Source organism: Electrophorus electricus, chromosome 4, assembly GCF_041902795.1.
Source record: "Electrophorus electricus isolate QZ-2024a chromosome 4, ASM4190279v1, whole genome shotgun sequence".
NCBI lineage: Eukaryota > Metazoa > Chordata > Actinopteri > Gymnotiformes > Gymnotidae > Electrophorus > Electrophorus electricus.
In genome coordinates this window covers 1,492,038-1,564,126 of record NC_137500.1, presented here as the reverse complement: position 1 = coordinate 1,564,126, position 72,089 = coordinate 1,492,038, and the positions used below count along the sequence as shown (strand labels likewise).

The following is a 72,089-nucleotide window of genomic DNA, read 5'->3' as shown; positions in this document are numbered from 1 at the left end:
ATTTAATGCAACATCCAAGTCAAGACAATTCATTTAAACACTTGTGTTCTAGATGTATAATATAGGAATTTGAGTATTTGTAACAGCCAACGTTTTGATCCTTCAGTATGGGAGTATTGTATTTCTGCCTTTTAAAATAAACCCAGCATGCAGATAAAAGCTTGTTGAGAGATATTTCTGAAACATGTATGTTTTTACTACTGAACGACATTTAAGAAACTCTTCATCGGTATAAAGTAAAAGGTCTATAAGGACATAGCAGCGGTTATGATATAGGAAGATACTTAACGTCACAATTAGTCTATAAAAGAGTACGAGTAGTTTACAAAACCACCGTGCATACTGACGCAACGTTACATGTGTGGATAGTTGTGAAGAAAATTTAAAGTCTACTTACGTCCAACTGATAGTTTTGTTCCAGCACCGAAAGTCCACCACAGAGCTACAATCTCGTTTACTGTCCGTACAAAAACCTCCTGATCTAAACACGCCGCTCTCGACACTATTTACCGCGTAATATATAGCTTCGATATTAATGCTTTAGAAAACTCATAAAGGACTTACCCAAAAGCTTTTTAGATTTTTAAAATAATAAAATAAAATACACACATATATTTTATTATTAGATAAATTACGTCGTAATAGCTGTTGCCCCGTAAACCACATTAAATGCAACCGCAACAAGTTTTTAAGTCTGCATTATTATCAAACATCAAACATGTCGATTATGATTTCAGAAAATACCAACTTTTGTATAAGCAGTGAAAGTTACTTACGTCCAACTGAGAGCTTTGTGCCGCCACCAAAAGTGTACCACAGTGATACGAAGTCGTTCAGTGGTCGTACAAAAACCTCCTGCACTAAAGAAGCCGCTCTCCCTCTTTGCGTTTTAGAAAGCCTTTTTCAAAACAATAATGAACTGCTACAATTTTTACTTTTTAAAATATGCAAGAAAAAATATCTAGGCATTAAAAATAAATTAACTAATTTTCTTGCAGCTCATATTTTTCCGTTTGCTCGTTTTTCGAATTGGTATTATCGAAATAACTGTACATTAAAAAGTTTATGGAAAATTAATATAAAATAACCTTTTGATACAATTTTTTGGACGTATCAATATAACTTTACAGAATCAATGATCAATGCTGAGAAAAGTAGGAGGACTAATGAAAGCATTCTATCTGAACATTGTAAATGTACTGTGAATTTCTGCTAAATAACCGAATAATGATCCAATAAAATGTTTGTATATTTAATACCTTGTTTTTGTTTGGCAGTATCTTCAGTACAATCAAATATGAAACAAGACAAAAAATCAACAAAAACAGTCACAGAGAGTGACACTGTAAACAAACAAAAATTAAGATGCATTGAATAACGTGAGACTGCCCTCCACTGGTTCTTGACAAAACACTACAACGATCTGAACGTCCAGACTGCCTGAGTCATTGTATTAAGAACTTGATCAGGAAAAGTAGCATACATTGAAAATACTCAATTTTGCTCTAATATAAGTAAATGAAAATATAATTAAGAATCTTAAAACTGAATTTAAGAAAATATGCAAAAACAGAGGCAATGCCCTGAGATTTCAGTGGGTTAAACATATTATCCAAGTATACAAGCTGATCCAGGATCAGTGTATCTGGTTGTAAATGCAGTCCCGTTACCTCACAGAAAACCAGTGAAGTCCCTGGGAAACAGGAGTGTTTTTACTGTCACGAAAGAGGGCACTTGATAGCTGCATGTCCAGCTTTGATGCATAAAAATATACGAAATGTAAATGTGGTCAATGTGTTTTTATTTATTGTTTAATTGTTGTCATTTAATTAATCATTTAATCATTTCTGTCACTGACCCTACTTAGACTGGGTCGTAACATCTGTTTCAGCAACACGGAACTCCACGTGCTTCAGAACCCTGGACAGCTCCCACAATAGAGCTAATGAGACCCAGGTGAAGCTCATCACAGAGACACTCCTGAACTCACCCAATCCACTGATCTCCAATCAGCCCAGAGCCAGATGAAGAGCCAGCTGTACTGAGGGAGGAACTGCAGTTGTCTCACACATTGCTCATCTTCTTCTCAGAGGCAGAGAGCCAGTGATCTCCAAATGTGCAGAGAACTGAATGAAGAGCCACATTTACAAAACACATCAGACTCTTACCCACACCTGGCCAAATATATAGAATTTTCCTGATATATTCTTCTGTGTTTACTGTTTGTCCTACAATGTATTGAACAGAAATAGCAAAGGTCACATTGCACACCAGAAACCAATAGAAAGAAACAATAAATACTGTTACGACCCCGTCTAGGCTGGGAGGGTTTTGAGTATTACTACAGTAGAAATGAGTAATGGAATGAATAACCAGACAAAGATGACAGCAAACATCTAGTGTATTTAAATGTTTTTGGTGTTTAAAGACAAGAAACTGGTGCAATCGCATCAGGAGTGACCAAGGCCAACACAACAAACAAAACCACACTAGAAACAAAACGACGACCGACTAAGCTAACAAAAAGAAACTGACACTGACTACACCGTTAGAACAAAGATAAAGCCACACCCAAACACAATGGCAGCCCTCCCTGCCACCAGTGTGTAACTATGGACAGGACAAGACATACATACAAGATACAAGAAACTATATTATCCAGCAATCAACCAAAGGGGCAAAACCAACCGTAAATCAAGGGGAAAATCCAAAGTCATACACAAACACAAGCTCAAAAATGTAGCGACAAGTCAAAACCAACAACACCAAACTCTTCTCCCATGAGCCCTCAAGCCAAGCCCTTTGTCTCTTCCTCGTCCTTTTATTTTGATCCTCTGCTCACTGGAAAACCGGGTGTGGATCAGGATGGGTGTGGATCAGGATGGGGGACACCAGAGAGGAAGAGGCAAAACCTGGAACACAGAAGGCAGATATACAGGCGGACATAACAATACCTTATTACAAGAGCCTGCTGATCATGTAATTAAAACAGAGGTAAACTTCCCTCCTTGCACTGTTTGGCTTGTCATTCATGTTGGTCTCATTTTGTAATAAACTGTAGTTGGATCTTCACAGTGACTCTGGGCCAACATTGTTACAGGGATGTAACCTGCTATGGGCAGAGAAGATCTCACCATGGAAGAGCAGGTGAGTAACAGCCTGTGTAGAGTAGAGAGACTTGCTGTCTACTATGGACAGTCTTATAAAATGGAAAACAGCATTTATCATGGCAAAGTTGAATAAGGAGAGTTTGGTACGTGGAACTGACATACTGTGAACCTCAAACACTGTTTACTCCTCTTTGAAATATAGATCCCACATAAGCCAATGTGGGCGGTAAAATGAGCCAGTTCCAAAATCCTAGAATATTACACAACAGTCTTGACTCACTAATATTTATGCTCCTAAAATTTGCATACACCAGCCCACATTCTAGCCCAGGTGACATTACCATCGACCTGCACAGTCAAAGCTTCAGCAGTTCTGCAGGTGTTGTGAAGAACAAAACAATGACAACAGACCAACAATGAAAATGGCAGATTACATACAGAAATGTACCATTCCAGGCTGTGAAGATGATGTCACACCCTTCTCAAGGAACCACACTGTTAATGGGCTTTGTTGTTTTCATATTTAACAGGATTCCAGACACCTTTAAGTCAAATTTGTTTGTTTAATCTGCAGATTTTATTCCAGAGAATTTTCCAAGCATTTACGTATTATATTTACATTTTTGGCATTTAAAAATATAAATGTGTGAGTGATTTACAAAAGTGCCAGTACAATATGCAGCAGCGTCACTCGGTGTCTGACACTGAAGAGAGAGGCAGTTCCAGTTTTATTGGCATCATGATCTCAAGCACAACCTGTGAGCAGCCAGCCCTGCTGTGTGATTCTTTTACACATTTTGTTGCTTTAAGTCAGATCATCTTAAATAGACAGTTTCATAGTGCGCTGACAACTTTAATTTACTTCATGTTGTTGTCGAGATCAAAAGCGAGTAGCTAATATTAATAATGTTAAAATAGTAAAAAATAGCAGTTAAATAGTAATGTCCATCTATCTTATTTACACAGAGGTTCAATTTATTTTCCTGCCATTTAAAGCTGTCATTTAAATCCACAATAGAAGATGATTCCTTGTCAATTCCTGTCAGGTAAATTTTAATTCATATTTCATCAACAAGACAACTCAGAAGATAACTAATTTGGTTGTTAAAAATATCAACTCTGTAGCTAACTACAGCTAATCAGAGCAAAGCTCTTTAAAATATTCATGAGCCCATCAGTAAAGGGAAAACAGACTGTTTCATTCTTGGGCCACAGTGTGAGAGGGGGCACTTAGAGCTGTAATGTTCATCCTGGGAGGGAGGGGAGAGGAAACTTTGCATGTGCTGCACCTGCTTCAGTGCTCTGGGAGTGTTTATAGTCCTGTGAGTTTAACACTTCATGACTGAGAGCTGCCTGCCCCAGCAACTTCACCCACAGCAACCATGACTTTGATCCCCATCTTCATCTGCACACTGCTCCTCTGGACTCAAGGTAACTCACTGCTTTACCTCTGTGGTGAACTATCACTGTGACACAGATCTACTATTCTTATTTAAAAAACTATTCACAGGGTTAGTACTACTATATAATAGCATATGTATAGTTAATTCTTAACTTTTTTGTGTTTTGTATTCATTTTTTTAGGATCCAGAGGTCAGGTAACAGTGACTCAGGATTCAGTGAAATCTGCTCTTCCAGGAAACACAGTCACCATCAGCTGTAGAACAAACCCTGCAGTGTATTACAGCAGCAGCTATGGTCATCGTTTAGCCTGGTACCTGCAGAAACCTGGAGAAGTTCCTAAACTCCTGATCTACAGAGCTACTAACTTACAATCAGGAATTCCAGCTCGTTTCAGTGGTAGTGGATCTGGATCTGACTTCACTCTGACCATCAGAGGAGTCCAGACTGAAGATGCAGGAGATTATTACTGTCAGAGTTACCATAGTGGTAATGTGTTCACACAGTGTTAGAGAGTCGTACAAAAACCTCCCTCAGTCAGACTGCACAGAGACTGCACTGCTGCAGCTGGGACCTACTGCAGGTGTTGAGGGGGAGGATGTGATACAGCACAATAACACACTATGTGGAGGAGAGGAACCACAACACACTGACTCACTACTGAACACACTGACTCAGTACTGAACACACTTAACTCTGAAGAATCATAAAGCCATAATATTCACAGTTTTCCAGGTACAATTATCAGCACATTACTTGTAGCTAAGATGCTTTGTTAATAATAATTGAAGAATTATCCATTTGTAGAATATTTAAATGACCATTGATTCTGAACCTGTTGGGTAACTGAAACTCTAACACGTATAGCTTGATATTGTTTGTTATTGTTTGTTTCACATTTCTAGGTATCAGCACTGATACCTGTTTTCTACCGCATTCTAGTTCATTGGTATATTGGACTCTACTGTACTGTAATAGGATGTGCTCTATGAGTAAATTACAAAGCACTTTTGTAAGTTGCTCTGGATAAGAGCGTCTGCCAACTGTCAGATATGTAAATGTAAATGTCTGTGTGTGTGTCTGTGTATGTGTGTGTGTGCGCGCGCGCGCACATGTGAGTGCTAGAGTACTGAAAACACTGAACAACATAAAACACATAACCTCAAGGACTGAAGAACACTGGTATAGCGGATCCCATTTTACACTGCCTTTCACTACACACTCTGGCCACAGGAGGGAGAGAAATCAGCACATCTGCTCTCCTCATCCCAGAAACACACACTAATTGTCTCTCTCCAGTAGCTCTCTCAAAGCGAACAAAAAAGTCCCACTAGCAGCACCCCCAGCCATCTGAGCACTGTGGTCCAGTCCAAGAGCTCCACTAGCAGCACCCCTGACTGCCTGAGCACTGTGGTACATTCCTAGAGCTGTGCAGTAGAGCTTCCTTCCCTCTGTCCACTGTGCTGGAACAACCTGAGAGCTGACAGAAACAATGACAACTCTAGCAGATGCATGAGACCATGATGCTTACACCAAAGTCAGTTTGATCCTGAACTGTGTGTGAAGCACCTGGTTATAGAACTCTCTCACGTGTGTGTGTGTGTGTGTGTGTGTGTGTGTGTGTGTGTGTGTGTGTGTGTGTGCAAATCACCTTGTTGAAGAACTCTTAAATAGCATGTGTATGTGTGTGTATCACCTGGTTAAACAGCTCTACTAGCATGTTTGTGTGTGTGTGTGTGTGTGTGTGTGTGTGTGTGTGCAAATCACCTTGTTGAAGAACTCTTAAATAGCATGTGTATGTGTGTGAAGCATCTGGTTAAACAGCTCTACTAGCATGTTTGTGTGTGTGTGTGTGTGTGTGTGTGTGTGTGTGCAAATCACCTTGTTGAAGAACTCTTAAATAGCATGTGTATGTGTGTGAAGCATCTTGTTAAACAGCTCTACTAGCGTGTGTGTGTGTGTGTGTATCACCTGGTTAAACAGCTCTACTAGCATGTGTATGTGTGTGTGTGTATCACCTGGTTAAACAGCTCTACTAGCATGTGTGTGCGTGTGTGTGTGTGTGTGTGTATCACCTGGTTAAACAGCTCTACTAGCATGTGTGTGTGTGTGTGTATCACCTGGTTAAACAGCTCTACTAGCATGTGTGTGTGTGTGTGTGTGTGTGTGTGTGTGTGTATCACCTGGTTAAATAGCTCTACTAGTGTGTGTGTGTGTGTGTGTGTGTGTGTGTGTGTGTGTGTGTGTGTGTGTGTGTGTGTCTGTGTGTGTGTGTGTATCACCTGGTTAAACAGCTCTACTAGCATGTGTATGTGTGTGTGTATCACCTGGTTAAACAGCTCTACTAACATGTGTGTGTGTGTATCACCTGGTTAAACAGCTCTACTAACATGTGTGTGTGTGTATCACCTGGTTAAACAGCTCTACTAGCATGTATATTACCTGGTTAAACAGCTCTACTAGCATGTATATTACCTGGTTAAACAGCTCTACTAGCATGTGTATCACCTGGTTAAACAGCTCTACTAGCATGTGTATTAACTGGTTAAACAGCTCTACTAGCATGTGTGTGTGTATCACCTGGTTAAACAGCTCTACTAGCATGTGTGTGTGTATGTGTGTATTACCTGGTTAAACAGCTCTACTAGCATGTGTGTGTGTGTGTATCACCTGGTTAAACAGCTCTACTAGCATGTGTGTGTGTGTGTGTGTGTGTATCACCTGGTTAAAGAGCTCGCACAAACATGTATGTGTGTGTTTCAGCAGTGTGTGTGCTTTCAAACCTGATTAAAGAGCTCTCAATAGCATATACATCTGTAAAGCACATTTATGGCATGTACTTACAGAAAGGTGTTGGTTGTAATATCTACATTACTTGTAAAAGCCTCAAAGCAAAACTAAAAAAGTAACTGTCAGACAACAAACATGTCTGAATTGGATGTGTTTGGGGGAAGTGGCAGATATGGAAAATTATGCAAATTTAGTGTGTAGTGTAGTGTAGTGTAGTGTAGTGTAGTGTAGTGTGTAGTGTAGTGTAGTGTAGTGTAGTGTGTAGTGTAGTGTAGTGTAGTGTAGTGTAATGTAGTGTAGTGTGTAGTGTAGTGTAGTGTAGTGCGGTCCTGGGCAGGAGTAGGTGTGTCCCTCCTGCTGGACAACCAGCCTACCGTGACAAGAGGGGGAATCGATAACTAATAAAGAAACATGTTCTGTTTGGAGGGCGCTGGTCTATGATTTGATAAGGTCAGAAAAGACTTTATTATCATTGTACTTGTACAACAAAACAGGTAGCTCACAGCATCAATAAAAATAATAAAATAATATAATAGAAATAGAATGGAAATAGAAATATAAACATTTGGAGAGATACACATGTATACAGCTGACTTGAAAAAATGAAGTGTAAACAGGAAGTGTAAACAGTGAGGTGAGTGTAGGAAAATGGAGTGTGCCATTATGGGGGCATAAACTTGTTCTCTTTGCTAGGAATGTGGCGTTTGGTTTTTCTTATTTGTTCATTTAATCAGGGTAATGATACACTCACCACCACAAGAGGAATGAATGTTAGGTGGTGTTGGTGTAGCTGCAGGGAGAGTAATCCATCAAACTGGACAGCAGGGAGCGACATAATCCACCTCAGCAGGATTAGAGAGAGAGAGAGAGAGAGAGAGAGAGAGAGAGAGAGAGAGAGAGAGAGAGAGAGAGAGAGAGAGACAGACAGAGAGAGAGAGAGAGAGAGAGAGAGAGAGAGAGAGAGAGAGAGAGAGAGAGAGAGAGAGCAGTGGGTTGTAACTCAGATTTGCATTACCAGGGGTGAGTGATTCTCTTTCTCCCAGAATAGAGCCATACTTTCACCAGATGTTCTGGTCTGTTCAGATAAGCTCACTCAGGCACAAGAAACTGTCTGATAACATTAATAAAGATGTTTGTCTCTTATAAAAGAGCAGACAATGTCCAAAATGAAGCTTTATTTCAGTGGAAGTAACAGAAATGCCTGGACACAGAACAGAATACAAACAGAGCTGCTGCATTCTGTTCTCCTACACTGGTCAGAACTCCCTCCTGCACCTCTGAGACGTCCACAGTCCAGTTTACCACTCACTGAGTTTAGTGCCTCATCCACAAGTCAACCATAGTGATACATTCTAATGAAGCTGTCATTCAAAAACCTCTTTGACTTTATAGTGACCACACACACACACACACACACACACACACACACACACACACACACACAGAAACACACACACACACACACACAGAAACACACACACACACACACACACACACACACACACACAACCCTAAGCTTCATATTTTATCTTTAATCTTTAATTATTTTTCCCATCTCCACCTAAACTAATATTTAATGAATGTTAATAATCTAGTATATTCTGTATTGTCAAAAAGGTGCAGAATACCTCAGTTCGTTTGCAAAATAATTCATACGATAACATGACAATGACATTGTGTTTCATCTGCTCTGCATCCACTTGGTCTCCTGCTGTGATGATGTTGTGTAGTCTGTCTAACGTGAGTGTGTGGACTGTGATGATGGTGTGTAGTCTGTCTAATGTGAGTGTGTGGACTGTGATGATGGTGTGTAGTCTGTCTAATGTGAGTGTGTGGACTGTGATGGTGGTGTGTATTCTGTCTAATGTGTGTGTTTACAGTGTGATGTTGTAAGGACCCAAGTTGCCGTGGCGATGGAGGACTCCATTCTGTGTGATCACAGCTACCTTGTGATGTTACCACCACGTTGGCCCTGGACATTCAAAACATCTCTGTGGACAGCGATGTTTCTCCATCTTCTTACGTTTGTCAGGCTAAGTCCAGATAACATTGCGTTGACCTGATAGAAACGTACATGTAAAGAGGTTGTGTGCAGCAAACAATACTGAGGTGAACACATCACATGAATACATTACATACTTCCATATATTTATGCTGCAGGTCTTTTACTTAAAGACAGATAAACTCAGCAGTTGCATTTTATAGTGCTTACACCTGATTGCTGAGTTCACAATTAATCACCCACATGATCATCCCAGTTAATCATCCCAAGTACATTTGACAGCTTTGTTGATTAGTTGGCTCACAGGTCGGAGGTTTTGAAAGGCAAAGAAGTGATGTCATGTTAGATTTCTATGTATAATGTAGAGAAGTGTGTTGAATAGAAGGGATGTGTGTGTGTGTGTGTGTGTGTGTGTGTGTGTGTGTGTGTGTGTGTGTGTGTGTGTGTGTGTGTGTGTGTGGTGATTTGATTAATGTCTAGAGCAGAAAATGTGTTTATAGTTGTGCAATTCAGGACTGAGGTTTTGCTATCTAAGTGTCAGATTTCAGTGTTGACCCATCTGAAGTCTTTCTTGTGTGATTTGTGCATATTGTATTATACTATTATATAATTGATCATAATACAACAGTCACTGTTTCATCTCTGATTTGTTCCATTTTGTTTACTCACATATCCATCATTCATACTCACTTTCACTTGCCAATTAACCCCAATTCATCATTTACTAATTTCTGTCACAGACCCTACCTGGACTGGGTCATAACAGAAATTAGGGGCTCATCCATTTTTGGTTGTGTGCATTTGTTGGGCATTTTTTTTCCCTTTGGTGGGGAGTGTGAGATTGTTGCTGGCTGTTGGGTTAGGATGGTTCCTTTCAGAATAGTGGATTTCTCACTCTGCCCTACTTTGGAGGTATTTGATAGGTGTTGTAAAGACGGTCTTCATGCTACAGCAGATTTATTTGACATAATGATAAATTGGCCTCAAGGTGGAGATGAAGGCCATTTTGTAGGAAGTCTTGGTATTGGAGAATATCCTCCCATGAAGAAACAAGGTCCCTGGGGTTCCGCCTCAACCTCTTGGGTTAATCCCAGAGGCCTACCAGCAGAACTTCAGGCAACTAGACAAACACCCCTCTAAACTTATGTAGAATTTGTACGGGAAATCTGTGTAATTTGATAAATGGTGTGCTGCCAGTCAGTCAGAGCTTTCATGAGCTAAAGGAACTCATGTTAGAAGAATTCAAAATCTACACTCCCACACAGGTAGTGGTGTGTTTAAATAAGCAGAAGTATCGACTCTCTCAGACAGCTTTTGCTGCCAATGAATTCATGTTAATACACAAAACTGTCTTTGCTTCTCTGCCTGTGCCAAAAAGAGAAACCCATCCTTGCAAGACTGTCCCATTACCCCACAGAAAAAGTGAAGTCCCTGCGAAACGGGCGTGTTTTTACTGTCACAAAAGAGGGCACTTGATAGCCGCTTGTCTAGCTTTGATGCGTACAAAGACATGAAAGGTAAATGCGGTCGGTCAGTTTTGTCGGTCCATTTTTGTTTATTGTTTGTGTTAAATTCATCCTATTCATCATTTAATAATTTCTGTCACTGCCCCTATCTAGACTGGGTTGTAACTTCTGTTTCAGCAACATGGAACTCAATGTGTGTCAGGACCCTGGACAGATCCCAGAACAGAGCTAATGAGACCCAGGTGAAGCTCATCAGAGAGACACTCCTGAACTCACCCAATCCACTGATCTCCAATCAGCCCAGAGCCAGATGAAGAGCCAGCTGTGCTGAGGGAGGAACTGCTGTTGTCTCACACATTGCTCATTTTCTTCTCAGAGGAAGAGAGCCAGTGATCCCCAAAAGTCGAGAGAACTGAATGAACAAGCAGATTTACAAAACACATCAGATTCTTACCCACACCTGGCCAAATATAAAGAATTTTCCTGATATATTCTTCTGTGTTTCCTGTTTGTCCTACAATGTATTGAACAGAAATAGCACAGGTCACATTGCACAACAGAAACCAACAGAAATAAACAATAAATACCTTATTACAACAGCCTGCTGATCATGTAATTAAAACAAAGGTAAGCTTCTCTCCTTGCACTGTCTGGCTTATCATTCATGTTGCGTTCATTTTGTAATAAACTGCGGTTGGATTCTCACAGTGACTCTGGGTCAGTGTTGTTATAGAGATGTAACCTGCTATGGGTAGAGAAGATCTCGCCATGGAAGAGCAGGTGAGTAGCAGCCTGTGTAGAGTAGAGACGCTCACTGTCTACTATGGACAGTCTTATAAAAAGAAAAAATGGCATTTTCCTTCACAAAGTTGAATAAGGAGAGTTTGATACACGGAACTGACATACTGCGAACCTCAAACACTATTTACTCCTCTTTCAAATACAAATACCACATAAGCCAAACAAGGCAGTAAAATGAGCCTGTTCCAAAATCCTAGAATATTACACAACAGTCTTGACTCATTGATATTCATGCTCCTAAAAGTTGCATATGTCACATTCTAGCCCAGGTGACATTACCATCGACCTGCACAGTTAAAGCTTCAGCAGTTCTGCAGGTGTTGTGAAGAACAAAACAATGACAACAGACCAACAATGAAAATGGCAGATTACATACAGAAATGTACCATTCCAGGCTGTGAAGATGATGTCACACCCTTCCCAAGGAACCACACTTTTAACTGGCTTTCTTTGTATTAATATTTACAAGATTCCAGACAACTTTAATTCATATAAGCTAGTTTACCCTGCAGATTTGACTCCAAATAATTTTTCAAACACTTACATTTTACATTTAAATTTTTGGCATTTAGCAGGAGCTCTTATCTAGAGTGATTTACAAAAGTTTTTTGTCATCTTGTAATGTTCTGAACACGTACAGAGATGGAGTCACTCACAGTAAGCCAGTTTCAGCTTTATTAGAGAACACATTTAGTTCACAAACAGAATCCAAAGTACAAAAGCCAAGTTCATAATTCAGAAAAGCAATGCACAATGTAAACCAAAACAAATAGGGATCGGGCAAAGAGAGTAATCCAAAACACAGGCGGAGATTCAACAAACCAGAAGCAACACACAAAACAACAAACGTAACAAGACTTCACAAACACAAACACAAACAGCTTCACTCAGTGTTTGACACTTGTCATTTAAATCATTATGTAATAGATACTTACATCACTGGACCGCCACCTGTTTGGACCTGGGTATTTTTTCTATTGGGTATAATGGACGTCAAATTTGAACATATCTAGTAAGATCAAATTTGGAGAATTGTATAAATGCATTTAGGTGTTGCTTTAAAATAAACATTATACTAGAAGAGTTGAATATTTAACTGGTCCTCATACTGTTTCAGCCTAACTTGTGCTTTCTCTGCATGATTATTGTTTCGTGTTTCTCATCTTGCTCGTTTGTTCACCCTATTTTATTTTCTTCATCATGTCTGTCATTTATTGCCGATCTGCCCATCTCCATGTTTCATCCCTGGGATGTTCTATCTGCCTTCCAAAAAGGCCATACAGTTCACTGACCTGCTGCCAGGGTAATGAGTACAGTTAAGAATCAGTTACAGGAGTTTTACAATAAGCTGGTTGAGGCACATATCAATCATCCTTACGCTACTGACATCAGTAGAGCGGCTGTAGTGGTAAAATCATTATAACTATTAGAGAGAGCACACAGACTGATACTCTGTAGTACTGAAGTACTGTAGTGCATCTGGAAAATCTGGCTCTTGTCTGCTTTAAAGCAGAGTGTCACCAAATCAGACCTGTGTTCTCTATGTAAAGTAAATAAAGATTTACATCATTGTGTTATATATTCAGTATATTCTCAGTTTGTGCTGCGATTAGTAATCTAGAGACACTTGCTGAAGTTATGGAGATATGTGGGTTTGGACCACCCCAGCCCTGATATGGTATAGGTAAAAGAAACCATGGAAAAATAAACCAGTCAGACCAGATAGAAACTTCTGTTTTAAGCACAATAATTTTGTTCTCATCAAAATTTCCTACTAAACATGAAATGGCTTAATATGCAAACCTGTATTCCTGCTTGGTTTATTGTAGAACAAAAGCATGAAAGGCTTTATTGCCAGCGTGCACTATATAAAGGCTTGTGTGACTCAGCAGTTACCGCCAGTAGAGGTCACTTTTGAAATCTGATCATTTAATCCGACTAAATTCACGTCTATCAGTGGATAAGAATTTATTTCATGTTCTACTGTGTGAAACAACTGTTGATTAATAAAAGTATGGAACTATACTAGCTAAATGCTACACTCTATACACAACTGCAAAAATACACTGCCTGGCTGCACTAGTATCAGGGAGACGTGCGGCATGGGGCACTATTTTCAGGGAGATGTGTGTAGTGTGGGGCACTAGTATCAGGGCAGCTTTTCTGATGCTGAGCAGCATGTGAGCTTCTGTGGGTGGAGCAGTGAGAGTGGGTGGGGACTGCTAGCGGGTCCTATTTCTCTGGCTGGGTCCTTTTTCTCCTGTAGCTGGATGGAGGTCAAGCCCCGGGTCCCGCACACCTCTAAACTGCTTCCAGTCTCCTGTGGCTGCCTTGTGGGCCTTCCTATGTTCTGTGCCTGGTCTTGTCCCAGTTCCTGTTGTGTCTTTTCCACTATCCTCATGTGGTCTTCTCAGAATGGCTTATAGAAGGACTTTGTTGTCTCCTTGGGATTTTTCCTTATGTTATGGATCTAGAAGATTCTCTGGCATTCAACAGTCAGAGACTTAATGCTTGATGAGACCCATGGTTTATGGGTTGGATAGTCCTCTACTATTTGAGAAGAAGTTCTTCTTGCAGGAGTGTTACGACCATATGACCTGCACCTTTGTGAGACAACAAGAAACAACTCAGAAAGTACCAAGGACATAACACCCCCTCCCATATCGAAAAGGAAAAGAGTCAAAGATCAGTGCGTTTGAGATAAAGCATCAGCCAAGGCATTCTCGGATCCTCTCTTGTGCTGTACATCCAAATCCAAATCATATTCCTGTAAGAACAGTGCCCTTCTCATAAGCCATTGATTTGTGTTGTACATATGGTTCAACATATGGATCATAGTCGTTTTATGATCTGTAAAGACTATGGTTGTAAACTAGAACCAACATACACCTTGAAATGTTTCAACAAACAACAGAGGTTTCTTTTTAAATCGTGGAGTAATTTAACTGTCATCTAGAGGTATTTCTCGAGAAGTAACAGACCGGATGGTCTATTTCTGAAACATCCTCTTGTACCAACACAGCACCTGCACCGATGTTACTAGCATCCACCTCTAATTTAAAAGGGCACTCAAAATTTGGAGCAGCAAACACAGGAGAGCAACAAAGCAATGCCTTTACAGACTCAAATGCATGTTGACATTTTGGAGACTAAACAAATTCAGAGAATTTCTGTAACAAATTTGTAAGGGGAGACACCAATGAAGCAAAATTGTGACAAAAACCTTGATAGTACCCAATCATACCTATAAATCGACGTCATTCTTGTCTAGTAGTGGGGACTGGAAACTTCACTATGACGACAATTTTGGCATCAACAGGGCGTCCACATCCTAGTCCTACCTCCTTACCCAGATACACATCCATGGCTTTTCCAAACTGACACTTGGCTAAAGTAAGTGTAAGAGAAGCAGTCTGCAAGTGAACAAAAAGAGTCTCAAATGTTCAGACCGGGTTGCCGAATGTACAATGACATCAACCAAATAAGCATCACACTTAGATATCCAGCTCAACACACGATTCATTAATTGCTGAAACGTAGCAGGTGCATTTTTCATGCCGAAAACCATAACATTGTGTTGGAGACAATAATCCGGTGTAACAAAAGCAGAAATATCAGAAGCATGTGATGTCAAAGGGACCTGCCACTAACCCTTCAACATGTCTAATTTACTCACATACTGAGCTGAGCCTATATTGTCTATATCATCTTCTACTAGTGGCAAACGAAAAGCATCCGATCAAGTAACAGCATTTACTTTGCGGTAGTCCATGCAAAAACGTGATGTGCCATCAGGCTTACGTATAAGGATTCACTCCAAAGACTGGAGCTCGGAACAGCAAATTGTCTACCAAGTATCGCACTTCGGCCTGCATACATGCGCAGTTAACTGGATTAACTCGATATGCATGTTGCATAATTGGGGGATGATCTCCCACATCCATATCATGAACGATCTCGGAGGTCTGAGTTGGTATATCAGAAAACAAACCATGATATCGGGTAATTAAAGACTTAACATCAGAACACTCTTTTGGCTCTAGATTTGATAAATAACCATCCAAGTCCTGTAGTATAGAGGAGTTGGGCAAACGCGCAGCCATCACTGGTGCAGAAGGAACTAACCCATCATCCTTATCCTTTATAGGTACCAACATAGCAACAGCAGAAGGGACAACATTAGGTTTTGAACGTGACAGTAGAATATACTGCTTTAATTTACTGATGTGGCAAACATGAGTTTTATGTTTTCGGTCCAAAGTTTGTATCACATAATCCGTCTCACTGATTTTATCCATGATAACATATGGTCCTGAAAATCTTGTTTAGAATGACATGAGGCAACAAAACCAACACCTCATCACCTGGCTAAAACGAACAGACTGTAGCAATTTTATCGTATCTCCTCTTCATTTTTGATTGCACTGCAGCTAACTCCTTTTAACAAGTTAACAAGCAGATTCTAACGATTCTTTAAAATGACTCACATAATTTAGCAATCCTAAATGCGGCTCATCGCTTTATAGCCATCAATCCTTCAAAAGTTTCAGAGGTTCTCTAACCGTATGTCCAAACACTAATTGAGCAGGACTGAAACCAAGAGACTCCTGAACAGTCTGTCCAAGCGCAAATAAAACTAAAGGAATTCCAAAGCTCCTTGGGTCTCAGAGTCGTAAGTACTCGATACCCTATAGACAACTGTTCATAGACAACTGTTGTAAAACTTGGGCAAATATTTTGAATAGAAAATTGGATCCTTGGTCGGTCTGAATGTACTGTGGTAAACCAAAAATAGAACAAAAGTTAAATTATGGACTTAACTTTTATGTTGCGTAATGGAATAGCCTCTGGAAACCTTGTAATGGCACACATTCCTGTCAGAAGCCGATTTCCCGTTTTTGTTTTGAGCAGTGGGCCTACGCAGTCTAAAAGAAGTGTATCAAAAGGAACACCCACCACAGGTATAGGCCGAAACAGGGCAGGCGGCATCTTTTGCTTTGGTTTGCCGGTTAGCTGACAGGTGTGACAAGACCGACAATAGTCCCTCACGTCAGACTAACACTGGCCAAAAGAAATGCTGTAAGATGCTGTAAGGACTAAGAAGGGCACAACATAAAAAGAAACACGGAGACACACTCTGTACAGGGTTTTCAGTCAGTGATGTTTGTTTTTTTTATTTTATATGGAAACAAAAACACATTCCCTCTCTCTCTCTCTCTCTCTCTCTCTCACTATATATATATATATATATATATATATATATATATATATATATATATATATATATATATATATATATATATATGTAAAACCGAATCTAAACAGGAGTGTTTCTTCAGGGTGGGCTTTACAACAAAACAACAAACAAAAAAATCTACTAAAGTGAATTCAATCACTAACCCCCCTAAAACAAAAGAAAATAAAATACAAATCACTCTTACCTCAACTCCTTAATCACAAAAACAGAAATACAACAACAAAGCAAAAAGAACACAACTTCATCCCTACAACTCCAAACAATAAGAAAAGAACAACACTTAATGTTTCTGACAATCAAATATCTGTATATGACTGTATATGACAGATAGAAGGTTAATTATCCCTTTAACCAATCAGGTTGTCCGTTGTTTTGACCGTATTATTTCTACAGCTCACTGGTTATTAGTGCGCCCTCATGCGGGTAACCTGAAAAACAAATTTTAACACCACAGCACAAGGAAACAACTCAGAAAATCACAAGGACATAACAAGGAGTTACAGAAAAAAAAAGATATTAGCCTTGGAAGTTTTTGAATATTTCAGCATAAGATTGTGAGGTCATCCACATGTTAAACACTAAAGGTCTGACCATGTGGTGTGGAGGTGGGGGTCAAACACAACCTGTGTTAGTTCATGTCTATGATGAGATAAGATAAGAAAAGACTTTATTATCATTGTACTTGTACAACAAAACTTAGCTCACAGAGGCACCAGCAGCAATCACAATAATAAATAATATAAGAGCTATAGAATGGAAATAGAAATATTAGCAGTGCTACATATGTATACATCAGACTTAGATAGTGCAAACAATGAAGTGTAAACAGGAAGTGTGAACAGTGAAGTGAGTGTAGGAAAATGGACTGTGTTGTTATGGGGCATAAACATGTTCTCTTTACTAAGAATGAGGCCTTTTGTTTTTCTTATTTAGTTCATTTAATCAGGGTAATGATACACTCACCACCACAAGAGGAATGAATGTTAGGTGGTGTTGGTGTAGCTGCAGGGAGAGTGAGCCACCAACCTGGACAGCAGGGGGCGACATAATCCACCTCAGCAGGACTTTCACCAGATGTTCTGGTCTGTTCAGATAAGCTCACTCAGGCACAAGAAACTGTCTGGTAACATTAATAAAGATGTTTATCTCTTATAAAAGAGCAGACAATGTCCAAAATGAAGCTTTATTTCAGTGGAAGTAACAGAAATGCCAGGACACAGAACAGAATACAGACAGAGCTGCTGCATTCTGCTCTCCTGCACTGGTCAGAACTCCCTCCTGCACCTCTGAGCCGCCCAGTCCATCTGACCACTCACACTGAGTTTAGTGCCTCATCCACAAGTCAACCATAGTGATACATTCTAATGAAGCTGTCATCCAAAAACCTCTTTCACATTATAGTGACCACACACACACACACATGCACACACACACACACACACACACACACACACACACACACACACACACACACACACACATGCACAACCCTAAGATTCATATTTCAGAAATGGATCAGTTTTTAAATCTTTAATTACTTTTCCCATCTTTACCCAAAATAAAATTTACATTGTATGGAATTTAGCTGACACTTTTATCTAAAACAGCTTACAATTTTGAGTGAATACAATTTGAGCAACTGAGGATTAAGGGCCTTGTGTAGTCTGTCTAACATGAGTGTATGGACTGTGGTGATGGTGTGTAGTCTGTGATGATTGTGTGTAGTCTGTCTAACATGAGTGTAGACTGTGATGATGTTGTGTATTCTGTCTAACATGAGTGTATGGACTGTGGTGATGGTGTGTAGTCTGTGATGATGGTGTGTATTCTGTCTAACGTGAGTGTGTGGACTGTGGTGATGGTGTGTAGTCTGTCTAATGTGAGTGTGGACTGTGATGATGGTGTGTAGTCTGTCTAACATGAGTTTGTGAACTGTGTTCTTGTAAGGACCCAGGTTGCCGTGGCAATGGAGGACTCCATTCTGTGTGATTACAGCCACATTGTCATGTTACCACCACCACGTTGGCCCTGGACATTCAAAATATCTCTGTGGCCAGTGATGCCTCTCCCTCTTCTTACTTTTGTCAGGTCCATATAACATTGTGCAGAACTACTACAAACGTACATGTAAAAACGTTGTGTGCAGCAAACGATACTGAAGTGCAGACATCACATGAACACATTACATACCTCCATATATTTATGTCACAGGTCTTTTACTTAAAGACAGATGAACTCACCTGTTGCATTTTATAGTGCTTATGCCTGAATTAATCATCCACGTGATCATCCCAATTAATCATCCCAAGTACATTTGACACCTGTATTTGATCAGTTGGTTCACAGGTGGGAGGTTTTGAAAGGCAAAGAAATGACATCATGTTAGGTTTCTCTGTCTAATGTAGAGAAGTGTTTTTAGTAGGAGTGATGTCATGTTAGATTTCTGTATCTAATGTAGAGACTGTGTTTAGTAGAAGTGATGTCATGTTATATTCTGTGTCTAATGAAGAGAAGTGTGTTGAGTAGACATGTCATGTTAAATTTCTGTGTATAATATAGAGAAGTGTGTTGAGTAGAAGTGGTGTACGTGTGTAGTGATTTGAGGCTGAGAATGTGCTTATAGATGTTCAGATCTGGACTGAGGTTTTGCTTCTTGAGTGTCAGATTTCACTAAATTTGAGTTATTTTTAATTATAGTGTGTAATGAATCATGAAAAACTAATATAGAGACACCATAGAGAGTATTTGGTAGACATGAATTAATACAGAGAGGTCACACACAGTATTCGGTAGATGTGTATTAATACAGAGAGGCCACAGAGAGTATTTGGGAGAAGTGTATTAATACAGAGAGGCCACAGAGAGTATTTGGTAGATGTGTATTAATACAGGGAGGTCACTTTGCATGTGCAGCACCTGCTTCAGTGCTCTGGGAGTGTTTATAGTCTTGTGAGTTTAACACTTCATGACTGAGAGCTGCCTGTCCCAGCAACTTCACCCACAGCAACCATGACTTTGATCCCCATCTTCATCTGCACACTGGTCCTATGGACTCAAGGTAACTCACTGCTTTACCTCTGTGGTGAACTATCCATGTGACACAGGTCTACTACTCTTGTTTAAAATTCAATATTCACAATGTTAATACGACTAAATAAAAGCATATGTACAGTTAATTGTTAACTTTTTTGTGTTTTGTATTCATTCTTTAGTATCCAGAGGTCAGGTAACAGTGACTCAGGATTCAGTGAAATCTGCTCTTCCAGGAGACACAGTCACCATCAACTGTAGAACAAACCCTGCGGGGTATACTAATAATGATCTCGCCTGGTACCTGCAGAAACCTGGAGAAGCTCCTAAACTCCTGATCTACTATGCTACTAGCTTACAGTCAGGAATTCCAGCTCGTTTCAGTGGTAGTGGATCTGGATCTGACTTCACTCTGACCATCAGAGGAGTCCAGACTGAAGATGCAGGAGATTATTACTGTCAGAGCAGACACAACATTGGTGGTAACTGGCTGTTTACACAGTGTTACAGAGTCATACAAAAACCTCCCTCAGTCAGACTGCACAGAGACTGCACTGCTGCAGCTGAAACCTACTGCAGGTGTTGAGGGGGAGGATGTGATACAGCGCAAGACAAGTTTATTTATGTAGCACTTTATACACAATGATAATTTAAAATGCTTCACAAAAGATTATTACATAACAACCTTATTACATCCTTAGATCTATCGTGTTAGGAAGGCTTATGTAAAAAAAAACAAAAACTACACAGATAAATAAAATTACTGATGCAAGGGGAAAATATAATACAATGATAAAGTGGTTATTAATTACAACAAACTTCAAATGGAAGGTGCCAAGAAGAAAGCTCTAAATACACTAGGATTTACCAAATGTAGGTAAAAAATTAAAAAACAGAAAACTCACTTCACTTTAAAAGACATAAAAGTGAATTCCAGTGCTAAAATTAAAAGTGAAAAGTTAAATGTGAAGGATGTTAAAAATCTCTCTAGGCGTGACTAGTTCACTGCTTGCTGATGATCTCAGAGGCTTGTTGGCTTTATACTGCACAAATAGATCACAGATGTATTTCTGTACTGCACCAATCAGTACAATGACACACTCTGTGGAGGACAGGAACCACACCACACTCACCACTACTGAACACACACATCTGTAAAGAACTATAAAGCCAAAATGCACGCAGCACTGCAGGTCCACTTCTGTGTTCCTGCCAGGACATGCCCATGTCACCAGGGCTCCCCTTGTGGTGATAAATAAAAATGTCAGATATCAAATCAAAAAGGCAATAAAGGTCTGACCCAACCAGTGTCCTTCCTGTTACATCCCAGCCATTTCACACTAAGAGAGAACTTTCCTACTCCCGTTAACAAAATATTCTGGCAAAATAAATGGACATGAGGCTGTTATCAGTGAAGTCACAGAACCTCTCCTTTAGTGACGTCACGGAGTATAACTGTGGGAACTGTGGGTCATCCCATCAGAATGAAGAACATTCCAGAATACCAGATGATCTTCCAGACTGAATTATCTTCTGTTTATTTTGAAGGTACATAGATGTGTGCATGATGTGTATCAGTTTGGTTGAATATTTATTTTGTGTTCTACATGTAGTCATAAGAATACAAATTGCATAATCAGATCATACACAGACAACAGGCATATTGGCTCCCTGCATTTTATTCAGTTTTTGACAGGCTAAGAAATCTTTACTCCCACTATCCCTGAGCTCCTGTCTGTTAAATAGTGTAATACATCTGAAGATATCTTCTGGGATAATAATACAAAATAATAATCAAACATCACTACCACTACAACAGACAACATGAACTCCCTCAAAACAAGAAGGCTATGTCTCATGGTTTTACTGAGTCTTAAGGCAAGATTTTTGTGCTTAAAGTGCATTTTCAGATAAAATTTTAATATTCCACATATAATATGGGGTCTGTGTGCTGGATTAATGCCAGTCTGCATTGTTTTCAGTAACGGGTCCGTGTGCTGGATTAAGGCTGCAGTGTTTTCAGTATGGGGTTGTGTGCTGGATTAAGGCTGGTCTGCAGTGTTTTCAGTAACGGGTCCATGTGCTGGATTAAGGCTGCAGTGTTTTCAGTATGGGGTTGTGTGCTGGATTAAGGCTGGTCTGCAGTGTTTTCAGTAACGGGTCCATGTGCTGGATTAAGGCTGGTCTGCAGTGTTTTCAGTATGGGGTTGTGTGCTGGATTAAAATTGGCCCAAGGATGTATGGGCCATTTTACTACAGTGTAAATTAGTAGGGAGATGTGTGTTCGTCCCTAATGCTTGAGCAGAGCCTACATTACCACCTTGTGAAAGCAGCTGTTCTTTGAGCATATGAACCAGTGCAGGAAGCAAACAGACAGAATTTTAGATGCTAAAAGAATAACCCCAGGCAGACAATTGTGGAATTTTTCAGAGAAATGTTTTATTAGAGAAGTGGTGTGCTGCTTAACTACCACATTTGACCAAATTAAAGAGCTCATACAGGTTGAAGAATTCAAGAATTGTCTTCCTGATAACATTGTAATGTATTTAAATAAACAAAAAAAGTGTAATCTATCTGCTGCTTCGATGCTTGCAGATGAATTAGTGCTGACTTACAGAAATGTTTTCAATGCACCTGTTTCCCGTAGTGAAGCTCCCAGTCGTTCAACTCGCTCAAGTACTCCTGTGAGCTTCCCGAAATCGGATGCCCCCTTTTGTCTGTTTCTGTGGAAACACGAAAGTGCTTCTACTGCCATGGGCATGGACACATTATAGCTAATTGTCCTGCGCTTAAGCGCAAGAATGCCTTAATAAAAATGGTAAATGCAGTAAGTACTGTATCTACAGATAAGCCTACACTTCTTCCCATAGATGCTGTGTTTCAGCCTTTTCTTTCTGAGCGATCTGGTTCTCTTTGCGAAGCAGATGAAGACAAAAAGCCCATCACAGGTTTACGTGATACGGCTGCTGCTGTGTCTCTTATCTTGGATACTGTGTTGTCTTTTTCAAATCAGTATTATTGTGGTAGTGACAGGTTAGTGGAGTACTCAAGTTTCAAGTTTCAAGTTTGGTTTATTTGTCACATACATAGCCATACACAGTATAACTTGCAGTGAAATGGTTGAGAGTGCTCTGTCCAAACTGAGGAAAAGAAAAATAGGGATAAACAGGGAAAAACGGGTGCATACTCCGGCTCCCACTGCAAGACATTTTCCTAAGAACTGACAGAATCACAGGCATGGTTAGAGTAGCTGTTAGTTCAGCTTTTCCAGTGAATTGGGTCTCCTTTATATTAGGAAATGACATTGCTAATGGAATTGTATTCCCCTAACCTGAAGTAGTTCGAAACTACTTCAGGTTAGGGGAATACAATTCCACTAGCAATGCCCTGTTGAAGATAGTCTTGTTGCCATTAAACAGGCAGTATTTCCTGCTTGTGTATTAAAGTGTGCTCAAGAACACAAATTGTGGAATACTCTGTCGTTGGCTGACACATTTATGAGTGATCCCTCTGTCCTTAAGCCTGCTCTTTCAACATCCGACAATGTGTGTGCTGCTATTGATAAGCCTGTTCTGTCTAGCTCCATTTCAACAGAGCCTATAGATTGAGCTGTGTTGATGTCTGCATAAAGGACAGACCAATCCCTTACAAACTGCTTTGAGTTGGCTTAAAGAAAAACAGGTACCCTCACTCAGCAACAGCGCTACTCCATTCAAGATGGTGTGTTAATGAAGACCTGGTCTCCGTCTACTGTAAGTGAAGGGTGGGAGGCTGTCCACCAAATAGTCCTCCTGACACCATTTAGGTCTCATGGTTCGTATTTGGTTTATGAACATCCACTTTCTGGACATGTAGGAGTTAGGAAAACTGTTCAGTGCATTTTGTCACATTTCTTTTGGCCCTCTGTAAATGGCAACATAGCCCATTACTGTCGTTCTTGTCACACTTGTCAAATGGTTGGAAAACTTAACCAAGTGATCCCTTCTGTTCCGCTTTGCCCCATACCAGTTGACGGTGAGCCTTTTCGAGCGATTGTTAGTAGATTATGTTGGGCCCTTGCCCAAGACCTGCTTTGGAAATAGTGATCTTCTTACGCTTAATTGTGCTGCTACAAGGTTCCCTGAGGCCATTCCCCTGCGTTCCCTTAAATCTAAGGCTATAGTAAAAGTGTTAATTACATTCTGCACCACATTTGGTTTACCTAAATGCATACAGACAGATCATGGTTCTAATTTCATGTCGACCCTGTTTGCACAAGTAGTTGGTGAGAGGTTGTGCGCCATCCATGTTTTAGCTAGCAAAAGCCTATGTTCAGCCAAAGCAGCTAAGAAAACTCGCTTTGATCAGAAAACTGTATCACGTTCTTTTGAAGTAGGAGATTGTGTGCTTGCCTTTTTGCCCATTTCAGGTATACGATTTTCTGGCCCGTATGTTGTGCAATCCAAGATTTCTCCCAATAATTATGTATTAGCTACCCCAGACCGTCGACACAAATCACGTCTATGTCCTATGAACCTGTTAAAGCCATATGTAGACCACCAGCACTCACCTAACTCAGATCACTTTGCTACCGTACAAACTCATTCTCCTGTGTCTGTTCCAGTAGCTACCACCACAGTCACTAGTGAGTATTCACCCAAGCAGGATGACCTGCATCTCAGCTGGAATTGCTTACCTTGTGCCCATCTCCCCAATACCCTCACATTGCAAGCTCTTCTGCAAGTTGTCTGGCCTTCCCCTCTTTGTTTTCTGCTGTCCCCACTCGCACTTTCCTGCTACAACAATATATATATATATAATGTAGGATGCCATCCACCTTTCAGTGGCTAATGACTTTGGTACTGGGTGATGTGCCTAACTGTGAAGCTTAGTTGGATGATGTGGTAGTCTATACTTACATCTGGGCTCATCATGTGCAGGCAAAAAGACTGTTTTTAAGAAAATGCAAGAAGCTTCTCAGGTTCTAAATTTGGAAAAGTGTGAGTTTGTTAAAGGTGAGATCACCGATCTTGTAAAAGTTGTTGGACGTGGTACAGTGCACCCTCTGAATGCCAAAGTGCAAGCCATATGTTCATTTCCTCCTCCCCTAACGAAAAGGCAACTTAGATGCCACCAGGACTGGCGCTGGTTCGGTCCTCCTACAAGAGGATTTCAGTGGAAGAGATCACCCTCTTTGTTATTTCTCGCATAAGTTTAACAAGGACCAGGTAGTGTACAGCACAATAGGGAGAGAGTCCCTTGCACTTCTGTTTGCTCTACAACATTTAGAAGTGAACCTCAGTAGCAGTATTGATCCTGTCCCTGTTTATACTGATCAGCACATGGCTACGTGTGTGTGTGTGTGTGTGTGTGTGTGTGTGTGTGTGTGTGTGTGTGTGTGTGTGTGTGTGTGTGTGTGTGTGTGTCATTAATTCCTATGCAGCTCTGAAATGTTGGAAATAATCCCTTATAGAATTTCAAAACCCTCTCCATAAAAATCAATTTACAGATATGTAATATGGTCTGTTAAATTACATTTGGGGATAAGTTTTATTTGTGTGTGTGTGTTTGCGGATGAATTTGTGTAGAGAGATGTCACTTTGCATGTGCAGCACCTGCTTCAGTGCTCTGGGAGTGTTTATAGTCCTGTGAGTTTAACACTTCATGACTGAGAGCTGCCTGCCCCAGAAACTTCACCCACAGCAACCATGACTTTGATCCCCATCTTCATCTGCACACTGGCCCTCTGGACTCCCTCAGTCAAACTGCACAGAGACTGCACTGCTGCAGCTGGGACCTACTGCAGGTGTGGAGGGGGAGGATGTGATACAAAGCAACACAAGTTTATTTATGTAGCACTTTGTACACAATGGTAATTTAAAATACTTCACAAAAGAGTTACATAACAACCTTATTACATCCTTAGATCTATCATGTTAGGAATCATGCTTATGTAAAAAATAAATGGATTACACAGATAAATAAAACTACTGATGCAAAGGGGAAATATAATAGAACAAAAAAGAAGTGATTAATCACAACAAACTTCAAATGGAAGGTGTCAAGAAGAAAGATGTAAATTCACTAGGAACTAAAATAAATTGTGGCGGTAGTGGCACAGAGGACGCTGTAGGCAAGGTCAAGCCAAAGTGCTCTTTATTCTCCATATTTAATTTAGACAATCCCAGCAACGAAGAGACAATACTCAGCGCACTACATGGTGTAGCATGTTCTACAACATGGTAGCGAGCAGTCTGGCCTTTCACAAATGTGCAGCGCCTTCACTGTTGACCTCTGAGTTTATATAGAGGAAGCGAACAAGGAACAGGTTTAGGTGATTAATAGGCAGGTATGTAGTGCTATCTCTAGCAGGAGTGGGCATGTCCAGCCTTCTGGATGACTGGCCAACTGTGACAGAACTGCTAAAAATTTAAGTGCAAAGAATTCAAATATAGGTAAAAAAAAATAAAAATAAAAATAAATAAAAAAAAACAGAAAAAAATGTAAAGGCATAAAAGTGAATTTAGTGCTAAAATTAAAAGTGAAAGTTAAATGTGAAGGATGTTAAAAAGCTCTCTAGGCGTGACTAGCTGACTGCTTGCTGGTGATCTCAGTGGCCTGTTGGGTTTATACTCCACAAGTAGATCACAGATGTATTTCTGTCCTGCACCACTCAGCACAATGACACACTCTGTGGAACCACAGCACACTCACTCACTACTGAACACACACATCTGTCAAGAACCATAAAGCCAAAATGCACACAGCACTGCAGGTCCACTTCTGTGTTCCTGCCAGGACATGCCCATGTCACCAGAGCTCCCCTTGTGGTGATAAATAAAAATGTCCACAGCCATGGAGTGAGAGGCGAATCCTTCCTATGTTACAAAGGAGAAATCTGTAAGACTGGGTTAGAAGTTGAGAATGACAACTGGCCTTCCAAAGTTATGCCCAGGCTACGAGCAGCTTTGGATGGTGATACCAGGGAGGTCTCGAAGGAAATTGTGAGGTCATGATAAGGGTTTGGAGTACCTGGAATTTACAGACGCTCGGTTTTACTTGGCTTGAGCTTCAAGTGGTGCGCTGTCATCCATGATGCGATGTCAGTCAAGCATGTGGAGATATGTCTGGAGACCTGCGTGTCAGAGGGTGAAAAAAATAAAAATAATTCAGTGTCATCAGTACAGCAGTGGTAGGAGAAACCATGAGAAGATATTACATCACTAAGAGAACGAGTATACAAAGAGAGGAGAAAGGGGCCATGTCACCTGATAGAACCGTCCCTCCAGGTAGGACTGCAACCATCTCCATGTAGAGCCAGTCACACCAAGCCTGGAGAGAACAGAGGAGAATGTTGTGGTTCACTGTGTCAAAAGCTGCTGAAAGGTCTAGAAGAATCAAAACAGATGACAGTTTGGCAGCTTTAGCAGCATGAAGATTCTCCATCACTGCTATGAGGGTTGTTTCTGTAAAATGTGCCTGTTTGAAGCCAGACTGATTGGGATCATGCAGCTGGTTCTGTGTGTGTGTGTGTGTGTGTGTGTGTGTGTGTGTGTGTGTGTGTGTGTGTGTGTGTGTGTGTGTGTGTGTGTGTGTGTGTGTGTGTGTGAGAGAGAGAGAGAGAGAGAGAGAGAGACCTGTCACATGCCTATCTGCAAATGCAGGTTGACAAAAATTCAAAAAGGTCCTGACAATCACCACACAGAAGGGCCTCTTTTGTTATAATCATCTACCTTTTGTATTGCCTCAGTGCCTGCTATCATTCAGAAGTCTGTGGACCAGATACTGCAGGGTCTACTTAACATCCACTGCTATCTGGGTGATATTCTGCTAACAGGACATACTGATGCTGAACACACTGAGCATTTGGATGCAGTTCTTGTACGTTTAGAGGGCTTTGGCTTGCGAGCTGAAAAGGAAAAGTATGAATTATTCAAAGATTCTTTGGAGCATTTGGGATTCAAAATTGATGCCACAGGCTTGCACACTACCAGTGAGCTCCAGTGGCATTGGTTATGAGACACAGACCCAACCTATCAGCAGTCCTGACGCTGGACATGCAAGGAATCAGTGAGTAATGCAAGTGACAGTGAGTTGACACCTTTCCTTACTTAATGAACTTTGCAGTAAGGGTGCTTAATGTGGGCCATGAGAGTCACTGTCCCTCCTAAACTGAGCTCCAGAATCCTTGAAGAGTTGCACACTGGCCATCCTGGGGTGGTCAGAATGAAGGCTAAAGCCTGAAGCTGTGTGTGGTGGCCTGGTCCTGATGCTCACATTGAGCTTCAGGCTAAGAATTGTCAGACCTGCCAGCAGATTCAGAAAATGCTGTGCCAATGCTCCTCTCCACCTGAGGGTTTGGCCCAGTAACCGTGGCAGTGTAAACACGTGAACTTTGCAGGCTCAAGTGAAGGCCATATGTTCATGGTTATTGTGGACGCCCATTCAAAGTGGACTAAAGTGGAGCTCATGGAGGCCACAACCACAAACAGGACCATATGGGTACTGAGGACTCTATTCTGCTGTTATGGAATACCTGAGGTCCATGTCAGTAATAATGTACCACAATGCATTGCAGAGGGATTTGTTGCATTCTTAAAGGCCTACCATGTCAAGCACATTCACTCAGCTGCGCACTATCCAGCTGAAAGATTTGTGCAAGTTTGCTCTGAGATCCTCCAATTCTTACTCAATCACTGTCCAGCAGAGGTTAGACACATTTTTGATGACCTACCGTAACACTCCACATCAGGGCTGTAGTTGCGTACTCGTCTTGATGCTCTGAGATCCAGAGTACTGTCTGCTGTAGGGAGCCTGTTCTGTTATGGGGCAGAATATTCCCCTGAACTGGCTCGAAGTCAGAGGCAGTCTACCCTCTACCTCTAGAAAAAAAAGACAGATATTTGCAATTACTAAGACTTTTTTAGTAAGGTGGGAGAAAATGTGTATTGCTTGAACTTGCTGCTATCTCTATACACCACTAGGTGGCAGTGTTGTTCACATGGCTTGGGTGAACGACCTAGTAAAAAGGAGAGTTCCAATTCAACTTCCACATGTCCATAGTGCTATTGAATGTAGACATTACATACTGTCTTTTCTAAATGTTCTGCTGATGCAGACATAACACAGGTGTCATCAATACCAACATGAGCTCAATTATGTCAGGAAACACCAAGTGTAGAAAAATCATGACTGAATGTGAGAGTGCAGCACATAAGAGAGCATTACTGAGAGCTCTAAGATGAGATAAGAGGAGTGATTTTATGATTTATATGATAAAGTGAATCAGACATACAAACTAGTGCTGTGAGGTGAAATGTCAGTTGTCTTGTTTGCATATGTGAGCTGCTTCACTGCTCCACACACTTTAAGAGCTGTAGTGGTGATCAGAGAGTGTTCAGTCCTTTAACACACACTGACACACAGCACAATGATGATGTCACTCATTCTACTGCTGGGGACCCTGGGACTCCTCACTCAGGGTGAGAGGATTGTACTTAACATGAAAATCAATCAGTCTATCTATCTATCTATCTATCTATCTATCTATCTATCTATCTATCTATCTATCTATCTATCTATCTATCTATCTATCTATCTATCTATCTATCTATCTATCTATCTATCTATCATAATTAAAAATTGCTTTAAAAAGGATATACCTTAATATTTTCTTATTTGATTTTTATGATCTTTTTCTGTATTTATTAACTTGTAGTGTCCTTGGGGGACAGAATTCTGTCTCAGTCTCCAGCATCTCTATCAGTTTTACCAGGAGAGACTGTTTCTATCACCTGCACAGCCAGTCAGCACTGCGGTAATGAGTTTGACTGGTACCTACAGAAACCTGGAGAAGCTCCTAAACTCCTGATCTATGGTGCATCAAGTCGTCAGTCTGGGATTCCAGATCGTTTCAGTGGTAGTGGATATGGTACAGAATTTACCCTAAAAATCAGTGGAGTCCAGGCTGAAGATGCAGGAGATTACTACTGTCAGCAGGATTACAGCACTCCATTCACACAGTGTTAGAGCACCATACAAAAACCTCCCTCAGATGTAGAGGAACTGCTCTGACTCAAACAGACTGATCTGAGAACAGCTGCAGAGTTGTTAAATCTGCACTCAACTCAACTACAAAATACTACAATACTGAACTGTTTGATCTTTTAAATTGTCATCATTGTGTAATGGATACTTACATCACTACATATGTAGCAGGTTAACATCTTTCCTTTAAACCAACCCCTGATAACATCCTGCTTCCACGCTCAGGTTCTGGACAAAGGCACTAATATATGAACATCACTGTGGTGTATAAGGACAGGTGATCACTACCTAGTGAACTGGTCTGAGTTACTCTTGATTCTTATAATCATTTTACTGCTGTTTTTAGCCTGGAGATCCTGGAAAAGCTGCTGAGGAAATACTGTGTTAAACTGTCCAGACAGCAACTGGTATGTGAAGTTAATTCTTCCTTCTTTTTAGAATAAAAAGAGTTATTTTAAAGTCCTGCTAATGGAACATCTGGTGATGATGGGACAGACAGGGTGAAAATCTAGAATAACTGTTGAAGTGTAGCTGAATACACCATCCTGGGAATTTCACTCCAGGGAAAAAATCACAATTTTAACCATTTACACACAAACTAAATAGCTTTGCCATGCTAAGAAGGAATTTCGTATGATTTGATATTTTACTGAAGTTGAAATAAATGAATGAATTTTATTTGGCTCAGCTTAAAAGCCTGCATTAATAATGCACCTGTATTACAACGTTTTAAACCAACATTAACTATACAATCATATGTTTTAGTGATCTCCACATTTTGCAATTAAATTAATCATAACTTTACACTTTTATTTATCCAAAATTATTGTCTGCCACAGGAGGAGGAAACTGGCAAACCAGGGTGCAATACCGATACTGACCATGTGGACTAATCATATTCCTGGACCACACAGGCACATATAGAACAGCACACACCCAGAGATCTACAAACAGCACAGAGTGAAGGGATTCCACCATCCAGACTAGATCAGTCAGCTTCCACTGTAATGATGGACAGTAATACAGTAGTACATTAAATTAATTTATTTTAAACAAAGGGAGAAAATAACTTTGTATACCAGATGATACATAAAAAAGGAGGCAAAACACAAACTCCTTAAAGGACAAAAACACTCAATACAGAGAGAGTAAAAGAGACCAAACTGCTGGGAACCAAGAACCAGCAGAGTCAGTTTAATCAGCTGGACCCCACACACACACACACACACACACACACACACACACACACACACACACACACACGCACGCACGCACGCACACACACACACACACACACACACACACACACACACACACATACACACACACACACACACACACACACACACACACACACATACACACACACACACACACACACACACACACACACACACACACACACACACACACACAAGTCCACTACTACTCAAAGAGTTATGAATCAAGTTGAGACTTTGTCCAGCTTCCTCCTAACCAGGACACCAGCAGACAGGAAGTCCTTCCTCCTAAAGAGTCCCCACATCTACCAGACAACTGGAGTGCTGTCTGTTCATGTACTTCCACACATCCACTGATATAAATCACCATTACAGAACAGAGACTGAAGGGCTGCTTCTGAACTGTACTGGATACACCTGCACCTCCACACTGAGGAACACAAGATTATCACAACATTTACATTTAACTCATTAAGATGTCAAAGTGGGGACAGTAACATTAATGCTGTTGACCTGCAGGTGAAGAGCATGAGACAGTAGTTACGTCCTGTGTCCCCCTGTGTCATATGTATGTGTGTGTGGAGCTCTGTTCTCTCCAGTTCCAGTTTCCCCAGACCCAGTCCAGAGTTCCTCTACAGATCTTCATACTCACTGTCCAGTCCTGAAACAAGGCCCTGCCCCAAGGAGGGATATAAGGAAGTGTATTGGAGGAAGAAGAAAGAGAAAGATGATATTTTGGACATCTGTTTGTGTCAGTTTTGATATTTGATTTGGTGCTTGGCCTCTTTTTCCCCTTACTCTGATTCTGAGCTTGTTTGATCCCTCTAACTTGGCCACTGTTGTAAATTTGTTTATAGTATGTATGTATTTGCGCATAGCATACAAATTTATTATTTTTGTTTGCTCTGCTAATTAGGGAAGGGCTGCCGTTGTGTTTAGGCCCTGGGTTATTTTGTCTGTGTTCTCACTTAGGGAGTTAATGCAGTCTTATCTTAGTATAGGATATTATCAGAGGATGGTTGTGATCCATCAGCCTCTGGGTTATGGTCCCAGCACACTTCCACTGTACCACTCTGCTCTCCTGCTAATAGAGAAATAATAAAATACCTACAAACTCACTGAAATGGACAGAAGTGTTCTAGTATGTGACTGTTCATTCATTCATTCATTCATTCATTCATTCATGTATTTGCTGTCACGGCGTTGAGCAGGACGCACAGACTCCCTTGAAACATTTAATGACATGAAACATAAAGGACACGCGTGGCACTCACACATAATAACACTAATAGACAGGAACACACAAACAACAACGACAACATAAAATGGTACAAACGTTGGGTTATACTAACAGCGGCTACACACTCATTGACACTAACATTACACTAACACTAACAACGACCAACCATGAGGCCCACACTGAGAGGGCTTTAAATAAACAGACATACACTCAACGTGAACCCCGTACAGATGCGTGCCATCATGTAGGGGGCGTGACAACAAACGTAATTCCCCCCAAACCACATGACTCGTGAGGGGGGAGCATTCCATGACATTTGCTAAATAATTTTTTTATTCATTATTTAAACTTACTTACTAGAGAACATAATTTTTATTCAATCTTGATACTGTGTTATTGGGAATTATTTCCTTTGCCTGAGTACATAATGTTCAGATATTAAATGAAGAACTGAAACTATTCTCTAGTAATGTGAATACCAGTCAGAGTGAAAGAGAGCGAGCACAGTGGGGTGAAACAGATTTGTGTTTACAGCCCTGAGAAACCTGCTCCTTCCCAGAATAGAACAACACTTTTTGCAGATGTTCAACTTACATTAGCCAAACTTACTCAAGCACAACATACCCCAGAACAACACACTCCAGTACAAAGAATCTTACAGTGCAGATAGTGAATAATAAAATAATACAAGATCATGTTCAAAATGAAGCTTATTGCAGTGATAGCAAAACCCAAGAATCAAACCCACCCGAGTGGTGAATTAAGAAAAAAGAGCATTCTTCAGACTATAAGCTCCATTGATCAGGGCTGTATAAGTGTGTTACATTACATTACAACTGACTGAGGTCATCATGGAAGATGGTAGAGCTCCTCCTCCTCTTCCCTAAATGCAGCACTAAGAGTCAGTGAGCTGCTGTGGCTGTAACTGCAGTTCTGTTCTTCTACTCTGGTCAGAACACTCTGCTTCACATCTTAGACATCCACTGTACAACTCACTAGCGCCCCTTGTGGAAAGTATGTAGACCGCAGGCACAACAGAGATCCTGTACAGAGGAGCGATTGAGAGCACTACGCCACACACACTTTTAGAAATATTTACATAAAATATACTAGATATTTCTTATTTATCATTCTCTATAAATCTGTTCATCAGTTCCAGTTACGCGTGGGCAACTGTGCCTCATCCACCCTCACACTCAGCACTGGAGCTCCTCAGGGTTGTGTCCTAAGCCCTCTGCTCTACTCACTGCACACCTACGACTGCACAGCCACTTCCAGCTCCACCATCATTGTCAAGTTTGCTGACGACACCGTTGTCATGGGCCTGATCTCGGACAATGATGAGAGGACCTACCTGGAGGAGATTAAACACCTGGAAAATTGGTGCCAGGAAAATAATCTCCTCCTAAACGTCAGTAAGACAAAGGAGCTGATCGTGGATTGCAGCAAGAAGCAGGAGCGGCACTACCAACCTGTGAGGATCAGTGGAACCACGGTGGAGAGAGTAGATAGTTTCAGGTACCTTGGTGTTCACATCTTGCAGGACCTGTCCTGGTCCTGTCATACCAACTCCCTGGCAAAGAAGGCTCGTCAGCGTCTTTACCACCTCAGACGCCTAAGAGACTTCAGACTGCCCTCCAAGGTACTGCGGAACTTCTATACCAGCACTATCGAGAGCATCCTCACGGGGAACATCACAGTCTGGTTTAGGAATAGCACCAAGCAGGACAGACAAGCACTCCAAAGGGTAATGCGTTCAGCAGAGCGCATCACTCACACGGAACTTCCTGACCTACAGACCATCTACTACAAGCCGTGCCAGACCAAGGCCAGGAGGATTGTGAAGGACCCCACCCATCCCAACAATAGACTCTTCTCTCTGTTGAGGTCAGGGAGGCGCTTTTGCTCCCTGAAGACCAAGACAGAGAGACTGAAGGGGAGCTTCTTCCCACAGGCCATTCGGGCCCTGAATCAAGGAAACTGATAAACTGTGGGGACCACCACCACCATGTAGCATAACTGTATATATATAGATATTCTATTACCACCATGTAACATAAAAACTGTAAATATGCCATTTTACAAAATGGATCTGTACATTCTGTACATTGTGTACATATATACCATATACATTGTACATTGTGTATATAATCATAATATACATATATTGTACATACATTGTTAATATATTTTGTACATATATAGAATATATATTTCTCTATGCACCCGTTTTTCTTCTTCCTCAGTGTGGACAGAGCACTCTCCACCATTTCACTGCGAGTTATCCTGTGTATGACTAAGTATGTGACAAATAAACCAAACTTGAACTTGAACTTGAACTTGAACTTGAGTTATCCAATAATCAGCACACTGTTCCATAGTTTTCTGACATTGTTTATATTAAATAGAAATACTATTTGACCTATATATTACATTATATTATAAAGTTTATAGTTCTCTAGTATGGTTGGTTCTGTTAAATATGGTTATGTAAGAGGTATTCAGTGGAGGCATTACTTCAGAGAGAGACCACAGAGAGTATTTGGTGTACATGTATTAATACAGAGAGACCACAGAGAGTATTTGGTAGAGTGTATTAATACAGAGGTCACAGAGTTTATTTGGTAGGTGTGTATTAATACAGAGGTCACAGAGAGTATTTGGTAGATGTGTATTAATATAGAGAGGCCACAGAGAGTATTTGTTAGACATGTATTAATACAGAGAGGCCACAGAGAGTATTTGGTAGACGTGTATTAATACAGAGAGGCCACAGAGAGTATTTGGTAGATGTGTATTAATACAGAGAGGCCACAGAGAGTATTTCGTAGACGTGTATTAATACAGAGAGGCCACAGAGAGTATTTGGTAGATGTGTATTAATACAAAGAGGCCACAGAGAGTATTTCGTAGATGAGTATTAATAGAGAGAGGCCACAGAGAGTATTTGGTAGACGTGTATTAATACAGAGAGGCCACAGAGAGTATTTGGTAGACGTGTATTAATACAGAGAGGCCACAGAGAGTATTTGGAAGATGTGTATTAATACAGAGAGGCCACAGAGAGTATTTGGGAGACATGTATTAATACAGAGAGGCCACAGAGAGTATTTGGTAGACGTGAATTAATACAGAGAGACCGCAGAGAGTATTTGGTAGACGTGTATTAAAACAGAGAGGTCACTTTGCATGTGCAGCACCTGCTTCAGTGCTCTGGGAGTGTTTATAGTTCTGTGAGTTTAACACTTCATGACTGAGAGCTGCCTGCCCCAGCAACTTCACCCACAGCAACCATGACTTTGATCCCCATCTTCATCTGCACACTGCTCCTCTGGACTCAAGGTAAAAGATCATTTTATGCTTTGCTTTTGAGGTGAATAACCTAAAAAAACAGATGTCTTGTTTAATAAAATATTCTAAACCTTCTATTAACAGATATAAGCAACATAAGAAATGGAAAATAAAATATGATTTAAATTGGATTTACTTTGTTTTGTTTTGGTTTTTTCCCCCAGAATCCATGTGTCAGGTGACTGTGACTCAGACTCCTGCACTGAAATCTGCTCTTCCAGGAGACACAGTCACCATCAGCTGTAGAACCAACCCTGCAGTGTTTTATCACAGCAGCTATGGACATTATCTAAACTGGTACCTGCAGAAACCTGGAGAAGCTCCTAAACTCCTGATCTATGGGGCTACTAGCTTATATTCAGGAATTCCAGCTCGTTTCAGTGGTAGTGGATCTGGATCTGACTTCACTCTGACCATCAGAGGAGTCCAGACTGAAGATGCAGGAGATTATTACTGTCAGAGTTACCATGATATCAGTAGTACACGCCTATTCACACAGTGTATATAGTCGTACAAAAACCTCCCTCAGTCAGACTGCACAGAGACTGCACTGCTGCAGCTGGGACCTACTGCAGGTGTGGAGGGGGAGGATATGATACAGCACAATGACACACTCTGTGGAGGAGAGGAACCACAACACACTCACTCACTACTGAACAACACAAATCTGCAGAAAATAATTATTCTAGGAACCACAACACACTCAATCAAGTCAACAAAAAAATCTATAATGAATCACAAAGACACAATACAGACAACACTGTTTCACTTCTGTTGGAGGAGAGTTTTGTAGATATATATGTCCTTCTACTCCTGCTGTCTATCAGTTAGAAATGGAAGGTGTGAACATTAGTATGATCCATCAAGAAGAAACCCACCATTAAACACAATGCTAATGTTGCTGTTGACACTGACAGTGATAACAGCTCAGACTGAGCTGCATCACCAGAAACCTGGAGAAGGTCCTAAACTTCTCCTGTCTCTCTTTTCTTTGAGCAGATGATCTCTCTGTTTCTGCTGGAGCGGATGAAGACAAAACACTACAGTTATAACAATAATAACAACGCATGGAATTTATCTAGTGCTTATCAAGACCCCACAGAGGCACATTTACACACTTCCAGTGCATGGAGCATCAGAAACCAGTCACAGCACTGCAGTACTGAGTCCTTTGGTCTCTTGGGGCAGTTGTTCTTATAATTGAGCAGGTAGTTATTAATGGAGAGAAATCTCTACTAGTAGTATGACTGCTAAATCAGTGTCAGTCATCTTCAGGAGATTCTGTCCTGTTTAGAGGTGATGTAAGCACACACTAAAGCACTAATCACCATGTCTGTGCCTTCCTCTGATTATTCTCAGCTACTGTGAAACATTTCTACCAACACATACTTTTCATGTCCATTCTAAATCTTTGTTAACAAGTAAAAGTGAAAAATTTAAGATCTTTAGGGGGTAAAGTTAAATAACCTCACTATCCTTGCTTAAATAAACTTATTATACAATAAGATGAAATAATGCCACCAAATGAAACAATGACTTTTTGAAAAACTGACTGAAATCTTTCAGTAAAATTCTCTCTCACACACAAACGCATGGCCCGCTCTACGCCCTCTGCCGCCCCCACAACACACACACACACACACACACACACACACACACACGCACACACACACACACACACTGAGTTGGGCTGTGTATAAGGTGAGTGGGGTGTATGTATGTTAAACCTGTACAGGCAATGCAGATTTCTGTCACCCAGAACAGAGCAGCACTGTGTCCAGGTTTCCAGTGTCTTAGAGCAGCAAACCTTTAGTTCAGTAACACACACACACACACTCCCACACACAGAGTCGGGGTGGATATCAGGTGAGTGGGGTGTATGTATGTTAAACCTGTACAGGGTAACTTAGAGCAACACACATTTAGTTCAGTAACACTGTGTGATAAACCAGGCTGTGTCATAATAGCACCGTGTGACTCAATTAATAAAAAGAACATGTACCAAATATTAAGCAGTTCTTTGTTATTACTCTTAATACATTGTGATATAGTGATAGGGCTACAGATGGTTTGTCCCCCAGCCCCTGATGTTCCTAAAATATACCAACTTACTCGTGTTACAGTTTCTAGTGAATGAAACATGTTGAAATGTCTTATTTTTTGCTTCATTCTTTACCGTGATTAATGAAATGGCAGCTGTATCAAAGTTTAATCCTATACCTCATCACACATTAGTATTTCTGCAGAACAGAAATTTAGGACTAAAGGTATTTATTCTTATGAGTAATCTTGTGAGAAATGTTTTAAATAAGAGACTATAATATTTATTCAAATTTTTTTTATTTCATTTTGACCAATAAACAGAGGAACATTTGAGTAATAAACACAGACTAAACACAGCACATTAATGAGTGAGAGGAGCACACTTCAGTACACATGTGGGAGTTTCACGCCTCAGCACACTGCTCTCTACTCAGTGTCTGTGTGACAGGAGACTGGGAGTCCTTGGTGGCCTCACAGGTCACTGTCTTCTTCAGCCACTCCTCCTTCTGGAGGGTCAGGGTGCTGCTCCAGCTGTAGAGGCCATCCTTCTGCAGAAGCCCGGAGCTCTGGCTCACCCCCGAGCTCCAGCTGCTACCAGCCACCTTCCAGCTCAGCTTCCAGTCTGAGGGGAAGCCCTTGTTGGCCAGACACACGAGTGTGACCTTCTCCTGCTGCAGCTGTACACTGGAGGGGGGCAGGACCGTGAGGGTGGGCGGGGCGTCACCTAGGAGACACAACACGGTCTACAGCTCAGACAGGCAAGAAACGTTAAATGTTCTAGATCAACAATATAATTTTCCATTGGCATTAAAGCCCTGGCAGTATATTTAATTTATGAACCATTTAAATCAATATAATTTCTAATCATACATGAATTAAAATGGAAGTATATTTAACAGACGGTGATTGTTCAGTATGCGAGTATGACGGTTAAACTGCTTTGCATCGACAACCTCCAGTCAGGGACAAACACTTATACTAATGAAAATTAATCCAGTAGGCAGAATAAATGTTTGATGAGGGATTTTGCTGAAACATTTATGCTTTTGATAAAAAAAACGATAAAAATGAGGTTCGATTTACACTAAAAGCTGTAACAACACTGTAACGGTTAGGATAAACGCGCTAATAAATTCACCTTTAATGCGCTTTAATAAAGAGACCTTTATTACAAACAATACCTACTTAAAACTGTGATTTACTGGGAATAAAAAGTGAAGTTCTTCTTACGTCCAGTGTCCTACACACTAACTTAGTTTAAGGTCCGTACATAAACCTGCTCTAAACACACTGCCGTCTCCTCTCTTTACAGCGCCGTAGTTTAGCTTCAGAGTTAGTGAACGATACAACCCCAAAGACGCTTGTTTTTCTTTTCTTTTTTGTAATGAAAGAAGTTATTAAAGATACTACATACATGCAATATACAATTAGAAATAAAGATAGAAAAACAAAGACAGAAACTAAATTAATTTTGAGTAAGGAGTGAAAGTAACTTAAATACAAGAGTTTTGTCCCTCTAAAACTGTGTGTATGAAACTGAATTCGGTGCTCCCTTTACACTATTTCAGACTTATATCGTTATTGTTCATGCGTTAGATATATGTAGACTCTGTAGAATCACAGCAATTGATTACAAAAATTGTGTTTTTAGAGATATTTTTCATATTCTTGTACGCTAATAACAACGTTTAAGGCAACATCCAGGTCAAGATAATTTATCTAAAGACATACATTATTGTGTTCTAGATGTACAATATAAGAACTTGAGTATTTGTAACAGCTAACGTTTTGATCTTCAGTATGCGAGTATTACGGTATAAGTGAACTGCACCGATAAAATCCAATCATGCACCGATATTACTACCTTTTAAAATGAACCCAGCAAGCAGATGAAGGCTTGTTGAGAGATATTTCTGAAACATGTATGTTTTTACTACTGAACGACACTTAAGAAACTTTCCATCGGTATAAATTAAAAAGTCGATATTGCTAACGACATAGCAACGGTTATTATATAGGAAGATACTTAAAAAAGTCACAATTAGTCTACAAAAGATTACGGGTGGTTTACAGAACCATGGGGCATATTGACGTGCTTAGACAACGTGGATTAATTGTGAAGAAAACTTAAAGTCTACTTACGTCCAACTGATAGTTTTGTTCCGCCACCGAAAGTCCACCACAGAGCTACAATCTCGTTTACTGTCCGAACAAAAACCTCCTGATCTAAACACGCCGCTCTCTCCACTATATACCGCGTAATATGGAGCTTCGACATTAATGCTTTAGAAAACTCATAAACTTAGCCAAACGCTTTTCAGATTTTTAAAATAATTAAACAAAATACAAACATACATTATATTATTAGATAAATTACCTCGTAACACCTGTTGCACCGTAAACCACAAGAAATGCAACCGCAACATGTTTTAAGTCTCCATCATTATCAAAGATCAAACATATCGATTATTATTTCAGAAAATACGAACTTTTGGATAAGCAGTGAAAGATACTCACGTCCAACTGAGAGTTTTGTGCCGCCACCAAAAGTGCTCCACAGTGATACAAACTCGCTCAGTGGTCGTACAAAAACCTCCTGCTGTAAAGAAGCCGCTCACTCTGACCTTTAGAAAGCCTTTTACAAAACAATAATTAACTGCTACAATTTTTAATTGTTAAAATATGCAGGGAAATATCTAGGCATTAGAAAGACTAAAAATAAATCAATTTCTTGCAGCCCATATATTTTTCCTTTGGTTCGTTTTTTGAATATTAAAATTAGTTTTAATTTGTATTATCAAAATATCTGTTCACTAAAATGTTAAAAAAATATTTTATTGTAAAATAACGTTTTGAGAGTTCTTTTTTGGGACGTGTCAATATAACTTTACAAAACCAATAATCAATGCTGAGAAAAGTAAAGATTCTATCTGAACGGCCCTGTTAACTTTACTGTGAAATTCAACTATATAACCAAGTAATGATCCAATAAAATATTGATTTATTTACTGCCTTGATTTTGTTTGGCAGCATCTTCAATACAAACAAATATGAAACCAAAGAATCAACAAAAACAACAGTCACAGAGAGTGACACTGTAAACAAACAAAATTTAAGATGCATTGAACAATGTGAGGCTGCCCTCCACTGGTTCTTGAGAAAGCACTACAATAATCTGAAAGTCCAGATTGCAGTAATTGTACTAGGAACTTGATAAGTAAGAATATCATAAATTGAAAATATTATATTTTTGTTCAAAAATAACTAAATGTAATTATAATTAAGAACCTTTAAACTGAATTTAAGAAAATATGCAAAAACAGAGACAATGCCCTAAGGCTTCAGTGGATTAAACAGATTATCCATGTGCATGATCTGATCCAGGATCAGTGTATCTGATTCCTCCCCACTGAGACCTTCCGGTTCCTCACTGAGTCCTTAATCCTCTCAGATAGCTGAAGACCCTGACGTCCACATACCTGGCGATGACGTCACCCACGTGCCACGTCTTCCCTTCCTATGGGTATAAAAGGGTCCTGAAGACGGTATTAGGAAGTTTCATGCTCAATCTTGTGCTTTCACTTGTGTGTTTGTTCTTTGCTGTTCTGAGTGTTCTGTGCTCTGACCCTGTTAGTCTACTTCCACATTGAGATTCGCTTTGGCCTTCTGCTTGTTCTGTTGCCCTTATATCTAGTGTATATAGTGTATACAGTGTCTATATTCTAGTGCATATAGTTTGTGTTCACTTGTGTCACTTCACACCAGGTGTAGTGTGGGCTGCTGTTTGTTTTGCAGTTTTGGGTTTGTCTCTGTTTTGTGTCTGGTGAGGGAGATAGGAAAGTGTGTATGTGTTTTTGTTTTCTCATTTTGTTTTCGTTAGGTTATGCAGTTCCACTTTGGTCAGTCAGTTTCTTTATTTTTGTTTGCTGATTTACCATTTTCATTGTTGACCCACCTGAAGTCTGTCTGGTGTTATTTGTGCCTATTGTATTACACTCTTATATCATTTACATTTACATTTACATTTACATTTACGGCATTTAGCAGACGCTCTTATCCAGAGCGACTTACAAAAGCGCTTTGTCATTTACTCATAGAATATATCCAAGTACAGTACAGTAGGTTAGAGTCCAATATACCAATGAACTAGAATACTGTAGAATACAGGGATCAATGCTGATACCTAGAAGTGCAAAATACGAGTAAACTAAACTCACATATCCATCATTCACACTCAGTTGCATTTGACATTTAAGCCCAACTCTGCATTTGCTGATTTCTGTCACAGACCCTACCTGGACTGGGTCATAACAGAAATTAAGGGCTCATCCCTTTTTTGTTTGTGTGCTTTGTCTGGCATTTTTTCACTTTGTCCAGGGGGTGTGAGTTTACTGTTGGCTGTTGTGTTAGGATGGACGCTTTCACAATAGTGGAATTCTCACTCTGCTCTAATTTGGAGGTGTTTGATAGGTGTTGTAACACTTCACACTACAGAGGATTTCTTTGATGTGGCGATACCTTGATGTGGCGATACCTTGAGGTGGCGGTGAAGGCTGTTTTTTAGGAAGTATCGGTAGTGGAGGGTATCCTGCCATAAAGAAATGAGGTCCCTGGGTTCCAGCTCAACCAGTGACATCTCCACCTTCAGCAGAGGCTAGTGGTGGGGATGAACCACAGTCAGAGTTGGGCGTAGAATCAGAGGAGTCTCCATCCAAACTGGAAGACCCTCACTTACTGGTATGGCTGCATGAGTTAGAGCTGCAAATGAAGAGGCAGGAGTATAACACAGTTGTTGCAGTCTTTGCTTCTCTGCCTGTGCCTCTGCCTATTGTAGAACAAAAACATAAAAGTCTTTATCGCCAGCGTTTGAGTGACGTCATTGTTCGATGACGTCACAAGCGCTGTGCTCTACATAAAGGCTCGTGTCACTCAGCAGTTACCGCCAATAGAGGCCACTTTTGAAATCTGATCATTTAATCAGACTAAATTCACTTCTAACAGCAGATAGGAATTTATTTCATGTCCTATTGTGTGAAACAACTGTTGAGTTGTAAAAGTATGGAACTATACGAGCTAAATGCTACCCACCACACTGCAAAAATAACAAAAGCACCACTGCAAAAATAACAAAAGCACCGTTACTCACTCAAATCAATTATTTTGAGGAGTAGATTTTTAAGAATGAAATACGTTTGAAAACCATGGATTGTTTGAATTTAAAAGTATTTTCCCAACAATGTCCTTGTTTACATCAACGCTAATACATATACAAATGAGGAATGCTTAAAACTCCATATACACTGCCTGGACAAAAAAAAAAAAGGTCACCACCTGTATTTAACTAAGCAAATAGGTAAGAGCCTCCCATTGGCTAATTACTGTGTGGGTGATTATGGTTCAGCTGGCAACAAGTTATTTAACCCTAACTGATGCAGTGAGTAGCTTCTCATTTGTTAAACAACCATGTCAAAAGACACATCCTGTGGTCGTGGAAAAATTGTTAATCTGTTTCAGAAGGGTCTCACATTTAAAACTGTTCTCTCGACTATTGGGAAGATCATAACACCATAAATGTTCAGGATGCTGCACATATCTGGTAAGCTGGGCCTATAGAATGGACATTTATTGGGTACATTGCACATTATTAAATGGGTTTTACTGAGAATACAGACAAACTCGTATCTGAATTACAGGCTTGATGCAAGAATGTCTGAACATGAATGAGAATATAAAGATCAGTTGTTGTATAAAGAAGCTTGTTAATGTGTTATTTAATAGTACTTTTTTTTTAACGATAACTGGTCCAACATATTACAACCGAATTAATTTTATGTGAAGAATATATATCCATCCAGTCTATCCTACCTATGGAACAATTTATATATATATATATATATATATATATATATATATATATATAGATAGATAGATAGATAGATAGATAGATAGATAGATAGATAGATAGATAGATAGATAGATATAGATGTGATCTGGGAGCACCAGACCCTGTGGGACAAACTGCTCAGAAGACCCAGTAGGGGTCTGAGCCGTCTGAACGTTGGGAGAAGTCATAAATATGAGCAGTGAGTATGATCATTATCTGACCTTCAGTTCTATATTATTCATTATGATATGGTACACGAGAATGGGGTTTAAGCATATATGTGCTAAACATGGGTAACATGTTTCCTGGGAATGGATGACTTTGATGAAGTATACGCCAATGTTACGCCCCCGTCTAGGCTGTGAGGCCGTATCAAGCTAAAAGAAGTGCAAATGGCTAATGTAATAGAATTTGTGAAAAAAAGGAACAGCAACAAAACAAACAGAAACACAAATGGAAGCTTTTTTTAGTGTATTGTACAGAGGTTATCATTTACAAATAATCTTATTGGTGCAATTCCCTCAGGAGTGACCCAGGCCAAAATAATAACCAAAACCGACACTAATCAAATAAAACTACACACTAACTAATCCTAATAATAGCAGAAACATGCAAAAGACTTTCCTAACTCTCTGATACATAAACAGAGAGAAAACCCACACCCAACAAAAATGGCAGTCACTCCCTACCACCAGTGTCCAACACCAAAGTACCAAACAAACAATATTTACACTCTTTACACAATCTACATATATGTATATATACACAGCTAACGAAGCAGGAGGGGTGAAGCCAAAGTTCAAAAATGGAGAAAAACAAGGTCATACACAAAACATACAAATTTTCAATCACAACCAAACAAACTCCAAACTAACACACAGTCTCCTTTCTCTCTCTCTCCCTCTATTGTGGGAAGGACTTTTAAATAGCTGATACAGTTGCCTGGAAAACCCGGCAAGGTACGGGGCGGAGTCTCAAACAGGGTAGAAATCCTGGCAGTGTACCTGGAACACATATACACACACATCCATCTTTCCCTAATAGCCAAATACAACGACCAGAGTTTGGGATTTTGTGTGCAACCATTGTGATCAGTCACAAAATCTGCTATCTCACTGTATCCAACAGTTGTTATTGTACGTGGGATAGAAGCAGGTCTCAGTGAAGAAGAAAAGCTGAAGAAGGAAACTGAAGGTTTTTCATAGAGTTCAGCTGCCATGTCTGAGAATGCTAGCACTGTAATTGGACCAAGCCCAAAACAAAAGGGTTCCTTCTCTGCTCCCCTGAGTATTTACAGAACCATGCAGAAGAAGGTTTTGGGGTTGCTCCATGGGATACAGGAATCATTTTCAAGAGAGGGACAGGCTTCCTCACCTGTTAAACTCATTGAATCTGTGAGTGTGCTCTGCTGTGTGCAGTACTTTCAACCATCAGAGAGGATGGCACTGTTTGTGAGAGGCCAATTTCAGTGTCAGATATATTTGTAGAGGACTCTGTTAAACCCTTGCTGAGCCACAGTGCAGCCTCATTTGTAGCTAGTCAGTTGGTTTCACCTACTTTCTTTGGCCGAGACACTGCAGCCTCCTCTGAACATCTTCAGGACTGTAAGTCTATCAGTCAAAATGATTCCAGTAGTAAGTGTGCCAATGATGGAGATTTATTCAAAAAGTCCAGTGAGAGGGGCATGATGCCATAAGCAGACAAAAAAATTAAAAAAAAAAAATCCAAAAAAACCATAGAGAAAAAAAAAAAAAATCAGTCATCCAGGCCAACAAAGAATTATACCCAAATAAGGCAACTTAACGTACATCCAATTATGGCATTCAATCTCTCCCTTGCATTCCAACGCCACTCCTTATATTTAATCTTTGCCCCTTAGAACGAACAATTCTAGATACTTCATAATCTAGAATTCATAATATCTCTCCCCTATGGTTCAAAACATTTAAATTTAAAACATTTTCCCATTATATAAATATTCTCTTATTAAAATAAAATATACCCATATCCAAACAGAGCCAGTAGTCACAATTTTATCTTCCTCCTTTCTATTTGGAAAATTACCTGCTCCAATAACGTGAACCAAAACTACATCTCCCCCTCAATTCGGGGCACTACGCTTGACTTGTCCCCTTACAACCGCTGAACAAAACAAGTACATGCTTTGAAGCCAAACTCCCGTTACCTTATTATAGTAAATATATCTACATCTACACATATGCATTAACTCTAGTAGTTATCTACACATATACATTAACTCTAGTAGTTATCTACACATATACATTAACTCTAGTAGTTACCTACACATATGCATTAACTCTAGTAGTTATCTACATATATGCATTAACCTTAGTAGTTATCTACACATATACATTAACTCTAGTAGTTATCTACACATATGCATTAACTCTAGTAGTTATCTACACATATACATTAACTCTAGTAGTTATCTACACATATACATTAACTCTAGTAGTTATCTACACATATGCACTAACTCTTGTAGTTATCTACACATATACATTAACTCTAGTAGTTATCTACACATATACATTAACTCTAGTAGTTACCTACACATATGCATTAACTCTAGTAGTTATCTACACATATACATTAACTCTAGTAGTTATCTACACATATACATTAACTCTAGTAGTTACCTACACATATGCATTAACCTTAGTAGTTATCTACACATATACATTAACTCTAGTAGTTATCTACACATATGCATTAATTCTAGTAGTTACCTACACATATACATTAACTCTAGTAGTTACCTACACATATTCATTAACTCTAGTAGTTATCTACACATATGCATTAACCTTAGTAGTTATCTACACATATACATTAACTCTAGTAGTTATCTACACATATGCATTAACTCTAGTAGTTATCTACACATATACATTAACTCTAGTAGTTACCTACACATATACATTAACTCTAGTAGTTATCTACACATATACATTAACTCTAGTAGTTACCTACACATATGCATTAACTCTAGTAGTTATCTACACATATACATTAACTCTAGTAGTTACCTACACATATGCATTAACTCGAGTAGTTACCTACACAGTCAGTTGGCCACCCTGAACAATGTAAGACAATTACAATTATTATTTTACAGAACTCCAGCAAGTTTGTTCCCTCTAATAACAGTGTAATTACTATAAAAGTCTTTCAACCCCTTGTACTGTCCACGTTATCCCTCTAATATTTGGCTCTCCTGTTTGTCCACATGGAACAGACCGGAGTGCCGTTACATCTGCATAAAAATCATGGTCTCCTTGAAAGATGCAGATTTTTCCCTTTACCACTGCTTGTAGAAAGTGTCTTCGAAAGGCTGGCCTTAGGTTTGGGAGATGATTTTGCATCCATCTTCAACCAGAAATGGTCCAGCTAGCTCATCTTTAATAATACCAGCCCATAGCAGTACCTCACCTCCACAATGCTGGGGTCTGAGTCGAAGTCAAGCTCTGTGCCCAATACTAATCCAGCCAGGGGTCCATCCAACTGATCTGTCAAGAGTCATTCCCATCTTATCAGTCCATAAAACCTTTGAAAAATCAGATATCAGATATCTTCAGATATTTCTTGGCCCAGTCTTGACATTTCACGTTATGTGACATTTCACTCGGTCATATCTCTGAGTATTGAACATTTTGTACTTCTGGGCACTCCAGGTAGGTTGCAGGTCTGGAATATGACAGTACTGGAGGATAATGGGTTGCTGGTCGCTTCACATTTGATTCTTCTCTAATCTTTAATTTGAATCTTTTTTCTCAACATGTTTCTTGTGAACCTGTTGACTATTTGCAACAAAATGTTTGACAGTTCTGTGGTCATGCCCCAATATCTTAGCAAGTTTAAGAGTGCTGCATCCGTCTCGAATACTTTTTACAATTTTTGATGTTTCAGAGTCAGATAAATCTCTTTTTTGTCCCCTTTTTGCATGAGGAAAAGAAGCTGCCTAATAATTATGCACAGCTTCTTATAGGGTGTTGATCTCCTTAGCCCACACCCTCCCTCATTACACAAATACACATCACCTGATATGCTTAAAATCATTAACCATTCAACTTGAAGTTGGAAAATATGCATAAAAATGAAGTTTACAACAAAGCACCGAAAGTTGAATCACAGGGTAAAAGCGTTATATTTGTTTAAAGTAGTAATCATTCCTGCTTGTCCCATTACCAAGAACTGTCTGGTAACATTATTAAAGATGTTTATCAGTTATAAAAGAGCAGACAATGTCCAAAATGAAGCTTTATTTCAGTGGAAGTAACAGAAATGCCAGGACACAGAACAGAATACAGACAGAGCTGCTGCATTCTGTTCTCCTGCACTGGTCAGAACTGCCTCCTGCACCTCTGAGACATCCACAGTCCAGCTTACCACTCACTGAGTTTAGTGCCTCATCCACAAGTCACCCATAGTGATACATTCTAATGAAGCTGTCATTCAAAAACCTCTGACATTATAGTGACACACACATATGTACACAAGTTCAAGTTCAAGTTTGGTTTATTTGTCACATACATAGTCATACACAGTATAACTCGCAGGGAAATGGTTTAGAGTGCTCTGCCCAAACTGAGGAAAGAAAACAGGGGTGCATAGATATTCTATATACGTGAAATATATATATGCAAAGAGAAATATATATATTCTATGTATGTACAAAATATATTAACAATGTATGTACAATATATGTATAATATGATTATATACACAATTTACAAAGTATATGGTTGTGTATATATGTACACAATGTACAGAATGTACAGATCCGTTTTGTATAATAACATAACATAGTTACAGTTGTGTTACAGGGTAATTGAATATATATATATATATATATATATATACAGTTATACAGTTATGTTACATGGTGGTAATAGAATATCTATATATATACAGTTATGCTACATGGTGGTGGTGGTCCCCACAGTTTATCAGTTTCCCTGATTCAGGGCCCGAATGGCCTGTGGGAAGAATAAACCAAATTTCAAACTTGAAACTTGAAACATTCACTCAGCTGCCGAAAGGTTTGTGCAAGTTTGCACTGAGATCCTCCAAGTCCTCCTCCACCAGTGTCCAGCAGAGGTTAGACACAGTTTTGCTGACCTACTGTAATACTCCACATCAGGGCTGCAGTTTTGTACTTGATACTCTGAGACCCAGAGTACTGTCTGCTATAGGGGGCCTGTTCTGTTATGGGGCAGAATATTCCCCTAAACTGGCTCAGGGTCAGATGCCGTCTACCCTCTACCTCTAGAAAAAAAAAAAGTTAGAGAACTGTAATTTCTAAGACTTTCTTAATAAGGTGGGAAGAAATGTGTATTGCTTAAACTTGCTGCTATCTATATTCACATAGCTTGGGTGAATGACCTAGTAAAAAGGAGAGTTCCAATTCCACTACCACGTGTCCATAGTGCTATTGAATGTAGACATTACATACTGTCTTTTCTAAATGTTCTACTGATGCAGACATAACACAGGTGTCATCAATACCAACATGATCTTCAATGTCAGGAAAACCAAGTGTAGAAAAATCATGACTGAATGTGAGAGTGCAGCACATAAGAGAGGATTACTGAGAGCTCTAAGAGGAGAGAGAGAAGAGGAGAGAAGAGGAGAGATTCTTTCATTTATTTGATAAAGTGAATCAGACGTACAAACTAGTGCTGTGAGGTGAAATGTCAGTTGTCCTGTTTGCATATGTGAGCTGCTTCACTGCTCCACACACTTTAAGAGCTGTAGTGGTGATCAGAGAGTGTTCAGTCCTTTAACACACACTGACACACAGCACAATGATGATGTCACTCATTCTACTGCTGGGGACACTGGGACTCCTCACTCAGGGTGAGACAAACTGAAATAAGTTTAGTTTTCATTTTTACTTGGTTTTGGATGTTCATGTTTATTTGCTGCAATTTTAATTTTCAGAGTTACAATATTTTTAATTTGGATTTTATTTATTTAAAATTCATCCAAATTTAAATGTTATTATGTATGTGATCATTTTTTTAGAATCATTTGGGGAAATAATCCTGACTCAGACTCCAGGATCTCAGTCTCTTACAGCAGGACAGACTGTTACTATCAGCTGCAGGGCCAGTGAGAGTGTTAGCAATTATCTCCACTGGTACCTACAGAAACCTGGAGAAGCTCCTATACTCCTGATCTATTATGCATCAAACCGTCAGACTGGAGTTCCAGATCGATTCAGTGGTAGTGGATCTGGTACAGAATTTACTCTAAAAATCACTGGAGTCCAGGCTGAAGATGCAGGAGATTACTACTGTCAGCAGGGTTACACTCCATTCACACAGTGTTAGAATGCTGTACAAAAACCTCCCTCAGCTGTAGAGGAACTGCTCTGACTCAAACACAGACTGATCTGAGATCAGCTGAATAGCTGCTAAATCTGCACTCAACTCAAATCATCAACTCCAAAACACTACAGTACTGAACCGTTTGCTCTTTTAAATTGTCATCATTGTGTAATAGATACTTACATCACTACATATGTAGCAGATTAACATCTTTCCTTTAAACCAACCCCTGATAACGTCCTGCTTCCACACTCAGGTTCTGGACAAAGGCAGTAATATATGAACATCACTGTGGTGTATAAGGACAGGTGATCACTACCTAGTGAACTGGTCTGAGTTACTCTTGATTCTTTTAATCATTTTACTGCTGTTTTTAGCCTGGAGATCCTGGAAAAGCTGCTGAGGAAATACTGTGTTAAACTGTCCAGACAGCAACTGGTATGTGAAGTTAATTCTTCCCTCTTTTTAGAATAAAAGAGTTATTTTAAAGTCCTGCTATGTTAATTTCTGGATAATTTCAGGTGATGATGGGACAAAGGGTGACAATCTAGAATTACTGTGTAGTGTAGCTGAGTCCATCATCCTGGGAATTTCTCTCCAGGGAAAAAGTCACAATATTTACCATTTACACAAACTAAAGTTTTGCTATGCTAAGAAGGAAGGAACATCATTTCAACACAAATAATGTATTATTAGTTTCATATGATTAATATTTTACTGACGTTGAAATAAATAAATAAATTTTAGCCCAGGAGGACCAAAACACCAGCAGACAGGAAATCCTTCCTCCTAAAGAGTCCCCACATCTACCAGACAACTGGAGTGCTGTCTGTTCATGTGCTTCCACACATCCACTGATCTAAATCACCATTACAGAACAGAGAGTGAAGGGCTGCTTCTGAACTGTACTGGATACACCTGCACCTCCACACTGAGGGACACAAGATTATCACAACATTTACATTTAACTCATTAAGATGTAAAAGTGGGGACAGTCACATTAATGCTCATGACCTGCAGGTGAAGAGCATGAGACAGTAGTTACGTCCTGTGTCCCCCTGTGTCATATGTATGTGTGTGAAGCTCTGTTCTCTCCAGTTCCAGTTACCCAAGACCCAGTCCAGAGTTCCTCTACAGATCTTCATACTCACTGTCCAGCCCTGAAACAAGGCCCTGCCTGGAGGAGGGATATAAGGAAGTGTTTTGGAGGAAGAAGAAAGAGAAAGATGATATTTTGGACATCTGGTTGTTCGAGTGATAGTTTTGATGTTTGATTCAGTGCTTGGCTTCTTTTCCCACTTGCTCTGATTCTGAGCTTGTTTGATCCCTCTAACTTGGCCACTGTTGTAAATTTGTATATAGTGTGTATGTATTTGTGTGTGCTCTGGAAAGCAGGGAAGGGCTGCCGTTGTGTTTGGGCCCTGGGTTATTTTCTCTGTGTTATCACTTAGGGAGTTAATGTAGTTTTATTTTAGTATAGGATATTGTCAGAGGATGGTTGTGATCCATCAACCTCTGGGTTATGGTCCCAGCACACTTCCACTGCACCACTCTGCTCTCCTGCTAATAGAGAAATAATAAAATACCTACAAACTCACTGAAATGGACAGAAGTGTTCTAGTATGTGACTGTTCATTCATTCATTCATTCATGTATTTGCTATCATGGCGTTGAGCAGGACGCACAGACTCCCTTGAAACATTTAATGACATGAAACATAAAGGACACGCGTGGCACTCACACATAATAACACTAATAGACAGGAACACACAAACAACAAAGACAACATAAAATGGTACAAACGTTGGGTTATACTAACAGCGGCTACACACTCATTGACACTAACATTACACTAACACTAACAATGACCAACCATGAGGCCCACACTGACAGGGCTTTAAATAAACAGACATACACTCAGCGTGAACCCCGTACAGGTGCGTGCCATCATGTAGGGGGCGTGACAACAAACGTAATTCCCCTGCATGCGGTGGGCCAAACCACGTGACTCATGGGGGGAGAAGCATTCCATTACATTTTTCAATACATTTTATATTCATTATCTAAACTTACTTACTAGAGAACATAATTTTTATTCAATCTTGATACTGTGTTATTGGTAATTATTTCCTTTTCCTGTGTATGTAATGTTCAGATATAAAATGAAGAACTGAAACTAGTCTCTAGTAATGTCATTACCAGTCAGAGTGAAAGAGAGCGAGAGCAGTGGGGTGAAACAGATTAATGTTTACAGCCCTGAGAAACCTGCTCCTTCCCAGAATAGAACAACACTTTTTGCAGATGTTCAGCTTTCATTAGCCCAACTTACTCAAGCGCAACACACTCCAGTGCAAAGAATCTTACAGTGCAGATAGTGAATAATAAAATAATACAAGAACAGACCAAGTTCAAAATGAAGCTTTATTGAAGTGAAAACAAAACTCAATAATTAAACCCACCCGAGTGGTGAATTAAGAAAAAAGAGCATTCTTCAGACTATAAGCTCCATTGTTCAGGGCTGTGTAAGTGTGTTACATCACATTACAGCTGACTGAGGTCATCATGGAAGATGGTAGAGCTCCTCCTCCTCTTCCCTAAATGCAGCACTAACAGTCAGTGAGCTGCTGTGGCTGTAACTGCAGTTCTGTTCTTCTACTCTGGTCAACACACTCTCTTAGACATCCACTGTGCAACTCACCAGCGCCCCTTGTGGAAAGTATGTAGACTGCAGGCACAACGGAGATCCTGTACAGAGGAGCGATTGAGAGCACTACACCACACACACTTTTAGAAATACTTACCTAAAATGTACTAGATACTTCTTATTTATCATTCTCTCTAAATCTGTTCATCAGCTCCAGTTATCCAATAATCAGCACACTGTAGCATAGTTTTATGACATTGTTCATACTGAATAGAAATATTATTTCTATTCATCTATATATTACATTGTATTATAAGGTTTATAGTTCTCTAGTATGGTTGGTTCTGTTAAATATGGTTATGTAAGAGGTATTCAGTGGAGGCATTACTTCAGAGAGAGACCACAGAGTATTTGGTAGACATGTATTAATACAGAGAGACCGCAGAGAGTATTTGGTAGACGTGTATTAATACAGAGAGACCGCAGAGAGTATTTGGTAGACGTGTATTAATACAGAGAGACCGCAGAGAGTATTTGGTAGAAGTGTATTAATACAGAGAGACCGCAGAGAGTATTTGGTAGACGTGTATTAATACAGAGAGACCGCAGAGAGTATTTGGTAGACATGTATTAATACAGAGAGACGGCAGAGAGTATTTGGTAGACGTGTATTAATACAGAGAGACCGCAGAGAGTATTTGGTAGACGTGTATTAATACAGAGAGGCCACAGAGAGTATTTGGTAGACGTGTATTAATACAGAGAGACCGCAGAGAGTATTTGGTAGACGTGTATTAATACAGAGAGACCGCAGAGAGTATTTGGTAGACGTGTATTAATACAGAGAGGCCACAGAGAGTATTTGGTAGACATGTATTAATACAGAGAGGTCACTTTGCATGTGCAGCACCTGCTTCAGTGCTCTGGGAGTGTTTATAGTCCTGTGAGTTTAACACTTCATGACTGAGAGCTGCCTGCCCCAGCAACTTCACCCACTGCAACCATGACTTTGATCCCCATCTTCATCTACGCACTGGTCCTCTGGACTCAAGGTAAAAGATCAATTTATGCTTTGCTTTTGAGGTGAATAACCTAAAAAAAACAGATGTCTTGTTTAATAAAATATTCTAAACCTTCTATTAACAGATATAAGCAACATAAGAAATGGAAAATAACATATGACTTAAATTGGATTTGCTTTGTTTTTTTTTGTTTTATCCCCCAGAATCCATGTGTCAGGGGACTGTGACTCAGACTCCTGCAGTGAAATCTGCTCTTCCAGGAGACACAGTCACAATCAGCTGTAGAACAAACCCTGCAGTGTATTACGACAGTAGCTATGGTCATCGTTTAGCCTGGTACCTGCAGAAACCTGGAGAAGCTCCTAAACTCCTGATCTACTGGGCTACTAACTTACAGTCAGGAACTCCAGCTCGTTTCAGTGGCAGTGGATCTGGATCTGACTTCACTCTGACCATCAGAGGAGTCCAGACTGAAGATGCAGGAGATTATTACTGTCAGAGTGAACACAACATTGGTGGAAACTGGCTGTTCACACAGTGTTAGAGAGTCGTACAAAAACCTCCTTCAGTCAGACTGCACAGAGACTGCACTGCTGCAGCTGGGACCTACTGCAGGTGTTGAAGGGGAGGATGTGATACAGAACATTGACACACTCTGTGCAGGAGAGATGCCCCATCACACTCACTCACTACTGAACAACACACATCTATAGAAAATCATTCTTCTAGGAACCACAACACACTCACTCAAGTCAACAAAAAAATCTATAATGAATCACAAAGACACAATACAGACAACACTGTTGCACTTCTGTTAGAGGAGAGTTTTGTAGATCTATATGTCATTCTACTCCTGCTGTCTATGTGTTAGAAATGGAAGAAATGGAAGGTGTGAACATTAGTATGATCCATCAAGAAGAAACCCACCATTAAACACAATGCTAATGTTGCTGTTGACACTGACAGTGATAACAGCTCAGACTGAGCTGCATCACCAGAAACCTGGAGAAGGTCCTAAACTTCTCCTGTCTCTCTTTTCTTTGAGCAGATGATCTCTCTGTTTCTGCTGGAGCGGATGAAGACAAAACACTACAGTTATAACAATAATAACAACGCATGGAATTTATCTAGTGCTTATCAAGACCCCACAAAGGCACATTTACACACACCCAGTGCATGGAGCATCAGAAACCAGTCACAGCACTGCAGTACTGAGTCCTTTGGTCTCTTGGGACAGTTGTTCTTATAATAGAGCAGGTAGTTATTAATGGAGAGAAATCTCTACTAGTAGTATGACTGATAAATCAGTATCAGTCATCTTCAGGAGATTCTGTCCTGTTTAGAGGTGATGTAAGCACACACTAAAGCACTAATCACCATGTCTGTGCCTTCATCTGATTATTCTCAGCCATTGTGCAACATTTCTACCAACACATACTTTTCATGTCCATTCTAAATCTTTGTTAACAAGTAAAAGTGAAAAATTTAAGATCTTTAGGGGGTAAAGTTAAATAACCTCACTATACTTGCTTAAATAAACTTACTACACAACAAGATGAAATAATGCCACCAACTGAAACAATGACTTTTTACTAAACTGTCTGAAAACTTAAAATAAAATTTAACTTTCAGTAAAATTCTCACACACACACACACACACACACACACACACACACACACACACACACACACACACACACACACACAGAGAGAGTCAGGGTGGATATCATGTAAGTTGGGGTTTATGTATGTTAAACCTGTACAGGTAGGGCAGATTTCTTTTTCATGAAACATTTGTAAATGTTTAGTCTTTTTTGGATAGAACAACTTTCTGCCTTCATAAGTGACCCATGAGAGTGTTGTATTGAAACAGCCCATCTTGTGCTACAAAGTGATATAAAGCATGATGGGATTATTTTCTGGCAGAAATAAACTAAAAATGATAATATTGTGATATACTGAAAGGGCCAAAGATGGTTTGTCCCCCACCCCTGATGTTCCTAAAATACACCAACTTACTCATGTTACAGTTTCTACTGAATGAAACGTGGAAATACCTTATTTTTTATGATTAATGAAATGGCAGCTGTATCAAAGTTTAATCCTATACCTCATCACACATTAGCATTTCTGCTGTACAGAATTGTAGAACTTTAAAGGTATTTATAGTTATGAGTATTGTTGTGGGAAATTAAGAGACTACAATGTTTATTCAAAATTTTTATTCCATTTTGATCAAATAACCGAGGAACATTTGAGTAATAAACACAGACTATCTAAAAGGCAGCACATTAATCAGTGAGAGGAGAACACTTCAGTACACATGTGGGAGTTTCACGCCTCAGCACACTGCTCTCTACTCAGTGTCTGTGTGACAGGAGACTGGGAGTCCTTGGTGGCCTCACAGGTCACTGTCTTCTTCAGCCACTCCTCCTTCTGGAGGGTCAGGGTGCTGCTCCAGCTGTAGAGGCCGTCCTTCTGCAGAAGCCCGGAGCTCTGGCTCACCCCCGAGGTCCAGCTGATATCAGCCACCTTCCAGCTCAGCTTCCAGTCTGAGGGGAAGCCCTTGTTGGCCAGACACACGAGTGTGACCTTCTCCTGCTGCAGCTGTACACTGGAGGGGGGCAGGACCGTGAGGGTGGGCGGGCCGTCACCTAGGAGACACAACACGGTCTACAGCTCAGACAGGCAGGAACCGTTAGCAGGAAAATCAGTTGTGTTTCACTTCCTCTTCAGTGAGGAACAGAAGTCAGAAACATATTAGATCAACTTTTTTTTATTTTCCCTGGACATTAGAACCCCAATATATTTAATTAATGAAACATTTAAGTAAATATAATGTATAGTCATACATAGATCAAAATGGAAGTATATTTAACAGACGGTGGTTCATCAGTATGCGAGTATTACGGTTAAAGTGCTTTGCATCAACAACCTCCAGTCAGGGACAAACACTTATACTAATGAAAATTAACCCAGTAGGCAGAATAAAGGTTTGCTGGCGGATATTGCTGAAACATTTATGCTTTTACCAAAAAAACGCTAATAATGTGGGCTGCAATAACACTGCAACGGTTAGGATAAATGCGCTAATAAAATCACCTTTAATGCGCTTTAATAAAGAGACCTTTATTACAAACAATACCTACTTAAAACTGTGATTTACTGGGAATAAAAAGTGAAGTTCTTCTTACGTCCAGTGTCCTCCACACTAACTTAGTTTAAGGTCCGTACATAAACCTGCTCTAAACACACTGCCGTCTCCTCTCTTTACAGCGCCGTAGTTTAGCTTCAGAATTAGTGAACGATACAACCCCAAAAATGCTTGTTTTTCTTTTCTTTTTGTGTAATGAAAGAAGTTATCAAAGATACTATATACATACAATATACAATTAGAAATAAAGATAAATAAAGATAGAAAAATAAAGACAGTAACTAAATTAATTTTGAATAAAGAGTGCAAGTTACTTAAATCCAAATGAGAGTTTTGTGCCGCTAAAAGTGTGCGTGTGTGTATGAACCTGTGTTTCGCAGAACTGAATTCGGTGATCCCTTTAAACTATTTCAGACTTATATCGTTAATGTTTATGCGTTAGATACATGTAGACTTTGTAGAATCATAGCAACTGATTATAAGAATTGTGTTTTTAGATATATTTATGTACACTAAAAACAATGTTTAATGCAATATCCAAATCAAGATAATTTATCTAATGACATAAATAAAGGTGTTCTAGATGTATAATTTAGGAATTTGAGTATTTGTAACAACGTTTTGATCCTGCAGTATGCGAATATTACAGTAAAAGTGAATTGCACCGATAAAGCTGCAGTCAGGTACCGATATTTCTGACTTTTAAAATAAACCTTGTTGAGAGATATTCCTGATACATGTATGTTTTTACTACTTAACGACACTTAAGAAACTCTCCATCGGTATAAATTAAAAGGTCTATAAGGACAAATCAATGGTTATGATATAGGAAGATACTTAACAAAGTCACAATTAGTCTATAAAAGAGTACGGGTAGTTAACAAAAGCACCGTGCGTTCTGATGCAACGTTACCTAATGTGGATTAATAGTGTCACCTAATGTGGATTAAAAGTTAAAGTCTACTTAAGTCTAACTGACATGTTTTGTTCCGCCACCGAAAGTCAACCACAGTGCTACAATCTCATTTCCAGGTATAAAAGGGTCCTGAAGACACTATTAGGAAGCTTTATGCTCAACCTTGTGTTTTCATTTGTGTGTTTGTTCTTTGCTGTTTTGAGTGTTCTGTGCTCTGATCCTGTTAGTCTACTTCCACATTGAGATTCGCTTTGGCCTTCTGCTTGTTCTGTTGCCCTTATATCTAGTGTATATAGTGTATACAGTGTCTATATTCTAGTGCATATAGTTTGTGTTCACTTGTGTCACTTCACACCAGGTGTAGGGTGGGGTGCTGTTTGTTTTGCAGTTTTGGGTTTGTCTCTGTTTTGTGTCTGGTGAGGGAGATAAGAAAGTGTGTATGTGTTTTGGTTTTCTCATTTTGTTTTGTTAGGTTTTGTAGCCCCACTTATGGTCAGTGTCACAAAGGTCCACCCTCCTCACGTCCCTGATGTCATGGTTTACCTGTCTTCCTGCACTCCCTGGTTCCAAGCCTTAGTTTCATTTTATCCACACCCGTCTGTTCCTCTATTCCACTCCTTGTTTTAGTTTCCACTCTTCCCATGTTCACCTGTATCTGTTTAGTGTCTGCTTGTCTTGCTTATCTAAGCCCTGTGGTTTTGTCTTCTGGTTGTTTGTTATGGTGGTAAGTTATTTCTCTCTGTCAGGTTTGCCTTATGCCTGTTTTAATGTTGTCGGCATTGCTTTTCTGTGTATTCCAACCATATGTTATTACCCTCAGCAGCCCTTAGCCTGTTTGTTTTACCCTTCGTGTCATGTTTCCTACATTTAATAAACCACCTCCTGCAATTGCATTCTACCTCTGCCTGTTCCTGTCGGAAACGTTAGTCAGTTTCTTTATTCTTGTTTGGTGATTTACCATTTTCAGTGTTGACCCATCTGAAATCTTTCTGGTGTGATTTGTGCATATTGTATTACACTATTATATAATTGATCATAATACAACAGTCACTGTTTCATCTCTGATTTGTTCCATTTTGTTTACTCACATATCCATCATTCATACTCACTTTCACTTGCCAATTAACCCCAATTCATCATTTACTAATTTCTGTCACAGACCCTACCTGGACTGGGTGATAACAGAAATTAGGGGCTCATCCATTTTTGGTTGTGTGCATTTGTTGGGCTTTTTTTTTTCCCTTTGGTGGGGAGTGTGAGATTGTTGCTGGCTGTTGGGTTAGGATGGTTCCTTTCAGAATACTGGATTTCTCACTCTGCCCTACTTTGGAGGTATTTGATAGGTGTTGTAAAGACGGTCTTCATGCTACAGCAGATTTCTTTGACATAATGATACATTGGCCTCAAGGTGGAGATGAAGGCCATTTTGTAGGAAGTCTTGGTATTGGAGAATATCCTCCCATGAAGAAACAAGGTCCCTGGGGTTCCGCCTCAACCTCTTGGGTTAATCCCAGAGGCCTACCAGCAGAACTTCAGGCAACTAGACAAACACCCCTCTAAACTTATGTAGAATTTGTACAGGAAATCTGTGTAATTTGATAAATGGTGTGCTGCCAGTCAGTCAGAGCTTTCATGAGCTAAAGGAACTCATGTTAGAAGAATTCAAAATCTACTCTCCCACACAGGTAGTGATGTGTTTAAATAAGCAGAAGTATCGACTCTCTCAGACAGCTATTGCTGCCAATGAATTCATGTTAATACGCAAAACTGTCTTTGCTTCTCTGCCTGTGCCAAAAAGAGAAACCCATCCTTGCAAGACTGTCCCATTACCTCACAGAAAAAGTTAAGTCCCTGCGAAACGGGTGTGTTTTTACTGTCACAAAAGAGGGCACTTGATAGCCGCTTGTCCAGCTTTGATGCATACAAAGACATGAAAGGTAAATGCGGTCGGTCAGTTTTGTCGGTCCATTTTTGTTTATTGTTTGTGTTAAATTCATTTAATAATTTCGGTCACTGCTCCTATCTAGACTGGGTCGTAACATCTGTTTCAGCAACATGGAACTCAATGTGTGTCAGAACCCTGGACAGCTCCCAGAACAGAGCTAATGAGACCCAGGTGAAGCTCATCAGAGAGACACTCCTGAACTCACCCAATCCACTGATCTCCAATCAGCCCAGAGCCAGATGAAGAGCCAGCTGTGCTGAGGGAGGAACTGCTGTTGTCTCACACATTGCTCATCTTCTTCTCAGAGGCAGAGAGCCAGTGATCCCCAAAAGTCGAGAGAACTGAATGAACATGCAGATTTACAAAACACATCAGATTCTTACCCACACCTGGCCAAATATAAAGAATTTTCCTGATATATTCTTCTGTGTTTCCTGTTTGTCCTACAATGTATTGAACAGAAATAGCACAGGTCACATTGCACAACAGAAACCAACAGAAATAAACAATAAATACCTTATTACAACAGCCTGCTGATCATGTAATTAAAACAAAGGTAAGCTTCTCTCCTTGCACTGTCTGGCTTATCATTCATGTTGCGTTCATTTTGTAATAAACTGCGGTTGGATTCTCACAGTGACTCTGGGTCAGTTTTGTTATAGAGATGTAACCTGCTATGGGTAGAGAAGATCTCACCATGGAAGAGCAGGTGAGTAGCAGCCTGTGTAGAGTAGAGACGCTCACTGTCTACTATGGACAGTCTTATAAAAAGAAAAAATGGCATTTTCCTTCACAAAGTTGAATAAGGAGAGTTTGATACGTGGAACTGACATACTGTGAACCTCAAACACTATTTACTCCTCTTTCAAATACAAATACCACATAAGCCAAACAAGGCAGTAAAATGAGCCAGTTCCAAAATCTTAGAATATTACACAGCAGTCTTGACTCATTAATATTTATGCTCCTAAAATTTGCATACACCAGCCCACATTCTAGCCCAGGTGACATTACCATCAACCTGCACAGTCAAAGCTTCAGCAATTCTGCAGGTGTTGTGAAGAACAAAACAATGACAACAGACCAACAATGAAAATGGCAGATTACATACAGAAATGTACCATTCCAGGCTGTGAATATGATGCCACACCCTTCCCAAGGAACCACAATGTTAACTGGCTTTCTTTGTATTAATATTTACAAGATTCCAGACAACTTTAATTCATATAAGCTAGTTTACCCTGCAGATTTGACTCCAAAGAATTTTTCAAACACTTACATTTTACATTTAAATTTTTGGCATTTAGCAGGAGCTCTTATCTAGAGTGATTTACAAAAGTATTTTTGTCATCTTGTAATGTTCTGAGCACGTACAGAGATGGAGTCACTCACAGTAAGCCAGTTTCAGCTTTATTAGAGAACACATTTAGTTCACAAACAGAATCCAAAGTACATAAGCCAAGTTCATAATTCAGAAAAGCAATGCACAATGTAAACCAAAACAAATAGGGATCAGGCAAAGAGAGTAATCCAAAACACAGGCGGAGATTCAACAAACCAGAAGCAACACACAAAACAACAAACGTAACACGGTTTGACAAGACTTCACAAACACAAACACAAACAGCTTCACTCAGTGTTTGACACTTGTCATTTAAATCACTATGTAATAGATACTTACATCACTGGACCGCCACCTGTTTGGGCCTGGGTCTTTTTTCTATTGGGTATAATGGAGGTCAAATTTGAACATATCCAGTAAGATCAAATTTGGAGAATTGTATAAATGCATTTAGGTGTTGCTTTAAAATAAACATTATACTAGAAGAGTTGAATATTTAACTGGTCCTCATACTGTTTCAGCCTAACTTGTGCTTTCTCTGCATGATTATTGTTTTGTGTTTCTCATCTTGCTCTTGTTTGTTCACCCTATTTTATTTTCTTCATCATGTCTGTCATTTCTTGCCGATCTGCCCGTCTCCATGTTTCATCCTGGAATGTTCTATCTGCCTTCCAAAAAGGCCATACAGTTCACTGACCTGCTGCCAGGGTAATGAGTACAGTTAAGAATCAGTTACAGGAGTTTTACAATAAGCTGGTTGAGGCACATATCAATCATCCTTACGCTACTGACATCAGTAGAGCGGCTGTAGTGGTAAAATCATTATAACTATTAGAGAGAGCACACAGACTGATACTCTGTAGTACTGAAGTACTGTAGTGCATCTGGAAAATCTGGCTCTTGTCTGCTTTAAAGCAGAGTGTCACCAAATCAGACCTGTGTTCTCTATGTAAAGTAAATAAAGATTTACATCATTGTGTTATATATTCAGTATATTCTCAGTTTGTGCTGCAATTAGTAATCTAGAGACACTTGCTGAAGTTATGGAGATATGTGGGTTTGGACCAACCCAGCCCTGATATGGTATAGGTAAAAGAAACCATGGAAAAATAAACCAGTCAGACCAGATAGAAACTTCTGTTTTAAGCACAATAATTTTGTTCTCATCAAAATTTCCTACTAAACATGAAATGGCTTAATATGCAAACCTGTATTCCTGCTTGGTTTATTGTAGAACAAAAACATGAAAGGCTTTATTGCCAGCGTGCACTATATAAAGGCTTGTGTGACTCAGCAGTTACCGCCAGTAGAGGTCACTTTTGAAATCTGATCATTTAATCCAACTAAATTCACGTCTATCAGTGGATAAGAATTTATTTCATGTTCTACTGTGTGAAACAACTGTTGATTAATAAAAGTATGGAACTATACTAGCTAAATGCTACAGTCTATACACAACTGCAAAAATACACTGCCTGGCTGCACTAGTATCAGGGAGACGTGCGGCATGGGGCACTATTTTCAGGGAGATGTGTGTAGTGTGGGGCACTAGTATCAGGGCAGCTTTTCTGATGCTGAGCAGCATGTGAGCTTCTGTGGGTGGAGCAGTGAGAGTGGGTGGGGACTGCTAGCGGGTCCTATTTCTCTGGCTGGGTCCTTTTGCTCCTGTAGCTGGATGGAGGTCAAGCCCCGGGTCGCGCACACCTCTAAACTGCTTCCAGTCTCCTGTGGCTGCCTTGTGGGCCTTCCTATGTTCTGTGCCTGGTCTTGTCCCAGTTCCTGTTGTGTCTTTTCCACTATCCTCATGTGGTCTTCTCAGAATGGCTTAAAGAAGGACTTTGTTGTCTCTTTGGAATTTTTCCTTATGTTATGGATCTAGAAGATTCTCTGGCATTCAACAGTCAGAGACTTAATGCTTGATGAGACCCATGGTTTATGGGTTGGATAGTCCTCTACTATTTGAGAAGAAGTTCTTCTTGCAGGAGTGTTACGACCCTATGACCTGCACCTTTGTGAGACAACAAGAAACAACTCAGAAAGTACCAAGGACATAACACCCCCTCCCATATCGAAAAGGAAAAGAGTCAAAGATCAGTGCGTTTGAGATAAAGCATCAGCCAAGGCATTCTCGGATCCTCTCTTGTGCTGTACATCCAAATCCAAATCATATTCCTGTAAGAACAGTGCCCTTCTCATAAGCCATTGATTTGTGTTGTACATATGGTTCAACATATGGATCATAGTCGTTTTATGATCTATAAAGACTATGGTTGTAAACTAGAACCAACATACACCTTGAAATGTTTCAACAAACAACAGAGGTTTCTTTTTAAATCGTGGAGTAATTTAACTGTCATCTAGAGATGTTTCTCGAGAAGTAACAGACCGGATGGTCTATTTCTGAAACATCCTCTTGTACCAACACAGCACCTGCACCGATGTTACTAGCATCCACCTCTAATTTAAAAGGGCACTCAAAATTTGGAGCAGCAAACACAGGAGAGCAACAAAGCAATGCCTTTACAGACTCAAATGCATGTTGACATTTTGGAGACTAAACAAATTCAGAGAATTTCTGTAACAAATTTGTAAGGGGAGACACCAATGAAGCAAAATTGTGACAAAAACCTTGATAGTACCCAATCATACCTATAAATCGACGTCATTCTTGTCTAGTAGTGGGGACTGGAAACTTCACTATGACGACAATTTTGGCATCAACAGGGCGTCCACATCCTAGTCCTACCTCCTTACCCAGATACACATCCATGGCTTTTCCAAACTGACACTTGGCTAAAGTAAGTGTAAGAGAAGCAGTCTGCAAGTGAACAAAAAGAGTCTCAAATGTTCAGACCGGGTTGCCGAATGTACAATGACATCAACCAAATAAGCATCACACTTAGATATCCAGCTCAACACACGATTCATTAATTGCTGAAATGTAGCAGGTGCATTTTTCATGCCGAAAACCATAACATTGTGTTGGAGACAATAATCCGGTGTAACAAAAGCAGAAAAATCAGAAGCATGTGATGGCAAAGGGACCTGCCACTAACCCTTCAACATGTCTAATTTACTCACATACTGAGCTGAGCCTATATTGTCTATATAATCTTCTACTAGTGGCAAACGAAAAGCATCCGATCAAGTAACAGCATTTACTTTGCGGTAGTCCATGCAAAAACGTGATGTGCCATCAGGCATAAGTATAAGGATGCACTCCAAAGACTGGAGCTCGGAACAGCAAATCCATTGTCTACCAAGTATCGCTCTTCGGCCTGCATACATGCGCAGTTAACTGGATTAACTCGATATGCATGTTGCTTAATTGGGGGATGATCTCCCACATCCATATCATGAACGATCTCGGAGGTCTGAGTTGGTAGATCAGAAGACAAACCATGATATCGGGTAATTAAAGTCTTAACATCAGAACACTCTTTTGGCTCTAGATTTGATAAATAACCATCCAAGTCCTGTAGCATAGTGGAGTTGGGCAAACGCGCAGCCATCACTGGTGCAGAAGGAACTAACCCATCATCCTCATCCTTTATAGGTACCAACATAGCAACAGCAGAAGGAACAACATTAGGTTTTGAACGTGACAGTAGAATATACTGCTTTAATTTACTGATGTGGCAAACATGAGTTTTATGTTTTCGGTCCAGAGTTTGTATCACATAATCCGTCTCACTGATTTTATCCATGATAACATATGGTCCTGAAAATCTTGTTTAGAATGACATGAGGCAACAAAACCAACACCTCATCACCTGGCTAAAACGAACAGACTGTAGCAATTTTATCGTATCTCCTCTTCATTTTTGATTGCACTGCAGCTAACTCCTTTTAACAAGTTAACAAGCAGATTCTAACGATTCTTTAAAATGACTCACATAATTTAGCAATCCTAAATGCGGCTCATCGCTTTATAGCCATCAATCCTTCAAAAGTTTCACAGGTTCTCTAACCGTATGTCCAAACACTAATTGAGCAGGACTGAAACCAAGAGACTCCTGAACAGTCTGTCCAAGCGCAAATAAAACTAAAGGAATTCCAAAGCTCCTTGGGTCTCAGAGTGGTAAGTACTCGATACCCTATAGACAACTGTTCATAGACAACTGTTGTAAAACTTGGGCAAATATTTTGGATAGAAAATTGGATCCTTGGTCGGTCTGAATGTACTGTGGTAAACCAAAAATAGAACAAAAGTTAAATTATGGACTTAACTTTTATGTTGCGTAATGGAATAGCCTCTGGAAACCTTGTAATGGCACACATTCCTGAAAGAAGCCGATGTCCCGTTTTTGTTTTGAGCAGTGGGCCTACGCAGTCTAAAAGAAGTGTATCAAAAGGAACACCCACCACAGGTATAGGCCGAAACAGGGCAGGCGGCATCTTTTGCTTTGGTTTGCCAGTTAGCTGACAGGTGTGACAAGACCGACAATAGTCCCTCACGTCAGACTAACACTGGCCAAAAGAAATGCTGTAAGATGCTGTAAGGACGAAGAAGGGCACAACATAAAAAGAAACACGGAGACACACTCTGTACGGGGTTTTCAGTCAGTGATGTTTGTTTTTTTTATTTTATATGAAAACAAAAACACATTCTCTCTCTCTCTCTCTCTCGCTCGCTCTCTCTCTCTCTCTCTCTCTCTCTCTATATATATATATATATATATATATATATATATATATATATATATATAGTGTTTCTTCAGGGTGGGCTTTACAACAAAACAACAAACAAAAAATCTACTAAAGTGAATTCAATCACTAACCCCCCTAAAACAAAAGAAAATAAAATACAAATCACTCTTACCTCAACTCCTTAATCACAAAAACAGAAATACAACAACAAAGCAAAAAGAGCACAGCATCCATCCCTACAACTCCAAACAATAAGAAAAGAACAACACTTAATGTTTCTGAAAATCAAATATCTGTATATGACTGTATATGACAGATAGAAGGTTAATTATCCCTTTAACCAATCAGGTTGTCCGTTGTTTTGACCGTGTTATTTCTACAGCTCACTGGTTATTAGTGTGCCCTCATGCGGGTAACCTGAAAAACAAATTTTAACACCACAGCACGAGGAAACAACTCAGAAAATCACAAGGACATAACAAGGAGTTACAGAAAAAAAGATATTAGCCTTGGAAGTTTTAGAATATTTCAGCATGAGATTGTGAGGTCATCCACATGTTAAACACTAAAGGTCTGACCATGTGGTGTGGAGGTGGGGGTCAAACACAACCTGTGTTAGTTCATGTCTATGATGAGATAAGATAAGAAAAGACTTTATTATCATTGTACTTGTACAACAAAACTTAGCTCACAGAGGGACCAGCAGCAATAACAATAATAAATAATATAAGAGATATAGAATGGAAATAGAAATATTAGCAGTGCTACATATGTATACATCAGACTTAGATGTGCAAACAATGAAGTGTAAACAGGAAGTGTGAACAGTGAAGTGAGTGTAGGAAAATGGACTGTGTTGTTATGGGGCATAAACATGTTCTCTTTCCTAAGAATGAGGCCTTTTGTTTTTCTTATTTAGTTCATTTAATCAGGGTAATGATACACTCACCACCACAAGAGGAATGAATGTTAGGTGGTGTTGGTGTAGCTGCAGGAAGAGTGAGCCACCAACCTGGACAGCAGGGGGCGACATAGTCCACCTCAGCAGGACTTTCACCAGATGTTCTGCTCTGTTCAGATAAGCTCACTCAGGCACAAGAAACTGTCTGATAACATTAATAAAGATGTTTATCTCTTATAAAAGAGCAGACAATGTCCAAAATGAAGCTTTATTTCAGTGGAAGTAACAGAAATGCCAGGACACAGAACAGAATACAGACAGAGCTGCTGCATTCTGCTCTCCTGCACTGGTCAGAACTCCCTCCTTCACCTCTGAGCCGCCCAGTCCATCTGACCACTCACACTGAGTTTAGTGCCTCATCTACAAGTCAACCATAGTGATACATTCTGATGAAGCTGTCATCCAAAAACCTCTTTCACATTATAGTGACCACACACACACACACATGCACACACACACACACACACACACACACACACACACACACACACACACACACACATGCACAACCCTAAGATTCATATTTCAGAAATGGATCAGTTTTTAAATCTTTAATTACTTTTCCCATCTTTACCCAAAATAAAATTTACATTGTATGGAATTTAGCTGACATTTTTATCTAAAGCAGCTTACAATTTTGAATGAATACAATTTGAGCAACTGAGGATTAAGGGCCTTGTGTAGTCTGTCTAACGTGAGTGTGGACTGTGATGATGGTGTGTAGTCTGTCTAACATGAGTGTATGGACTGTGGTGATGGTGTGTAGTCTGTTCTGTTTAACGTAAGTGTGGACTGTGATGGTGGTGTGTAGTCTGTCTAACATGAGTGTGTGAACTGTGTTCTTGTAAGGACCCAGGTTGCCATGGCAATGAAGGACTCCATTCTGTGTGATTACAGCCACATTGTGATGTTACCACCACGTTGGCCCTGGACATTCAAAATATCTCTGTGGCCAGTGATGCCTCTCCCTCTTCTTACTTTTGTCAGGTCCATACAACATTGTGCAGAACTACTACAAACGTACATGTAAAAAAGTTGTGTGCAGCAAACGATACTGAAGTGCAGACATCACATGAACACATTACATACCTCCATATATTTATGTCACATAAAGACAGATAAACTCACCTGTTGCATTTTATAGTGCTTATGCCTCAAGGGTGAGTTCACAATTAATCATCCACGTGATCATCCCAATTAATCATCCCAAGTACATTTGACACCTGTGTTTGATCAGTTGGATCACAGGTGGGAGGTTTTGAAAGGCAAAGAAATGACATCATGTTAGGTTTCTCTGTCTAATGTAGAGAAGTGTGTTTAGTAGGAGTGACGTCATGTTAGATTTCTGTATCTAATGTAGAGACTGTGTTTAGTAGAAGTGATGTCATGTTATATTCTGTGTCTAATGAAGAGAAGTGTGTTGAGTAGACATGTCATGTTAAATTTCTGTGTATAATATAGAGAAGTGTGTTGAGTAGAAGTGGTGTACGTGTGTAGTGATTTGAGGCTGAAAATGTGCTTATAGATGTTCAGATCTGGACTGAGGTTTTGCTTCTTGAGTGTCAGATCTCACTAAATTTGAGTTATTTTTAATTATAGTGTGTAATGAATCATGAAAAACTAATATAGAGACACCACAGAGAGTATTTGGTAGACATTAATTAATACAGAGAGGTCACACACAGTATTTGGTAGATGTGTATTAATACAGAGAGGCCACAGAGAGTATTTGGTAGAAGTGTATTAATACAGAGAGGCCACAGAGAGTATTTGGTAGACGTGTATTAATACAGGGAGGTCACTTTGCATGTGCAGCACCTGCTTCAGTGCTCTGGGAGTGTTTATAGTCTTGTGAGTTTAACACTTCATGACTGAGAGCTGCCTGTCCCAGCAACTTCTGCCACAACAATGATGACTTTGATCCCCATCTTCATCTGCACACTGCTCCTCTGGACTCAAGGTAACTCACTGCTTTACCTCTTTGGTGAACTATCCATGTGACACAGGTCTACTACTCTTATTTAAAATTCAATATTCACAATGTTAATACTACTAAATAAAAGCATATGTACAGTTAATTGTTAACTTTTTTGTGTTTTGTATTCATTCTTTAGGATCCAGAGGTCAGGTAACAGTGACTCAGGATTCAGTGAAATCTGCTCTTCCAGGAGACACAGTCACCATCAACTGTAGAACAAACCCTGCGGTGTATACTAATAATAATCTCGCCTGGTACCTGCAGAAACCTGGAGAAGCTCCTAAACTCCTGATCTACTATGCTACTAGCTTACAGTCAGGAATTCCAGCTCGTTTCAGTGGTAGTGGATCTGGATCTGACTTCACTCTGACCATCAGAGGAGTCCAGACTGAAGATGCAGGAGATTATTACTGTCAGAGTAGACACAACATTGGTGGTAACTGGCCGTTCACACAGTGTTAGAGAGTCGTACAAAAACCTCCCTCAGTCAGACTGCACATAGACTGCACTGCTGCAGCTGGGACCTACTGCAGGTGTTGAGGGGGAGGATGTGATACAGCGCAAGACAAGTTTATTTATGTAGCACTTTATACACAATGATAATTTAAAATGCTTCACAAAAGATTATTACATAACAACTTTATTACATCCTTAGATCTATCGTGTTAGGAAGGCTTATGTAAAAAAAAAAAAAAAACTACACAGATAAATAAAATTACTGATGTAAGGGGAAAATATAATACAATGATAAAGTGGTTATTAATTACAACAAACTTCAAATGGAAGGTGCCAAGAAGAAAGCTCTAAATACACTAGGATTTACCAAATGTAGGTAAAAAATTAAAAAACAGAAAACTGACCACTTTAAAAGACATAAAAGTGAATTCCAGTGCTAAAATTAAAAGTGAAAAGTTAAATGTGAAGGATGTTAAAAATCTCTCTAGGCGTGACTAGTTCACTGCTTGCTGATGATCTCAGAGGCTTGTTGGCTTTATACTGCACAAATAGATCACAGATGTATTTCTTTAATGCACCAATCAGTACAATGACACACTCTGTGGAGGACAGGAACCATACCACACTCACTCACTACTGAATACACACATCTGTAAAGAACTATAAAGCCAAAATGCACACAGCACTGCAGGTCCACTTCTGTGTTCCTGCCAGGACATGCCCATGGCACCAGAGCACCCCTTGTGGTGATAAATAAAAATGTCAGATATCAAATCAAAAAGGCAATAAAGGTCTGACCCAACCAGTGTCCTTCCTGTTACATCCCAGCCATTTCACACTAAGAGAGAACTTTCCTACTCCCGTTAACAAAATATTCTGGCAAAATAAATGGACATGAGGCCGTTATCAGTGAAGTCACAGAACCTCTCCTTTAGTGACGTCACAGAGTATAACTGTGGGAACTGTGGGTCATCCCATCAGAATGAAGAAGATTCCAGAATACCAGATGATCTTCCAGACTGAATTATCTTCTGTTTATTTTGAAGGTACATAGATGTGTGCGTGATGTGTATCAGTTTGGTTGAATATTTATTTTGTGTTCTACATGTAGTCATAAGAATACAAATTGCATAATCAGATCATACACAGAAAACAGGCATATTGGCTCCCTGCATTTTATTCAGTTTTTGACAGGCTAAGAAATCTTTACTCACACTATCCCTGAGCTCCTGTCTGTTAAATAGTGTAATACATCTGAAGATATCTTCTGGGATAATAATACAAAATAATAATCAAACATCACTACCACTACAACAGACAACATTCAACTCCCTCAAAACAAGAAGGCTATGTCTCATGGTTTTACTGAGTCTTAAGGCAAGATTTTTGTGCTTAAAGTGCATTTTCAGATAAGATTTGAATATTCCATATATAATATGGGGTCCGTGTGCTGGATTAAGGCTGGTCTGCAGCGTTTTCAGTATGGGGTTATGTGCTGGATTAAAATTGGCCCAAGGATGTATGGGCCATCTTACTATAGTGTAAGTTAGTAGGGAGATGTGTGTTCCTCCCTAATGCTTGAGCAGAGCCTACATTACCACCTTGTGAAAGCAGCTGTTCTTTGAGCATATGAACCAGTGCAGGAAGCAAACAGACAGAATTTTAGATGCTAAAAGAATAACCCCAGGCAGACAATTGTGGAATTTTTCAGAGAAATGTTTTATTAGAGAAGTGGTGTGCTGCTTAACTACCACATTTGACCAAATTAAAGAGCTCATACAGGTTGAAGAATTCAAGAATTGTCTTCCTGATAACATTGTAATGTATTTAAATAAACAAAAAAAGTGTAATCTATCTGCTGCTTCGATGCTTGCAGATGAATTAGTGCTGACTTACAGAAATGTTTTCAATGCACCTGTTTCCCGTAGTGAAGCTCCCAGTCGTTCAACTCGCTCAAGTACTCCTGTGAGCTTCCCGAAATCGGATGCCCCCTTTTGTCTGTTTCTGTGGAAACACGAAAGTGCTTCTACTGCCATGGGCATGGACACATTATAGCTAATTGTCCTGCGCTTAAGCGCAAGAATGCCTTAATAAAAATGGTAAATGCAGTAAGTACTGTATCTACAGATAAGCCTACACTTCTTCCCATAGATGCTGTGTTTCAGCCTTTTCTTTCTGAGCGATCTGGTTCTCTTTGCGAAGCAGATGAAGACAAACAGCCCATCACAGGTTTACGCGATACGGCTGCTGCTGTGTCTCTTATCTTGGATACTGTGTTGTCTTTTTCAAATCAGTATTATTGTGGTAGTGACAGGTTAGTGGAGTACTCAAGTTTCAAGTTTCAAGTTTGGTTTATTTGTCACATACATAGCCATACACAGTATAACTTGCAGTGAAATGGTTGAGAGTGCTCTGTCCAAACTGAGGAAAAAAAGAAAAATAGGGATAAACAGGGAAAAACGGGTGCATACTCCGGCTCCCACTGTAAGACATTTTCCTAAGAACTGACAGAATCACAGGCATGGTTAGAGTAGCTGTTAGTTCAGCTTTTCCAGTGAATTGGGTCTCCTTTATATTAGGAAATGACATTGCTAATGGAATTGTATTCCCCTAACCTGAAGTAGTTCGAAACTACTTCAGGTTAGGGGAATACAATTCCACTAGCAATGCCCTGTTGAAGATAGTCTTGTTGCCATTAAACAGGCAGTATTTCCTGCTTGTGTATTAAAGTGTGCTCAAGAACACAAATTGTGGAATACTCTGTCGTTGGCTGACACATTTATGAGTGATCCCTCTGTCCTTAAGCCTGCTCTTTCAACATCCGACAATGTGTGTGCTGCTATTGATAAGCCTGTTCTGTCTAGCTCCATTTCAACAGAGCCTATAGATTGAGCTGTGTTGATGTCTGCATAAAGGACAGACCAATCCCTTACAAACTGCTTTGAGTTGGCTGAAGGAAAAACATGTACCCTCACTCAGCAACAGCGCTACTCCATTCAAGATGGTGTATTAATGAAGATCTGGTCTCTGTCTACTGTAAGTGAAGG

The 72,089-nt window shown here is 39.8% G+C and overlaps 1 long non-coding RNA gene, 2 pseudogenes and 1 gene segment (V, D, J or C); 1 reads left to right on the top strand and 3 right to left on the bottom strand.

Moving 5' to 3' along the window:
• Positions 1 to 1,967, bottom strand: part of LOC113569461 (immunoglobulin kappa constant pseudogene) — a 3,502-nt pseudogene extending 1,535 nt beyond the window's left edge. The window contains exons 1-2 of the transcript XR_014123492.1: positions 1,864 to 1,967; positions 777 to 880 (exon numbers count right to left, since the gene is read on the bottom strand). The product of XR_014123492.1 is annotated as an immunoglobulin kappa constant pseudogene (transcript). The remainder of the gene's footprint in view (positions 1 to 776; positions 881 to 1,863) is intronic.
• A 36,050-nt stretch (positions 1,968 to 38,017) lies between these two features.
• Positions 38,018 to 41,231, bottom strand: LOC118240900 (immunoglobulin kappa constant-like). The segment is given in 3 exon segments: positions 38,018 to 38,461; positions 39,880 to 40,372; positions 41,217 to 41,231. Coding segments are annotated over 2 exon segments (456 nt in total).
• Positions 41,198 to 51,572, top strand: LOC118240933 (uncharacterized). Of its 2 annotated transcripts, none has more exons than XR_014123022.1 (3): positions 41,198 to 41,282; positions 50,352 to 50,412; positions 51,073 to 51,572. It is a non-coding gene; the product is annotated as an uncharacterized LOC118240933 (long non-coding RNA). The 2 variants fall into 2 exon arrangements; XR_014123021.1 differs by lacking the exon at positions 41,198 to 41,282 and adding an exon at positions 42,291 to 43,333.
• A 4,402-nt stretch (positions 51,573 to 55,974) lies between these two features.
• LOC145657615 (immunoglobulin kappa constant pseudogene) lies at positions 55,975 to 58,353 on the bottom strand (annotated as a pseudogene).
• Positions 58,354 to 72,089: the final 13,736 nt, after the last annotated feature.